The sequence below is a fragment of the Phragmites australis genome, chromosome 1, assembly GCF_958298935.1.
Source record: "Phragmites australis chromosome 1, lpPhrAust1.1, whole genome shotgun sequence".
Classification (NCBI taxonomy): domain Eukaryota; kingdom Viridiplantae; phylum Streptophyta; class Magnoliopsida; order Poales; family Poaceae; genus Phragmites; species Phragmites australis.
In genome coordinates this window covers 31,842,564-31,914,065 of record NC_084921.1, presented here as the reverse complement: position 1 = coordinate 31,914,065, position 71,502 = coordinate 31,842,564, and the positions used below count along the sequence as shown (strand labels likewise).

At 49.6% G+C, this 71,502-nt stretch overlaps 2 protein-coding genes and 1 pseudogene across 3 annotated transcripts; all 3 read left to right on the top strand.

Moving 5' to 3' along the window:
- Positions 1–3,733: 3,733 nt before the first annotated feature.
- Positions 3,734–8,175, top strand: LOC133915332 (uncharacterized). 2 transcript variants are annotated; one of them, XM_062358463.1, is made up of 9 exons: positions 3,734–4,044; positions 5,982–6,096; positions 6,170–6,276; positions 6,648–6,773; positions 6,870–6,990; positions 7,092–7,176; positions 7,304–7,421; positions 7,492–7,527; positions 7,828–8,175. In XM_062358463.1, the coding sequence occupies exons 1-9, from the start codon at positions 3,841–3,843 to the stop codon at positions 7,978–7,980; spliced, it is 1,065 nt and encodes a 354-aa protein (XP_062214447.1). In that variant the 5' UTR covers positions 3,734–3,840; the 3' UTR covers positions 7,981–8,175. The 2 variants fall into 2 exon arrangements, with proteins under 2 accessions (XP_062214447.1, XP_062214441.1); XM_062358457.1 differs by lacking the exon at positions 3,734–4,044 and adding an exon at positions 5,279–5,428 and having other exon boundaries at positions 7,304–7,390; positions 7,488–7,972.
- Positions 8,176–42,002: 33,827 nt separating this feature from the next.
- LOC133888685 (probable calcium-binding protein CML12) lies at positions 42,003–43,109 on the top strand. Its single transcript, XM_062329020.1, has one exon. The coding sequence runs from the start codon at positions 42,115–42,117 to the stop codon at positions 42,895–42,897; it is 783 nt and encodes a 260-aa protein (XP_062185004.1). The 5' UTR covers positions 42,003–42,114; the 3' UTR covers positions 42,898–43,109.
- Positions 43,110–49,142: 6,033 nt separating this feature from the next.
- Positions 49,143–67,445, top strand: LOC133884129 (isocitrate dehydrogenase [NADP]-like; annotated as a pseudogene).
- The last annotated feature ends 4,057 nt before the right edge of the window (positions 67,446–71,502 follow it).

The following is a 71,502-nucleotide window of genomic DNA, read 5'->3' as shown; positions in this document are numbered from 1 at the left end:
GTAAAACGAAAAGATCTGAAGAGATCGATCTGCGCCTTCGCCTTCAGCGATGCGTGAAAAAAAACGCGATGAAGGAAAAGGTTGTATCCATCCTGATTCTCGATAGTCAGATTTTTGTAAGGTTAATATGGATAAGTTAGTCATGACTTCTACCCGACAGGTTTATGACCAAGGGCTCGTTTGGATATACAAAGAGCAGACCTATTCTATATTGATTGACAAATTAGTTCAATTTTCTTTTCCGTCTAAAGAAATTATCCCTAATTCCTAAAATTCAGGGACGATACAATGGCCTAGCTTTCTGTTTGTTCGGTGGGTATAGGAAGTTCAGGTAGGATGAGAGTTGGGAACTTCAGTGTCCAACTCTCACCATCTTAAACTCGTAGAGAGAATTAGAACGGGATGTGTATTGTTATTAAGAAACCAGTAGATATAACTCGCTTTTTATGCTTCCACTTATCTTGTCGTACCATACAAACTATTAATACCTTTGTTCTTATTAATTTTTTTACGGTCTTCGAGATATAACTTTGACTAGTATTTTTTATAACTTAATACAAATATATGCTAATAAAATTATATTTTTATTACAACATTTGTAAATACAAATCCTATAATATAGTTTTTAACCGCATACATTCTTAAAAAACTAATTTAAAAAAAGGAGTAAAATGTAGAACGAGCATTCAGTCATGTAAAAAAACCTCAGGAGTATTTAGAAATATTGTAGAATCCTATGGTTTAGAAGTCCATTTTTACATGCGGAAGTGTCACTATAAAAAAAATGTTTTATTGTCGGCTCTAAAGTGATCTTCACTATTAGTTTTAGAGTTGATAGTGAGTAACAGGCAGCGATAGTTCTCGACTATCACTGTTAGCTTAGGGGCCGACAATGAAGGTGTTATCATTGTCGGTTGAAGACTTCAGCTGGCAGTGATAGTTATTATCATTGTTGGCTGAAGCATTCAGCTGATAGTGATAGTTCAAACCCTCCAGGTTCTCAAATCGACATTTTTTTGCTCGAAAAAAGCGAAAAAAAATTATTTGTGCTCAATCACCTGACCAACCACAAGTCGACTGATTTTTCACGTGCGTGTGGATCAGGACTATAACTCACGACCTCAGTAGCTCGGCGTAACCCCTCTAACCATCTCACCTCTCGTTCGTTCTTAAATATAGTAGCAAAATTAATCCTTTTGACATCTTCTTATCGAATATTTGAACAGCTATTTAGACATCTAAATAATCTTAAATAAAAAAATTATCAATTATAAAATTGTATATCTCATCAATTTCTATAATATCCATATAAAGTTTGTCTCCATCCGACTCTGTATGTAAGAGTTTGTGTCCAATTCGTGCAATGTTTAGTAAAACAGTCATAACTTTTGCATACTGAGTCTGATTTTGACGTTTGACCTCTACTTTCGAAGCTAATGATGAGGCATATATGAAAAAAAATTCACGTCTTTAGACATGTATTTTCCTTGACCTAAAAAAAGGCTCAGAAGACCCTCGACAGGACATCTGAAGTTTTTGGACGAAAATCGATCTTCTCCAATTTGCCTGATAATTTTTAGAGACATAGTGTTGCATCTGAAAGTCAATGTTGTGCAGATGTTTCATCACTCTGAGTTACCAAACTTGCGATAAAAATATTTAATTTGTAGTTTTCAACTTTGTAACCTTATGTGTGGTTTTTTAATGATTCATGCTAGTTTTACATTAGATCTAAACCAAAAGTTTATGGTCAAGTATGTGGCTACCTCTGTACCATTTTTAGGCATTTATTTGTGCATCTATATGGCTTTAAATAAATAATAATAAACTATAAATATCTCGTCGAGAGCTATAATTTTTATATAAAATTTGTTTTCATCCGACTTCGTATAATAATAATAAACTATAAATATCTCGTCGAGAGCTATAATTTTTATATAAAATTTGTCTTCATCCGACTTTGTATGGAAATTATAGATTTTTTAAGATTAGTTGTTATCAACCACGACTGAAACTTTATTAAGATTATGTGGACACTTAAATGACCTCAAATTAAAAAGTTTTCAGCTACAAAATTTTAGATCTCATCGAGAACTATAATTTTCATGTAAAATTTTTTCCATTCAACTTCGTATGAAAAAGTAAAGATTAAAATATGATATCATCCATTATCATTGCCGGCTCGTCACACGAGCCAACAGTGTTACACATTATCACTGCCGATTCATAACACAAACCGACAATGATACTTGACGAACTATCACTGTCAGTGACAAACTATCACTATCAGTTCGTGGCTAGAACTGACAGTGATAGTTTAGGTATCACTGCCGGTCGGTACTCTCACCCGGCAGTGATGCTCTTCATCACTGTTGGTTCATAAGTCACATTGGCTAATTCTTGCTGCACGACTTTTGAATCAGCAGTGATGTCCCATCATTATCGACCCATTTGGTACCAGCATATATGGCCGGTTCTGTAATAGTGTGCGAAGACGAGATGTTGAGCATGAGAGCCCATCATTCCAGTCTCTCCGGGCCCCACCTTGCAACTGCAAACAGGGTTAATAATTTTGTTTACGCAACGAAAACCGCTACCCACTGATTTTTTGAAATTCACGAAAACCAGAAAATTCGATTGAAATTCAGCGAGAATTCGAACAAATTTATAAATTAGAGATAAAAACTGACCAAATCGAGTCAGAAAAAACCGATCAAATTCCATAAAAAACCGAGCAAATTCTCCGATTTACCGATGATATTTTCCGCATTGAATGCATTTTGAACGAATTAGTCAAAAACTGATCGAATTTCCCGATTTACCGAGCACATTTCTCAAATTTCAGTGAAGTTCAAGAAAAAAACCAAAAAATAGCTTAATCTTGCAAAATCAAGAACTAATTCATCTAAGTTTCAAATCAAGTGAAATAAATTTTATTGGTTTACTTGTAAACATGATCTACATGATAAAATTATTTCTAATAATAAGAAAATAAATATTTTTTGTGAGAAAATGTATTTGCTAAACCTAGTTAAATGTATAGTTAATTCTTTGCTAATCTAAAAATCATAAAACCAATTTTTTAGTCTTCTTACATGATCCTATGTTTTAAAAATACATGAACTCATGAAATAGTTATTATAACATGCTTGATAGTGTAAATGTATTACAACTAGATTAATTCATAACCAACCTATCACACCTCCAAAATAAGTAAAACTACTTTTATTAGTTTACTTATACTATGATTTATGTAGGAAAAATAATGATAGACATGAAAAATATTAATTACAATATTAATACGTTCATTTTATGCTTGTGAACTTTGTAAAAGTTATGGAGAACTTAATAAAACTCTAAATAAAATGAAACAAATTTTAAATATTCTTAAGATATACCCTACATAAAAAAAAATGTGTTTATATATTAAACTTTTTCTTAACGTGATGGGCCAAATCATCATGTTCATACGACTATTTTAATATTTTTCTTCTTTTTCGAACTTCCTCCATATAAAATATGATACAAACGAGATTTTTTTTTAAATTTTTTCATAGAAGTTCTTAGAATTTCCCTTGTATTTTTTGAATTTTTATATTTTAAAATTTTTAATTCAAATTCAAAAACCGATCTAATTCAGAATTGATCAGTTTTTGGAATATTGAGCTGTTTTAGACGAATTTTCAACCCTGCAAGCAGAAAAAATGATTAAAAAGAAAAGAAAAGAATTCTTCCCGTCTGCTGAAACTTCTGCTGCAGTCATCCCTCTCCCGATTCCCGAAACCGAGAACAGGCGAGCGCATCTAAGGCCTAGGCAGAGGATCCCGGCGTGCGACGGCGATGGGGGAGGCGGGCGCGAGCACCGGGGCGAGCGGCGGCGGGGAAGATCCACAGAGGCTGAAGCGGATCGCCGTGGCGGCGTACGACTACGAGAACGACGCGCGGTGGGTGGGGTACTGGTCCAACGTCCTCGTCCCGCCCCACCTCGCCTCCCGCCCCGACGTCGTCGATCACTTCAAGCGCAAGTTCTACCAGCGGTACATCATGAGTCCCCCCTCCCCCAAACCTTCCCTTGCGGTTGCTTGTTTATGCCGCGGTGCCGGATTGGATGCATCTTTCATGTTACCTGGGTTGGATGTGCCTCGTGATCTGCTGGACTCAGCCCTCTGCTAAGGTTTAGTTCTACTAGTCTGATTGGCGCGACACCCGCCCATTTTTATTTCGACAAAAGAAGACTAAAAAATTAGGTTCACAAATTTTGTACATTTCAATATTTATTTATAAAATTATTAATGTTAAACACATTCAATTAATTATAGAGAAAATAATAGTACTTTTATGCATGCATATAGTAGTTTTAACATGTAGGTGGAAGTAATACTACCTAAAAAAAATTTGTTTCATATTTTTTTGAGTTTTAGATATTTTTCTTTGCATTTTAGTTTTTTTCAGCTGATTTATTAATGTAACTAATATTCATTTCGACATATTTCTAGAATTTCCCAAAAAAAATTACATATATATATGTGTACGTATATACACACATATGTATATGCGTATACATGTATACATATACATATATATATGCACACGTATACCTATATGTATATATATACATATATACATGTACACACACATGGCCCATTGCTACAGTAGCTACAATAGCAAAGGCCCGGAGAATTTAGGGATTCCAGGCACTTTAGTATATAGTAGTTGGTGTAACTAATATTCATTTCGATATTTTTCTAGAATTTCCAAAAAGAAAATTATATATATATGTATATATATACGTATACATATACGTATATATACATATATATGTGCACGTATACCTATACGTATATATATACATATATATATATACACACATACACATGGCTAATGCTACAGCAGCTACGGCAGCCCTGAGAATTCAGGGATTCCAGACATTTTAGTATATAGTAGTTGACTAGGTGTGTTACGGAAGGATTAGTTCTACTAGTGCTGCTGAGAAGTTTTTAGACAACGAAAAAAATGTCTGTTAAGGTAGTAATACATTATCTTGCAAAGAGAAGAAGTACTGGATTGTAGTATTGTGTGTTCCTCTAGTGTCATAAGATCAAATTGGGTATACGATCTGCCATGATATTGTCGTTGTCCTCAATTTCACATTTTCGCTATGGTCCTGTCGATATTTGACTTACTACTTTTACATGTGTAAATTTGGTGTGCCTATGCTTTTCATGCCTAGTTATTCATGAAGAATTGACGGTTGTTCATTTCTATGGATTAAGGTAGCTCAACTATCGGGGGTCTTGTGTTATTATTTCGGTGCTGTAAAGGAAAACCCAGAGCTGTTGCTTGGATAGTTACTGAGCCAAATCAATACGACAAACACTGAAGATATGTTTAATGAACCCATTATGGGTTCTTCACTCTCTTTTATGGGGTGAGGTTTGCGCATTTGTGTGTTGTATTGAAATTATTGGTGCTTTTTTTCATCCACACTTAACACTCCAATTTCTTCTTGCTGCAACAACACCTTTTGGAGTTGCACAATTTGGGATGCAAAGATCTGACACTTTGTTCTGTAAATGTTTTTTTTTTCCATTTTTCGTTTGCATGTTCTTGGAATCATATTTAACTTGGCTAGATGCTAGTAGTATTTGCCATTTATGGATGCAAATGTTTTATTTCAAGCAAGCCTGAACTGCTTGCCTTGGACTGCCAGTGTTATATACCATACAATTTTTCTATATGCTCATGATCCAATTAATGCTTTCTTATTATTTCAGTCAACGTTCTCCTTATTGGTTTTGTAGTGTTCCAGTGTACACCATCTTTGCTGCATATCGTATCTTCTGTACAGTTTGATCAGTTTTTGATGTTACAAAATCTTGCTACTTATGCTTGGTTTTTCTAAGGTGATACAATGATATATCCAAGCAAATTAATAAAAGCAGGACCGGTAAAGTATTGAGATTTCTTTCTTTACATGTTAGGATCCTGGTTTGGTTGTTGAGCCAATGTCCTCCATGACTTCAACTCAGTCAACCAGACCAGCAGCAAGGTCTTCATCTACACCATCCTCTGATAATGTCAGACCTCATGACTCAGGTATCATGAAATTGCGGTGCTTAAAAGCTTACTTTTGGATTGACAGTTTGAATTTAAAAATTTTCTCGTGCAGGATCTAGTGCGAGATCAACTGCTGCCTCCCAACCACCACCAGCTGAGAGGAGTGGAAATTCTTTACGGCTAGATGGACGGACAATACACTTCTCTATCAATGCCTGGGTATGGAATGGGCAGCCTGCTTAATGTAGAACTCATATGTATGATCTAGTTGATGTGAGCAGGAGCCTCAATTTTTATGTTTGCATTTTGCATTCACTTTAGTCATTTCAGTCGTTTCACCTTCTACCATTTTGATTCTCAAGAGTTGGCTCATATTTTGCATATTTCTTGACTGCTGGCGCTATTTGTAGTCATGGTATTTTTTATCTCGCTGATTTCTGATATACTCTGGGTGATTGCCTGATCATTAGATCATTATTTTATTAGTGGCTTATGATAGATTTCTTGCTGTTTCTCTTGTTCTCATTACCACTATTGCTTGGTTGACATTGTTCCATGTTGGACAGGTTTCGTGAATCATGATTTCGCAGATACTGGTTGTTGCTAGTCTTGGTGTAGTTCCTATTCTACCAAACCATATCTCAAGTAAAGCATACAGGCTTTCATTGCTAGGAACAATCTGCTCGTCCATGTATTCTTTATTCTGCACTTATGGGGTAATCTGAATGAATGGATAAAGCCCCTTTCTTTTCTAGTTTTATTTGTGCTAATGTTCCACTATTTGATGGTTATGATTTTTGTTCTGTTTGTAGAAACCAAGGGCATGGAACATGCCTGCAATTCAGCCTTGGTTGCAATCTATAATTGTAGCCAAGGACTTTGTTCATTTGATGTTCTCTCTTATGATGTTCACGTCTAATGTGCACTTTAAGGGTAAGATGGTCTGGTTTTTGTCCACTTTATCCAATTTGTGAGTCTGATCTTTGGTCTCATTGTTTGCTCTGCCCTAAGCTGTTCCTTTTCTTTGGTTATAGTTTCTCTACTTCCTGTGCTTTGCTGGGCACTTGATCATGTTGCTCGATTCCTAAGGCATAATTTTACACGCTCTTCTTTATACAGGTTGGTAAACTCAAACTTGTTTATCTGCTTTACTATACTTAGGTTTATGGCACTTTAAATTCTATGAATCAATTTCCACAACCGTGGGCACCTGTTGGTTAGTGATTTCTTACTTTCACTTGATCAGGAAGTACTTGGAGGACCCTTGCCTGTGGGTAGAGACAAACAACACTACACTCAGCCTACTTTGTTCAAATGCTGAAATTACCCAGGGGTATCTTATGATCACCTCAAGCATTAACTTCTCAAAGAACTTTTTAGATAAAGTTATTTTATGTGAGCTTATATGTCCTGTGCTTGTGCTTATGCAGGTCAAGACGCAACATAATCCAGACATTCATGTACTTTCATGTGAGTTATCCTGCTCTGAACAAGTGGTTTTCTTTTTACCCTCATTTAGTTTTTTTTTCTTCCTTTAGTAGTTTGGGGAACATGACGACACCATGTTTTCTTTCCCATCTCATCGACTGCATTACCAGTGCAGTGTGCCTATTTCATCTGGTGGTAGGTCAAATCATAGCTCTGGCATTGTACTTAACGTCGAATGGGTTGTTTGATCGCTCCAGTCCTATCTAATCCTATTAGGTTTTCAGCTAGTGAATTCCTAACTGAATTACCTAGCTAACCTTTTCGAACATTTCTTTCGTGCAGCTATTGAAGCTGATGTACCATGCTCCTGTGACATCTGGCTACCACCAGAGCGCGTGGGCGAGAATAGGCCGGGCGATAAACCCATACATTTATCGCTATGCGCCATTTCTCAATACACCCATTTCGGCAGTTCAAAGATGGTGGCTGAGGTAGAAAAGCATGGTCCCTGGGTACCCTTTCAGCAGAAGAAGACATGTCTACACTCTACGCTGAGCTTCCCCCTCAATTTTTTTAGAAGATGCTCAGCACGTCGCATGCGCAGCGCTCCATTCTTATGCAACATTGTATTCTGTTTCATGTCTCACTGAACCACTGAAGGCATAACATCGTATAAATTTGTTTGTGCAAGCAGTATTGCTCGAGCGAGCTGTCCACGATTTGAATGGATACTGTCGGTGTATCAGGAACCAGGGGTCCCTGAGTCCCGAGACCAGGTCAGCCGTCCGCCACGTGTCACCATCCCGCGAGGTCCCCCTGCAGGATGAGGAAAATCTAAGTTCCGGGAGAAGGTGCTCGGGGTCACAGTCTCTGGTCCCTGAGCACCCCAGTTCCCCGATGACCCGCAGAGTCCAAGTACCGGGAAGAAAGTGCTCGAGGAGGTGCCCGCTCGCCCCCGAGTACCCTAGTCCCCCGATGGGCAGAAGAGCTAAGTGCTCGGGAGAGAGTGCTTGGGGCTGCACGTGGCGACCCCTGAGCGCTCGGTTCCCCGAAGGTCTACAAAAGTGTTCGGGAGAGAGTGCTCGGGGCTGCACGTGGCAGCCCCCGAGCACTCGGTTCCCCGAAGGTGCGTGTAAGGGCGCTCGGGAGAGGGTACTCGGGGTTGCACGTAGCAGCCCCTGAGCACTCGGTTCCCCGAAGGTTCGCGCGAGGGCACCCGAAGCCCCGACGACCCAGAGGGGCCCACCGACGAGGCGTCAACCAGTCAGAGGTCCAGGGCCGCATTTAATGGGCATGCGCGGCCTGACATCCTGACATCCCCAACTGCTCCCGCCGCAGTGTCAGTACCTGCCATGCTTTGGCAGGGGGGCGTGGGTCCATTAATTGCACGGGTCCCGTCCCGTATCATCCGGGGTATCTCGGGATAACGTTGCTAGGATCAAAGCGTTCCGCCTGCCACCCTGCCCTGGTAGAGGAACAAGACAGGGTGGGCGCATCGGATGCCTCTGTGGTTGCCCGGTGGGCCCTCTCAATGGCGCCAGGGCGTCCACAGTGACGGGTGGTCGGACGCGCGCTGTGTTTTTCCACCGCCCCTGTCACTTCGCCCAGAGGGAATGATGACGCCTTTCCCAGTCGTGGCGTCTTGGAACATGTGCCCCTTCTTTCCCGTTTGGGGTATGTCGTGGCCGGCGAGTGCATAAAAGGATGGAGATACAGAAAGAAGAGGAGAGATCGGAAGACATCGAAAGAGACCGGATTGACTCGAGGCAATTGACCATGCCACACTTAGACGAAGAACACCGCAAGCAAGCTTGAGCAGAGCTAGAACAGGGGAGCCTCAAGCTCTCAGTTAGACAATACATTCTTGTAACCAGACATATCCCTGAGGGATCCCCTTCAGGAAAGGATATTGCATCCACACAGGAGTAGGGTATTACGCCTCCGCGCGGCCCGAACCTGTCTAAACTCCTGTGCATTTACTTCCCCTGCACTAGGTCGATCATCCCCCACCACCGGCCGTTGCATTTATTTCCATTTCCATGTATTCCTCCGACGAACTCATTCAGGATCATCCCCCCCGGCCGAATCTCTAAAAAGGGGTCTCTCGGGATCCCTGCGATAGGAGTTCACCCTCCGACAGCTGGCGCGCCAGGTAGGGGGGAACATCCCTGAATCTGTTCGTTTGTTTTCTTCCACAGGAAAAGATGGCCGGTGGGCACCGTCTCCAGCATTCCGGCTCCACTTCCAGTGACAGAGTGCTGCCCGACGTCCAGGAGGCCCTAGTCGCTGCTGCGTTCCAGCAGCAGCCACTATTTGCGCCCGCGGTTGTTCCCTCCCAAGGGGACCAAGGCGCTGGGCCCAGCAGGGCCGCCGCCGCCGCCGCCGGTGTGCCCTCCGACCCCCAGCAGGTGGTCGAAACCCCGGCCGCCAGGTCCGCCTCTGGACAGCGCCGGGTGCCACTACGGCGTAGACTCGCCTTTAGCGAGGCCAGCCTGGGAAGCGCGCTGCTTGCGGCGCATGCTCTCCTCAGGCACCCGCCAGTCCAGACAACGCCGAATACTCAGGAAGGCCAGTGGATCTAAGATGTCATCGCCCTGGTCGGCACTGCTCGCCGCCAGGTGCTGGCCGGGAGTTCTCGCACCACCACCCAGCGTGGCGCTGCCAGAACTGGCTCATCAGCGGGCAACGTCCGCACGGGCCGGGGGGCCTCCAGGCGGAGCGCCGCCCCCCTGGCCGTGTCCGAAGCTCGGGACCTCCGCTTGCGTCTCAACGAGCGGAGGGGCTACGAGGATGCCCGCGTCACTCTCGAGCGCCAGCGGGAAACCTAGCAGGAGGCCGAGGCAGAGGATCAGGCTTCCTCTTTCCCGGCCCACGATCGCCGGGAGTCCCCGGTTCGCCGGCATTCACCACCAAGGACTCCTGCCCGCGCCGCGGGGTACGGCACTGGCTGCCGTGCCTTTACCACCGAGCTCCGTCGGGTCAAATGGCCCTCCAAGTTCCGCCCCAAGCTGCCGGAGAAGTACGACGGGTCCATCGACCCCGTCGAGTTCCTCCAGATCTACACTACGGCCGTTCAAGCGGCCGGAGGCAGCGAAAAGGTGATGGCAAATTATTTTCATGTTGCCTTGAGGGGCTCTGCCCGTTCTTGGCTCATGAACTTACCCCCGGGGTCTATTAGCTCATGGGATGACCTCTGCCACCAGTTTGTGGCCAACTTTCAGGGCACATTCACGCGCCCCGGTTTGGAGTGCGACCTCCACGCCGTCAAGCAACAGGAGGGGGAGACGCTGCGGCGCTTTATTCAGCGCTTCAGCCAGGTCCGCAACACCATCCCGCGGGTGGCCCCCCACGCTGTCATCGTCGCCTTCCGGCAGGGCGTCCGCGACGAGCGGATGCTCGAAAAGCTAGGTACGCGTGAAATCGAAACCACTGCGGAGCTCTTCGCACTGGCCGATAAGTGCACCAAGGCGGTGGAGGCCCGGGCGTGGCATGCTCCACGCCCCACCGCCGACCAGCCAAGTTCTTCCTGTTCCGATAAGCGGGAAAAGAAGAAGAGAAGGAAGCGCGAGGCCGCTCCTGTCGAGCCGGCCCAGGGCCCCGCCCATAGGCCGGCCCAAGAGCCTGACCGCCGGCAAGAGCGTCGGGCGGCCGCCGACAGACGGCCCGCACCCGTAAGGGCCCCTGCCAGGGCCCCTCCTCGGGCCCCGGCGCCTGCCAGGGCCCCGGCACCAGCTAGGGCACCGGCTCCCGCAAGAGCCCCAGCACCCGGCCGGGCTCCTGCTCCAGCGAGGGTCCCCGCTCCCGCGGGGCCCGAGCCAGGAAAATGGTGCCCCATACACCAGACCAGATGGCACGACCTCACGGAGTGTCGTACGGTCAATGGCCTCGTCGAGCAGTGCCAGAGGGAGCGCGACGAGTCCCGCGGGGGAGGCGATGCTGAGGCCACCCCTGACAACGCCGAGTTCGGCTTTCAGGAGCCCAAGCATGCCGTCGCCTTCATCGACGGAGGCACCTATACGCCTTCCTCACGCCGTGGCATCAAGGTCATGCGGCGCGAGGTGTGCTCGGCAACCCCAAGCGAGGAGGCCGTTAGGCCCCTGAGGTGGTCGGACGCTCCGATCACGTTCAGCATGGCCGATCACCCCGCGAGTACTGCAGCCGTGGGGCGACTACCCCTGGTGGTGTCCCCCACCGTCTGCAATGTCAAGGTCGGCAGAGTGCTGATCGATGGTGGTGCAGGCCTCAACCTCCTCTCCAAGGAGGCTTTTGAAAAGCTGCAGGTGTCCTCCAGGCGCCTAAGGCCGTCGCTCCCCTTCTGCGGAGTGACCCCCGGGCACTCCCTGCCCCTCGGGTAGGTCGAGCTACCCGTGACCTTTGGGAGTCGGGACAACTTCCGCACGGAGTGCGTCCTCTTCGACGTCGCGGAGCTCCCCCTCCCCTACAACGCCATCCTCGGGCGTCCGGCGCTCGCCAAGTTCATGATGGCCGTGAATTATGTGTATCTCACAGTTAAGATGCCGAGCCCAGCGGGCCCCATCTCCGTGATCGTCGACTCCGGCGGCGCCGTCTCCTGTGCCGAGCAGTCGTACATGGCTCTGGTTTCAGCGCGGGCCGAGGTTGAAGGCTGCACAGGGGGCCCAGGACCCTCTTCATCCAAACCCCGACTCGCCGCTGACGCCTCTGTTCCAACGAAGGAGGTCGTGGTTGGGGAAGGCGCTACCCAGGTCGTCCGGATCTGCGGTGACCTGGGCAGCAAATAGGAAAGCGCGCTCGTTACCGTCCTCCGGGCTAACGCAGATGTGTTTGCCTGGCAACCATCCGACATGCCCGGGATCCCTAGGGAGGTGATCGAGCATCACTTGGTGGTGCGCCCGGACGCCCGCCCGGTGAAGCAGAAGGTCCGGCTGCAGGCGCCTAAGCGCCAGGAGTTTATCCGGGAGCAGGTCAGCAAGCTCCTTGACGCCGGATTTATCTGAGAGGTCCTCCACCCCGACTGGCTGGCAAATCCAGTCATCGTCCTGAAAGCCAACGGCAAGCTCCGCATGTGCGTGGACTACACCGACCTAAATAAGGCTTGCCCTAAAGATCCCTTCCCCTTACCTCGCATTGATCAAATTGTAGATGCAACTGCGGGATGCGATCTTTTATGCTTTTTAGATGGAAACTCTGGGTATCACCAGATCCGCATGGCCGTAGGGGATGAGGAAAAAACTGCTTTTACCACTCCGGTGGGGACTTACTGTTATATGTCAATGCCTTTTGGTTTGCGCAACGCTGGATCCTCTTTCCACCGTGCCATTCGCATTACCCTTGATTCACAGGTTGGCCGCAACGTCGAGGCTTACATCGACGATCTCGTGGTCAAAACCCGAGACCGCGCCACCCTGCTCGAGGACCTTGCCGAGACTTTCGACAGTCTCCGCACCACCCGCCTCAAGCTCAACCCCGAGAAGTGCGTCTTCGGGGTACCGGCGGGCAAGCTCCTCGGTTTCTTGGTTTCCGGCCGAGGAATCGAGGCCAATCTAGAGAAGATCCGGGCCATCGAGCAGATGCGACCCCCGGCTCGACTCAAAGAGGTCCAGCGTCTCGCCGGCTGCATGGCGGCCCTTGGGCGCTTCATCTCCAAGCTCGGGGAGCGAGGGCTCCCCCTCTTCAAACTTCTGAAGAAGACCGGTCGTTGTGAGGAACCGTCCAAATAGTATTCTAATTAATCATCAGGAGGATCATTATTCATAATCACAACCTCGACGATTTACCAGAATACCATTCCGGTAGTCCCGGCACGTGTTTTGTGCCCAGCATCGGAACACATGCCTTCCAACTCAAATATCACAACACAGTTTAATAGAGAGCAAATAATTAAACTGGATTACAATTATTAAACATGCAACTGCTTCCACAATTTACAACAAAAGAGGAACAACAACAACTATGCAGCGGAAGAAAAACCTATACAACAAAAGAGTATGGAGCCATATGCCCTTAGGCTCCATACCAAAAGCGCCGAAGTTCAGAGTAGAAGGTGCTACTCCTGCTCGCCACCCTGATCGGCAGGCACAAAGTAGCCGAACACAGCCTCTTCCTCGCCAACCTGAGAACCTGAAAACAACTTAAGGGCAGCACCCCTTAGTACGAAGGTACTAGCAAGTCTTACACAGTATGAGTATATATATTCTCGACTCCAAGGATCATGCATTTAAAGCTGTAGCAAGGATTAAGACACGTTTAAGTTCATTAAGCGGTAAGCAACCTAGACGCTAGGTGTAAGCAACTGACTTAACCAACCACCCACTCAAACCCTGCCAACCAACTGATCAGAACAGATATATAAACAACAAGTGTATAAAAGTAAACCATTACCACCAAACCACCGACCACATACCGACCAAACCACCCAAACCAACCATGCCACAACCCACATCGAAACTCTACGACCAAAACATGGTCGCTCGGGTGGAGATAAGCGATAGCGATGCTCATGACTGAGAGCGCGGCAGTTCGAACTGATTATACACCCTGCAGGGGGATACTCCTAGACCCACACGACACAGGGACCATACGGCTTGTGCCACCCGCTAAGATGCACACAAGGGGGTACCCGTGACAACCTTTCCCAACCAGGCCCAACCATGTGGATCAACCATAGCTCGGCACGGCGGTATTAGAACTACTCCCCGAGCAAACTAATACCGCTAAAAGCCCAGACTCAAACCGGACTCACACCATCTTTGACGAGGCCCACATGACCACGTCTGCGAAGGTAATCGGCTCGCCTACCATTATATCAGCATGTGGTGAGTAAGGTAAGTGCTAAAGCCGACTACACCGACGATCGGTGCTTAACCGGTGCAAGCGGTCTACGGTGTCCGGGTTCCCTTCCCGAACTGCCTGAGGACTCCTCGTGAGCAGATGACACCCCTAACACCGCCCACACCTCGTCTCAACTCACCACTCAACAACCGACACATCATCAACATAACCACAAATGTGAACAGGTAAAAAGCCCTAGGCTCGCGACAACGGTGGACGCCGTCGTCGACTTCTACCAGAAAGCCTAAGTACCACTAAGCATAGCGAACTAAAATTAGACCGCGACGACACCACTAGGCTCCAATGGAATAACACATGACACGTGACCGAAATGGAAGAATGCATAGGCATAGGTTCTACCCAACTTGGAACCCAACACATGCAATGTATACATAAGCGTAGATAACATATTAGATTTTCAAGTAGACACGGTGCAATATGATAGATGCTTGCCTTGCTGCCCTAGCTGCTGCTCACAGCTACCCGAGTCACGATCACCACTGCGGGAGCCTCCGGGGACAGACTCGTTCGCCTCGCTCGCCGGGTCGAAGTTCCCTGAAAGAATAACGCGTGCAATGCAATGAATGTTATGCAAAGAATGACGTTTCATAGTCTGTGACAACAGTGTAAAGCGCCGTGGTACGAGTTTAACGCACTAACGATTTCCTAATTGAGATTAGGGTTAACCATTCAATTATCCTCGGATTAGTTAAAGCATAACTAAGGCTTAAATCAATCTAGAATGCTAACTGCGCTAAAAATGAAGGTACATATTTTTATTAAACAGGGAATAAACCAACAAGATTTATAGAATTGATTTCATCAATTTTGGAGTTACCAATATTTAGTTATGAATTAATGAGGCTTTAAGCACATTACACTAACTAAGGAAATTCCAGCACATATTTCATGGTCACTAACAATTTTAACATGTAGAGCATGAGCATATAAAGTTAACAAAATTTGCTTTACAATTTTTGGAGCCATATTCCATTTCTTATGCATTTTACAATGTTTCAGCCGATTTATTAGTTCAACAAATACCCAATTTCGCATTTTCCGATTTTTCCGAATACTTAAATATCCTAAACCTTTTTCCACTCGGGTTCGGCCAGCCGCTGTGATTGACAGTGGGGCCGGCGTATTTTGACCCGAGTCAAAATCGACCCGCGCCCAGTACACAGCGCTCCGGCGGCTCGGGCGACGTCACCGGCGGCGAACGGCGGCCTGAATGTCCCGGCCGAGGGTGGTAACAGCACTTGCACGAGCACGGCGATCGGCGGCGAGGGGCAAAACTAGCACGGTGGCGGCACGGTTTAGACCACCGGCGGCTAGACGGCGGTGCAATACGCTCGGCCGAGCACACCTACACGTTCTATGCGAGCGCGTGGACCAAATGGCGCGGCCCAACGCCGAGGAGCTTGGCGGTGGCTCGGCCGACGGCGTGCGCCATAGGTAGCGGCGCACGGCTGCACGGCGGAAGGCGCGCCGGCGACGAGCTAAATGGAATCCAGCGTGCGCACAAGACTCAAAAGGGGAACGGAAAGCTCACCGAGCGCTTCAATCGACCGAAGAAGCAGCAACGAGGCAGCTCGACGGTGAGGTGCGGAAGGAGGCCGCCGGCGCTGAGGAAGACGGCATGAGCTCGCCAAATCCGACCGAGAGGGGAGGGGATTCACGCGGGAATTAGTTGGAGAGGCTTCGACGATCCTCCTTAGTGCTTCTCGCGGCTCGAGCTCGAGGGAGCTTGCCGGTGGCGCGTCAGATTTGGCCGGCGGCGCGGTGCAACGCTGCTCTGCTCTGTGGTGTGCTGGGCGATAGGGAGAGCAAGCGAGGGAGAGAGAGGAGAGGCACCACGAGAGAGCATCCAGGGGGGGGGGGGGTTAAGGCCGACGACGCTTCCACTCGAAGGCTCGGCCGGTGACTCGACAGCGTGCTGGGTTTGCCGGCCGCGGAAGTCAACAAAGCCGGCACCGCCCTCTGGAAGCAGCGCGGCTGAGTGAGGAGGGAGGATGATGAGTGGGTCCCGCATGAACAGTAACCGCCAGGCAAAATATCTCCACCACTTTAGCCATCCATTTGAATGCCTTCCCAAAGTCCAAAATTGGTAAAACGAATTTTGTTTGAAACTAAAATTCACAAGGAACCCATTTGAACTTGTTTGACCCAGAATGCTTGAGCCAATTGTGAATAAAAATTTCTCAAACATGCTATCCTTTCCAACTTGTGATAATTTTTATGCCTTCTAAATATTTCCCAAAAATTTGGGAAAATTCATTTATATTCTTCTCTTGGCATCTACTAATTTCTAAAATTATCACCAGCCCTAGGTTCCATAGAAGTTTTAGGAGATGCTTCACAACGCATCAGTTAAACCCAGTTCAACTAAATTCTGTTTAATCCAAAATGCAAGTCTATATGGCTCAAAATGAAAACAAATGATGCTAATGATGCTCATTAGCACTTAATTACGTGTTTAGAAACTCTGGGCCGTGACAGTCATTTCGACTGGACGCCGAAGGCCGAGCAGGCCTTCCGCGATCTGAAGAAATACCTCACCTCGCCACCCGTGCTGGTGGCTCCCTCCGAAGGTGAGCCCCTACTGCTCTACGTTTCGGCCACTCCTCAGGTCGTGAGCATGGTGCTGGTGGTGGAGGGTGATGAGTGCGTGGGGCCAGGTGCTGGGTCCCAGCTCCCAGTGGTCCCCGAGCACTCACCCGTCCTCGCGGCTCCCCCTGAGCAAGGGGTCGAGCCCGAGCACCCGGCCAGCCCCGACCATGCCGCCGAGCCTGGGGGCTGCAGCAGCCCCCCAGGTATGGCCGCCGTCCGGGCCCGCTGGGTGCAGCGACCGGTGTACTTCGTCAGTGAAGTCCTCCGGGAGGCCAAGACAAGGTATCCCTAGGCTCAGAAGCTGCTCTACGCCGTGCTCATCGCTTCCCAGAAGCTGCGCCACTACTTCCAGGCACACAAGGTCTCGGTGGTGATCACGTATCCACTGGGACCCATTCTCCGGGACCGGGAAGGCACCGGGCGTGTTGTCAAGTGGGCAGTGGAGCTGGCGGAATTCGACCTGCACTTTGTCAGTCGCCAGGCGATCAAAAGCCAGGCGCTCTCCGACTTCGTGGCAGAGTGGACACCCGTCCCCGAGATCGTCCCAGAAGAGATCTCTGCCTATCCTGGGCACGACACGCCTAGGTACTGGGTCATGCACTTCGACGGCTCCCTCCCGCTGAAAGGCGCAGGGGCCGGAGTGGTTCTCACCTCCCCAACGGGTGAAGAGCTCCGGTACGTCGTGCAGTTGCAGTTCCGCGCGTCCAACAACATGGCGGAATATGAAGGTCTCATCGCCGGCCTCTGGGCTGCGGTGGGGCTCGGGATTCGTCGCCTCCTGGTCAAAGGGGACTCCCAACTGGTGGTCAACTAGGTATCCAAGGAGTACCAGTGCACGGATCCTCAAATGGCGGCATACGTGGCAGCGGTCAGGAAGCTGGAGAGGTGTTTCGATGGCCTGGAGTTGCGGCACATCCCTCACTGCGACAACACTCTGGCCGACGAGCTCTCCCGCCTGGCCTCCTCCCGTGCGCGCGTCCCTGCCGGAGTCTTTGAAGAAAGACTCGCACGGCCTTCTTTCCTGCCTGTCGAACAGGACGAAGGGGAAACCTCGAACTCAATTCAGGGGACCCCGGCGGTGCCCTCAGTGGGAAGCCCCGTCAGGGTCCCACCGTCCGGCGAGTGCGCTGCACTCGCACAATGTTCTCAAGATGCCTCATGGATGTTTGACATCCGATGGTACTTGAAGGAAAAGTTCCTTCCCGGGGATGAGGCGTCTGCCGAAAGAGTTGCTCGGCAGTCCAGACGCTATGCCATAGTAGATGGGGATCTCTACCGGCGTAGCGCAGGAGGTGTCCTCCTGAAATGCATCTCCCGGGCAGAAGGCGGTGATCTTTTCGTTGAGATCCACGAGGGCGAGTGCGGTGGCCATTCATCGTTCCACACGCTGGTCGGGAAGGCCTTCCGGCAAGGTTTCTACTGGCCTACAGCTCTCCAGGATGCTTCCGAGCTGGTTCGGCGCTGCAGGGCGTGCCAGTTCCACGCAAAGCAGATTCACCAGCCAGCTCAGGCTCTTCACACCATCCCCCTGTCATGGCCTTTCGCGGTCTGGGGGTTGGACATTCTGAGTCCATTCCCCCGAGCAATCGGGGGCTATGCGTACCTATACGTCGCCATCGACAAGTTCACCAAGTGGCCGGAGGCGGTCCCAGTCCTCAAGGTGACCAAAAACACGATGCTCCAGTTTTTCCGCGGCATCACCAGTCGCTTTGGCGTCCCGAACCAGATCATCACCGACAACAGCACCCAGTTCACGAGTGCCCTATTCGGGGACTACTGCGAAGACCTCGGCATCAAGCTTTGCTTCGCCTCTGTCGCTCATCCTCGGAGTAACGGGCAAGTCGAGCGCGCCAACGCGGAGATACTGAAGGGCCTCAAAACCCGGACCTATAACGTGCTCGCCAAGCACGGGAAGGGATGGGTGGACGAACTGCCCGCCGTGCTATGGGCTAATCGGACCACTCCAAGCCGAGCCACCGGGGAGACTCCATTGTTCCTCGTCTACGGCGCTGAGGCGGTCCTCCCCTCCGAGCTCACTTTAGGCTCCCCTCGGGTGCATGCCTATTCTGAGGATGAGCAGGAGCAGCAAAGGCGCGATGACGTTGACTACCTGGAAGAGCGCCGGCGGCGTGCCGCCGTCCGGGCATTTCGGTACCAGTAGAATCTGTGGCGATACCATCTGCTCCATGTCCGGGCCCGATCTCTCGAGGTGGGGGACCTAGTTCTCCGATGCGTCCAGTCGCGCGAAGGAAAGAATAAGCTGTCCCCCATGTGGGAAGGTCCCTTCACCGTGATCAGGGTCCCGCGAGAAGGTTCTTTCAGGTTGGCGGCAGAGGATGGGTAGCCGCTCCCGAACCCGTGGAACATCAAGCACCTGCGCAGGTTCTACCCATAGCTGGCCGTACTCGTGCCTCAGGTCAACCAGGTCGGGGGCTTCCCCCCGCCCAAGTTGACCACCCATTAGGTATGTCACCCAAACTGTAAAATTTGTAAATCCAATATCTCAATATTCAAGCGTATGTCAATTTCTTTTTCCTGGATTCCGTATGTTTAACCTGTCTGGTGAGATGCTCGATTGTGCGAGAAAAAGTTCGCTCCCTCATTTTCCCCGTTGATAAAAGAATCCCAATCGGTATGCATGCGGGCAGTTGCCGCTGACTTACGTCCGGCATGGTAGGCTGTGGTGTTCGGTGTCGTGGCAGGCTCCCGGGTACTACCGAGTTCCGGGGCGCTCTGGGTAATCCTATCGCTCGAGCTGCTCAAGTAGTCCGGAGCCCAGGCCCCCGGGACGGGCTGTCGGTGCTCGGTCTGGTCTGTCATACCCTGGCGCCACCGAACCATAGGACCTCTGGGTTATGCCTCTGTCTGCTCTCGTCCGCCGGTTTGGGTTTTCGAGAGGTCTTGGGTCGAAAATGAGAGCAGTCTATAACAAGTACCGCACTGACAGAGCGTACCAAGCAAAGAAATTCCCCATTCTCTCTTAAATCACAGACCGACAATCAAGAGCAGCTCGACCACGAGGACCTCGATGCCCAGGTCGCTGACCGGCCCCAAGGGTCCTCGGGTGGTCCTACCGCTTAGGCATAAGTGGTCGAGATCACCCGACCCTGGGATCCTCATGTGCCCCTTGACGCTCGGGCACTCCGGCTGAAGGAACCAAGTCCCCGGGCACCCCGAGCTCGGAAGCACACGCTCCTCCTGGATCGGTTGGCCAGAAGGCCGACAGCTGTCCGGTGAGTGGTTAAATTCAAACAAATTTGCGTTCAATAATGTTATGTTCCCGAGTCGTCCTCAGGGGCCCTCGCATTTTAATCTGCTCGACGAAATGATCTCCTCGCGCACAAAACCCTACCGTGCGTCTACTTTTTCCTGGAACGACAGAGCGGTTCGTAGAAAGGTGTACCGCGTGTACGGTAATGTCCGTCCGAAGCCCTTCGTGGTGGTCGTGGTGTTCGGCCTGCTTTTAAGGACCCCGAGCACTACCGAGTCCCTAGGTGTCCTGGGTAATCCTATCACTCGTGCCACTCGAGTAGTCCGGAGCCTAGGCCTCAGGGGCGGGCTGTCATTGCTCGGTTCGATCCATCTTAAGGCCGGGCACCACCGAACCACGGGGACTCTTGGTCACATTTCCGCCCGCGTGCGTCTCCTGTCTACTGACTGAGTGGTCGCAAGGTGAAAAAGTATTCACCGGTCATGGCGTGTTCCGTGCTGGATCGATCCATCTCCCGAGTAAGGAAGTTCGTGTTTTTGTCTTTTGACTTAGACGATGCGGACTCGCGAGGGCTCGGGGGCTGAACGCGCCAAGAACGACGATCAGGACGACTTCGTTCTCGGGGATGGAAAGGTCGGGAACTGTCCGACAGAGTACTCCCCGGGGCTTCAAGGCAAAACATCGGAAGGAGCACTAAGTACTCAAGAACATTGGAGTTGCGAGCCCAAAGAAAAGCTGCCATTATATTCACAAGGAAAATACAAGCATTTCTGAGGGATCACTCCCATATTTACATCCGTCCAGGACAACAACAAAAGAAAAGGACACTACTACAAAAAGCCTAGTCGACGGCAGAGGTGGTGTCCGAGTCATCTGGGTCATCCCCGGGGGCTGGCAGCGGTGGCACTTCCTGCCTAAAGCTGGTCGCCACTTCGGCAGCGGTACTCCGAACCGCTTCCCGGGTGGCCTCTCCCTCAGCTTCAACCACCCCTTCCAGCGCCAGCTCCAGCGGGAAGTTCGGGTCTCTGCTTCGGTAGCAGGCCAGGACGTGCTCGGCCACCGCGTGGGCCAAGCCGCGTCCTTCCCGAGCGGCGAGTTCCTGGATGGCCCAGGGCAGCGCCTCGAGGCGCTCGCAGACCTGCTGAAGCCCTAGGACTTGTCGTGCGGGGCTGTCACTCTTCTTGTCCTCGACGAGTTGCCTGAGACCGGCCTTCTCCACGGCCCGCCACATCCGCCGGAGTATGTCCTCCAACATTTGCTGCAGGTTGACCCGCGAGACGAAGGCAGTCTCGAGCTTCTCCTTCGCAGCCCGCAGCTGCGCCTCGAGTCCCTGGCCCCCGGCCGGGCCAGAAGAACCGCCGTCGGTTGCGGAGCCGGTGGCTTGCTTTGTCTGCGCCACCAGTTCGGACAAGGCGCGCTCACGGGCGGTTAGCTCCGCCTCGTGTTTCGCATTCTCCTCCTCCCTGGTGGCGGCGGCTGCTACCGCCGCGGCAGCCTCCCCCTCTCGGCGGGTTAGCTCCCCCTCCCGACGGGCCAGCATGTCCTCTTGGTGGGCCAGCAAGTCCTCCCGGGCACCCAAATCCGCCACCGTGATCTCATTGTCCACCTCCCGGAGGGAGATGTCCTCCTCCCACCGGCGGATATCTTCTCTGATCCTCCGGAGGTCGTCTTCCCAACGCTGGAGGTCGGCGCGCGTCTGTTCGGCCTCGCCCTCCCTGCGGGTCAGCTCGGCCCGGAGTTCCTCCGCCGCCTTCTCGCGGACTGCGAACGCTGCCTCCCTCTCCTGCGCCTGCCCCGCCGTGGCAAAGGCCTCGGCAGCCTGCTGCCGCGACGCCTCAACCAGGCGGGCAGCGTCTTCTTGCTCCCGCGCGGCTTCGGCACGGGCGACCTTCAAAATCTCCCGTTCCCGCACGACCTCCACGCGGGTATCTTCCAGGAGTTTCTGCTCCCGCGCGGCCGCCGCGCGGGCCTCTTCCTGGGCACTCGCAAGCTGCGCCCTCTCCAGGATCAGCCGGGCGCGCTCTGCTTCGAGCTACCCCTCCTTCGCGTCCACCGCCGCACCCAGCCGCCCGATCGCCACCTGGACGTCCTCGATCGCGGCCAGGAGGGGGTCGGCAGGCTGGCCGGGCGCCGGTGGAGCGTCGACCTCCCCGCGGTTCGCCTCCGGGGGGTCCGAGGTCCCCATGGGACGCCACACAACCATCCGCCCCGGGCTCTGCCTGCCCGGGGTAGGTTCCACCGGTGCCGAAGAGTCGGGCGGCGGCCGCATTCCCGCCTTGGCCGCCGCATCCGCCGGCCCCGGCAAGGCTGCTGTCTCCGCCACCATCCGCCCCGGGCTCTGCATGCCCGGGGTAGGTTCCACCGGCGCCGAGGGCTCGGGCGACTGCTCCGTCCTCCCCTCGGCCGCCGCTTCCTCCGTCCTCCCCTTGGACGCCGCGTCCGCTGGCGCCCCCGCCGTCGCTGCGTCCGCCTGCCTCGCCGCGGCCAACGGGCTTGGCTCTGGCCCCGGCGCTCGAGCTCCTTCAGTCGTGGTGGCGCTTGTGGGCGGCCTGCGGGAGATAGGCGAAGATTAAAATCAAAGCTCAGTTCGGGCAAAGAGCGCCCAAAAAAGAGTGAAGAATGAAACTTACCCGGTCGTCGTCCCCCGGTACTGCCATTTGGCCGCCGGGAGCCTGAAGTCCGGATCCGGTGGCGCCGGCCCGGAATCCTCCCGTCTCCTCTTCCGCTGGGGGCTCGGCGGGGCCGCCGCGCGGCTCGCAGGCGCCGGGCCAGACCCCATCCGCACAAGTTGCGGTTCCAGGACCGGGAACGCCGCCGCTGCCGACGGCGACGGCGGGGAGTCTGGCACTGGGATAAAGACTCGGGGGCGCTTCCCCTGATCCCCCGGTGCCACCACCACTGCAATGTCGGCGGTGCCCTCTTCTCTGGTGCGGTGGCTGCTGCCCGCAGCGGCCCCGCCACCAGCCCGCGACGGGCTGTTCATGGCCTCCTCGCTGATCAGCTCGTCCAACCCAGGGAGCTCGGAGGCCTCGGGGCTCCGGCTCCTCGGCCGGTCCTCGAGCCCCTGGGCATCGAACTCCGGCAGCTGCGCCATGATCGCCACACGGTCGGGATTGGCGCAGAGCGCCATCTCCGGCCACGGGAGTTCCGCCCGGCTCATGTCTTCCACTCCGGTTATCACTCGGGTCATGCCTCTCAGCTCCGCTGGGCCCAGGTCCCAGCTTGCGCCGATTTGGGTCCGAGTGATGTCCTCAAGCCCGGTGTAGAACTAGCACAGCCGGGCCCGCTCCCGCAGGGGCGCCAGGCGACGGCGCAAGAAGTCCGCCACCACCATGACCGAGGTCAGCCCGGAGTCGCGGAGGAGTCTGATGCGCTCGAACACCGGCTCCAACCTCGCGTCCTCCGGCGGTGGCACCTCCCACGTCAACCTCCGAGGTTCCGCCGCCGCTTTCGGTAGCGCGAGACGATCATGGGGGTCGACGTCGATGAAGAACCAGTCCCGTCGTCATTCCTCCCACTTGCTGCGCAGTACCTGGGGGATGTAGTGCTCCCCCAAGCCGTCTCGTAGCCGAAGGTTGCAGCACCCCGTGACGTCTGCCGTGGAATACCCCCTCTTCTTTTCGGCCGGCCGCAAGACAAAGAAGTGTCAGAGAAGCGTCGCCGAAGGCACCACCCCCACGAACATCTCGCAGAGGTGCGCGAAGACCGCCAGCACCACGACGGAGTTGGGGCTCAAGTGCACCAGCTGGATGCCGTAGGTCTCAAGAACTTGGAGGAAGAAGGTAGAGAATGGCGGCACCAACCCCGCCGCCACGAAAGAAGTGAATAGAACAATTCACCCGGGAAAGGTTGTCGCCGGCGGAAAGTTCACCGGCGTCACCACCACGGCTCCCTCCTGCCCCTCGGGCACCAGCAGCTTCCTAATTTTGGCTGCCGCTTCTTCATTCCTCAGATGAGACTCCGGCAGAATGCTGTCCGGAGTCTTGTCGCGACGGCCTCCTCCGACTCTCGGCATCTCGGCATTAGCGGAGGTGTTCTGGTGGTGGAGAGGAAGGAGGAGAAGCGCTCCGGTCGCCTGAAAGGTTTCTAAGGGCTTCGGAGCACGGAGGAGGCAAGAGCAAGATTGCAGGAAGGCGTAAAGAGAGGGACGGATCGATCGCCTCCCCCTTTTATATCTCAAAGTTCAAACATTGCCGGCCAACGGTTCGCTCGGCGAGACGGTCCCCTCGATCGGCGCAACTGCCAGGCGAATCTCCCGCCGATCGTGCGGCGTCAGCGGCTGCCAGGCGTATTTTCCTCGATCTGCGCGGCGGCCGCGCGTGCCGCCCGTACGGTTGTCATGCCCTTCGGGAGTTGTGTGGACACGCGTCTACTCGTCTCCCAGCTGGGCCGTACCCGAGGCCTGGATCCAAAAAGGCCACCTCTCGAAAGCCTGCCATGTGGCGTCCACGCCAGCCTCGGCCTCGTCCGCGACGAAGGGCCCATCCGCAGTCTCCGTGCCATCACCTACCAATGGGCCCGGGGGCTACTGTCGGTGTATTAGGAACCGGGGGTCCCTGAGTCCCGAGACCAGGCAAGCCATCCGCCACGTGTCACCATCCCGCGAGGTCCCCCCTGCAGGATGAGGAAAATCTAAGTTCCGGGAGAAGGTGCTCGGGGCCACAGCCTCTGGTCCCCGAGCACCCCAGTTCCCCGATGACCCGCAGAGTACAAGTACCGGGAAGAAAGTGCTCGGGGAGGTGCCCGCTCGCCCCCGAGTACCCTAGTCCCTCGATGGGCAGAAGAGCTAAGTGCTCGGGAGAGAGTGCTCGGGGCTGCACGTGGCGGCCCCTGAGCGCTCGGTTCCCCGAAGGTTCTACAAAAGTGTTCGGGAGAGAGTGCTCGGGGCTGCACGTGGCAGCCCCCGAGCACTCGGTTCCCCAAAGGTGCGTGCAAGGGCGCTCGGGAGAGGGTACTCGGGGTTGCACGTAGCAGCCCCCGAGCACTCGGTTCCCCGAAGGTTCGCGCGAGGGCACCTGAAGCCCCGACGTCCCAGAGGGGCCCACCGACGAGGCGTCAACCAGTCAGAGGTCCAGGGCCGCATTTAATGGGCATGCACGGCCTGACATCCTGACATCCCCAACTGCTCCCGCCGCAGTGTCAGTCCCTGCATGCTTTGGCAGGGGGGCGTGGGTCCATTAATTGCTCGGGTCCCGTCCCGTATCATCCGGGGTATCTCGGGATAACGTTGCCAGGATCAAAGCATTCCACCTGCCACCCTGCCCTGGCAGAGGAACAAGACAGGGTGGGCGCGCTGGGTGCCTCTGTGGCTGCCCGGTTGGCCCTCTCAATGGCGCTAGGGCGTCCACAGTGACGGGTGGTCGGACGCGCGCCGCGTTTTTCCACCGCCCCTGTCACTTTGCCCAGAGGGAATGATGACGCCTTTTCCAGTCATGGCATCTTGGAACATGTGCCCCTTCTTTCCCATTTGGGGTATGTCGTGGCCGGCGAGTGCATAAAAGGATGGAGATACAGAAAGAAGAGGAGAGATCGGAAGACATCGAAAGAGACCGGATTGACTCGAGGCAATCGACCGTGCCACACTTAGATGAAGAACACCGCAAGCAAGCTTGAGCAGAGCTAGAACAGGGGAGCCTCAAGCTCTCAGTTAGACAATACATTCTTGTAACCAGACATATCCCTAAGGGATCCCCTTCAGGAAAGGATATTGCATCCACACAGGAGTAGGGTATTACGCCTCCGCGCGGCCCGAACCTGTCTAAACTCCTGTGCATTTACTTCCCCTGCACTAGGTCGATCGTCGCCCACCACCGGCCGTTGCATTTATTTCCATTTCCATTTATTCCTCCGATGAACTCATTCAGGATCATCCCCCCGGCCGAATCTCTAAAAAGGGGTCTCTCGGGATCCCTACGATAGGAGTTCACCCTCCGACAGATACAGTTGCAGTGATATCTCCAAATTCCCGAGGATGCTTATTGCAATCAAGAGTCCGACTGTTGAGAACTCGCTGTTTGTTTATGGAAGAAATGTCTACCGTAAACCATTTTGATAGGGTATATATCGTCGGAATGCGGTTTTCCCCTTTATAAGCGGCCGTTTGTGGAGAGTTTCACTATAGCATGAATTCAAACCCATTTCAATGGCAGAATAAGAGTCCGCCTCTGTCAGCATATGCCCAAATGCCACCAGGAGACAAATTTAACTACTGGCGGGATGAATCATTGTTCTCAATCTGAGGATATTGACCAATCAAACACAAGCGATCAAGTACCCTATATTTATCACAACAAACTTTAATTTCCAAAGCAACTGATTGATAGGCCAACAACTCATGTTGCTAATGATCACAGTTAAGGGCCTGCTTGGTTCTCAGCATAAGTTTGCCATACAAGCGCCGAACGAAAATGAAGTGACAACTTGGCATGGCTAACATACTAAGGGAATAATTCCACAACTCCATGTCTCTGTGACGAGTAGATCCAACTAGAAAAAATAGTTTTGCACGTTGAGTTATGGCTAGGAACCAACCGGATCCAAAGAGCCCCTTAGTTCTACTTAGGGCTAGAAATAAAGTTCAAGGCTTGTGAGCTAACTCAAGCTCGATTAGGGTTGGCTCCATTGTCAAACGAGCCGAGCTCGAGAGTCACCTTCCTAGATCGGTGGCAAAATGAGCCGAGCTCAAGCTGGCTCACGAGCGGATCGGTAGCTAGCTCAGCCTAACAGAGACTTAAGACTTTCTCAGTCCTCACCGACTCCTCAGTTAGCCCAGCTCAGAGTTTAGGGTTCCTCACTTCCTTCTCGCCTTTGTCTACCCATCACCGGTTGCCCAGAGCTAAAGCCATACGTCACACCAATGGAGGTCCTTATCCGGAGGGCCAAGGAGCAGAGGCAAGTCCGATGAAAGCACTCGTGGCGCATGCTCGAGCTCCCTCCCGACAACTACCTCCTTGTGCTCCGCGTGTACCACACGAGGGAGAGGCTCCTCGATGGTTTGACCAAGCTCGCGAGCCAAGCCAATTTGGCTCGTGCCGACAACAAGCCCAAGCCGAGCCCATATTCCAACTTGATCTTCTAATCGAGGTTTGGCTTGCCCAAAGGATAGCTCGTTCAAGCCGACTCGTGGCTCGGCTCGTTTCCACCATCTGAAAGGATCAAATGACCCAAAAGAGGAGGTGAATTAGGCTTCAATTAAAACTAATTCAACCAAACTTTAGAATAAGTAAACAACTTTATCCTAGATAAATAGTAAAATAACTACAACGATCAATTTTGATAGAATGCTAAGTAAGAAAACATGCAAGCTACAACAAGAAGAGAATTACAGAACATTAGCTTGTAAGAAAGTAAATGCTCAAAGTAAATATGGATAAGTAAAAAGATGGGCAAGAAGACCCCGAATTTTTTCCGAGGTATCGATGAGTTGGCACTTCACTAATCCTTGTTGGAGCATTCACTAAGGATACCTGTCGGTGTATCAAGAACCGGGGGTCCCTGAGTCCGTTGCCAGGGCGTTTATGGTGACAGGTAACCAGGCGTGCGCCGCATTTTCCACCCCCCGGTCACTTCACCCAGAAGGAATGATGACGCCTTTCCCAGTCATGGCATCTTGGAACTTGTGCCACCCTCCTTCCCGTTCGGGGCAGGTCGCAGCCGGCGAGTGCTTAAAAGAGCCGGCAACACAGAAGAGAAAATGGGCCAAGAAGGGAACAAGAGACCGCAAGCACCCAAGCAGCGAGAACGGAACCATAGACGAACACAACGCACAAGGGACAGTCCCTGCTCAAGAACAAGGAGCCTCAAGCTCTTAGTTAGACAAATATTCTTGTAACCAGCACATCCTAGAGGGACTTCCTCAGGACAGTTATTACATCCATACAGGAGTAGGGTATTACGCCCCCGTGGGGCCCGAACCTGTCTAAATTCCGGTGCATTTACTTCTCTTTGCACTAGATCATCACCCCCACCACCGGCCGTTGCATTTACTCTCATTCATTTCTCCGACGAACTTATTCAGGATCATCCCCCCGGCCGAATCTCTAAAAAGGGGTCTCTCGGGATCCCTGCGACAGGAGTTAATCCTCCGACAGCTGGCGCGCCAGGTAGGGGGGAACATCCCTGAATCTGTTTGTTTGTTTTCTTCCACAGAAAAAATGGCCGGTGAAAACTGCCTCCAGCGTTCCGGCTCTAGTTCCAGTGAGGAAATGCAGCCCCTCGCACAGGAGGTCCTAGCCGCTGCTGCGTCCCAGCAGCAGCCGTAATCTGCACGTGCGGTTTTCCCCTCCCAAGGGGACCAAGGCGCTGGGCCCAGCAGGACCACCGCTGCCGTCGGCGCACCATCCGACCCCCAGCAGGTGGTCAAAACTCCAGCCGCCAGGTCCACCTCTGGACAACGCCGGGTGCCTCTTCGGCGTAGGCTCGCTTTCAGCGAGGCCGGCCCCGGGAGCGCGCTGCTTGCGGCGCACGCTCTCCTCAGGCATCCGCCTGTTCAGGCGACTCCGGAAACCCCGGAAGGCTGCTGGATCCAAGAAGTCACTGCCTTGGTCGGCACTGCTCGCCGCCAGGTGCTGGCCGAGAATTCTCGCGCCACCACCCAGCGTGGCGCCACCCGAACCGGCCCATCAATGGGCAACGTTCGCACAGGCCGGGGGGCCTCCAGGCGGAGCGCCACCCCCCTGGCCGCATCCGAAGCCCAGGACCTCCGCTTGCGTCTCAACGAGCGGAGGGGCCACGAAGATGCGCGTGTCACTCTCGAGCGCCAGTGGGAAACCCGGCAGGAGGCCGAGGCTGAGGACCAAGCTTCCTCTTTTTCGGCCCACGATCGCCAGGATTCCTCGGCTCGCCGACGTTCTCCACCAAGGAGCACCGCCTGCGCCACAGGGTACGGCACCGGCTGCCGTGCTTTCTCTAGTGAGCTCCGACGGGTCAAATGGCCCTCCAAGTTCCGCCCTGAGCTGCCGGAGAAGTACGACGGGTCCATCGACCCTGTCGAGTTCCTCCAAATATACACTACGGTCGTCCAGGCGGCCAGAGGCAGTGAGAAGGTGATGGCAAATTATTTCCATGTTGCCTTGAGGGGCTCCGCCCGTTCTTGGCTCATGAACTTACCCCCAGGATCTATTAGCTCCTGGGATGACCTCTGCCACCAGTTTGTGGCTAATTTTCAGGGCACATTCACGCGCCCCGGCTTGGAGTGCGACCTCCATGCCGTCAAGCAGCAGGAGGGGGAGACTCTGCGGTGCTTCATTCAGCGTTTCAGCCAAGTCCGCAACACCATTCCACGGATAGCCCCCCACGCTGTCATCGTCGCCTTCCGGCAGGACGTCCGCGACGAGCGGATGCTCGAAAAGCTAGGTACGCACGAAACCGAGACCACTGCGGAACTCTTCGCATTGGTCGACAAGTGCGCCAAGGCGGCGAAGGCCCGGGCGTGGCATGCTCCGCGCCCCGCCGCCGACCAGCCAAGTTCTTCCCGCTCTGACAAGCGGGAAAAGAAAAAGAGAAGAAAGCGCGAAGCCGCTCCTGTCGAACCGGCCCAGGGCCCCGCCCATAGGTCGGCCCAAGAGCCCGACCGCCGGCAAGAACGCCGGGCGGCCGCCGACAGACGGCCCACGCCCGCGAGGGCCCCGGCCAGGGCCCCTCCTCGGGCTCTGGCTCCCGCGAGGGCCCCGGCACCTGCAAGGGCAGCAGCACCCGTAAGAGCCCCCGCACCCGCCCGGGCTCGTGCTCCAGCAAGGGCCCCCGCTCCCGCGGGGCCCGTGCCAGGCAAATGGTGCCCCATCCACCAGACCAGATGGCACGATCTCACGGAGTGTCGTACGGTCAAAGGTCTCGTCGAGCAGTGCCAGCGGGAGCGCGATGAGTCCCGCGGGGGAGGCGACGCTGAGGCCACCCCCGGCAACGCCGAGCTCGGTTTCCAGGAACCCGAGCATACCATCGCCTTCATCGACGGAGGCGCCTACACGCCTTCCTCACGGCGTGGCATCAAGACCATGCGGCGCAAGGTGTGCTCGGCAACCCCGAGCGAGGAGGCCACGAGGTCCCTGAGATGGTCGGACGCTCCGATCACGTTCAGTATAGCCGACCACCCCTCCAGTACTGCAGGTGTGGGGCGACTACCTTTGGTAGTGTCCCCCACCATCTGCAATGTCAAGGTCAGCAGGGTTCTGATCGATGGGGGCGCAGGCCTCAACCTCTTTTCCAAGGAGGCCTTCGAAAAGCTGCAGGTGTCTTCCAGGCGCTTAAAGCCGTCGCTTCCATTCTGCGGAGTGACGCCCGGGCACTCCCTGCCCCTCGGGCAGGTCGAGCTACCCGTAACCTTCGGGAGTCGGGAGAACTTCCGCACGGAAAACGTCCTCTTCGACATCGCGGAGCTCCCCCTCCCCTACAACGCCATCCTCGAGCGTCCAGCGCTCGCCAAATTCATGGTGGCTACGCACTACGCGTATCTCACGGTCAAGATGCCGGGCCCAGCAGGCCCCATCTCCGTGACCGCCGACTCCGGCGGCGCTGTTTCCTGCGCCGAGCAGTCGTACATGGCTTTGGTCTCAGCTCAGGCCGAGGTCGAAGGCTGCACAGGGGGCCCAGGACCCTCTTCATCCAAACCCCGACTCGCCGCCGATGCCTCTGTCCCTACGAAGGAGGTCGTGGTGGGCGAAGGCGCCTCCCAGGTCGTCCGCATCGGCGGTGACCTGGACGGCAAATAGGAAAGCGCGCTCGTCACCTTCCTCCAGGCTAACGCCCAGGATCCCTAGGGAGGTGATTGAGCACCACTTGGCTGTGCGCCCGAACGCACGCCTGGTAAGCAAAAAGTCCGACGGCAGGCGCCCGAGCGCTAGGAATTCATCCGGGAGCGCCAGATTTATTCGAGAAGTCCTCCACCCCGAATGGCTGGCGAATCCAGTTATCGTCCCGAAGGCCAACGGCAAGCTCCGCATGTGTGTGGACTACACCGACCTAAATAAGGCTTGCCCTAAAGATCCTTTTCCTTTGCCCCGCATAGATCAAATTGTAGATGCAACTGCGGGATGTGATCTTCTATGTTTTTTAGATGCAAACTCTGGGTATCACCAGATTCGCATGGCCGTAGAGGACGAAGAAAAAACCACTTTTACCACCCCGGTGGGGACTTTTTGTTATATGTCAATGCCTTTTGGTTTGCGCAATACTGGGTCTTCTTTCCAGCGCGCCATTCGCATCACCCTTGATTCGCAGGTTGGCTGCAACGTCGAGGCCTACATCGACGATCTCGTGGTCAAGTCCCGAGACCGCGCCACCCTGCTCGACGACCTTGCCGAGACTTTCAACAGTCTCCGCACTACCCGCCTAAAGCTCAACCCTGAGAAGTGTGTCTTCGGGGTACCCGCGGGCAAGCTCCTCGGTTTCTTGGTTTCCAGTTGAGGAATCGAGGCCAATCCAGAGAAGATCCAGGCCATCGAGCAAATGCGACCCCCGGCTCGACTCAAGGAGGTTCAGTGCCTCGCCGGCTGCATGGCGGTCCTCGGGCGCTTCATCTCCAAACTTGGGGAGCGGGGGCTCCCCCTCTTCAAGCTTCTGAAGAAGACTGGTCGTTTTGACTGGACGCCGAAGGTCGGGCAGGCCTTCCGCGATCTGAAGAAGTACCTCACCTCACCACCCGTGCTGGTGGCTCCCTCCGAAGGCGAGCCCCTACTACTCTACGTATCGGCCACTCCTCAAGTCGTAAGCATGGTGCTGGTGGTGGAGCTCGACGAGTGCGCGGGGCCAGGTGCTGGGTCGCAGCTCCCGGCCGCCCCCGGGCACTCACCCATCCTCGCGGCTCCCCCCCAGCAGGGGGTCGAGCCCGAGCTCTTGGCTCCTCCCAAGCAGGGGGTCGAGCCCGAGCACTCGGCTCCTCCCGACCAGGGAGTAGAGCCCGAGCACCCGGTCAGCCCCGACCACGCCGCCAAGCCTGGGGGCTGCGACAGCCCCTCGGGTGACGGCGCCGTCCGGGCCCACCGGGTACAACGACCGGTGTACTTCGTCAGTGAAGTCCTCCGGGAGGCCAAAACAAGGTACCCCCAGGCTCAGAAGCTGCTCTACGCCGTTCTCATCGCTTCCCGGAAACTGCGCCACTACTTTCAAGCGCACAAGGTCTTGGTGGTTACCACGTATCCACTAGGACCCATCCTCCGGAACCGAGAAGGCACCGGGCGTGTCGTCAAATGGGCGGTGGAGCTGGCGGAATTCGACCTACACTTTGTCAGTCGCCAGGCAATCAAAAGCCAGGCGCTCTCTGACTTCGTGGCAGAATGGACACCCGTCCCCGAGGTCGTCCCAGAAGAGACTTCTGCATATCCCGGGCACAATGCGCCCGGGTACTGGATCATGCACTTCGATGGTTCCCTCTCGCTGAGTGGTTCTCACCTCCCCGACGGGTGAAGAACTCCGGTACGTCGTGCAGCTGCAGTTCCGCGCATCCAACAACATGGCGGAATATGAAGGTCTCGTCGCTGGCCTCCGAGCCGCGGTGGGCCTCGGGATTCATCGCCTCCTGGTCAAGGGAGACTCCCAGCTGGTGATCAACCAGGTATCCAAAGTGTACCAGTGCACGGATCCTCAAATGGCGGCGTACGTGGCAGCAGTCAGGAAGCTGGGGAGGCGCTTCGATGGACTGGAGTTGTGGTACATCCCTCGCCGCGACAACACTCTAGCCGACGAGCTCTCCCACCTGGCCTCCTCCCGTGCGCGCGTCCCTGCTGGAGTCTTTGAAGAAAGACTCACACGGCCTTCCGTCCTGCCTGCTGAACAGGACAAAGGGGAAACCTCGAACTCAATTCAGGGGACCCCGGCGGTGCCCTCAGTGGGAAGCCCCGTCAGGGTGCCGCCGTCCGGTGAGTGCGCTACACTTGCTGAATGTTCTCAAGATGCCTCGTGGATGGACGACATCCGAGGGTACTTGAAGGAAAAGTTCCTTCCCAAGGATGAGGCGTCTGCCGAAAGAGTTGCTCGGCAGTCCAAACGCTATGCCATAGTAGATGGGGATCTCTATCAGCGTAGCGCAGGCGGTATACTCCTGAAATGCATCTCCCGGGCAGAAGGCGGCGAGCTCCTCACTGAGATCCACGAGGGCGAGTGCGGTGGCCATTCATCGTTTCACACGCTGGTCGGGAAGGCCTTCCGGCAAGGTTTCTACTGGCCTACAGCCCTCCAGGATGCTTTCGAGCTGGTTCGGCGCTGCAGGGCGTGCCAGTTCGATGCAAAGCAGATTCACTAGCCAGCTCAGGCTCTTCACACCATCCCCCTATCATGGCCTTTTGCGGTCTGGGGGCTGGACATTCTGGGTCCATTCCCCCGAGCAATCGGGGGCTATGAGTACCTCTATGTCGCCATCGACAAGTTCACCAAGTGGCCGAAGGTGGTCCCAGTCATCAAGGTGACCAAGAACACGGCGCTCCAGTTTATCCGCGGTATCACCAGCCGCTTTGGCGTCCCGAACCGGATCATCACCGACAATGGCACCCAGTTCACAAGTGCCCTGTTCGGGACTACTGCGAAGACCTCGGCATCAAGCTCTGCTTCGCCTCCGTCGCTCATCCTCGGAGTAACGGACAAATTGAGTGCGCCAACATGGAGATACTGAAGGGCCTCAAAACTCGGACCTATGACGTGCTCGCAAAGCACGGGAAGGGATGGGTGGACGAGCTGCCCGCCGTGCTATGGGCTAACCAGACTGCGCCAAGCCGCGCCACCGGGGAAACTCCATTCTTCCTCGTGTACGGTGCTGAGGCGGTCCTCCCCTCCGAGCTCACCCTAGGCTCCCCTCGGGTGCATGCCTATTCTGAAGGCGAACAGGAGCAGCAGAGGCGCGACGACGTCGACTACTTGGAGGAGCGCCGGCGGCGTGCCGCCTTCCGGGCGGCTCGTTACCAGCAAAGTCTGCGGTGATACCATCAGCGCCATGTCCGGGCCCGGTGTCTCGAGGTGGGGGACCTAGTTCTCCGACGCGTCCAGTCACGCGAAGGAAAGAATAAGCTGTCCCCTATGTGGGAGGGTCCCTTCACCGTGATCGGGGTCCCGCGAGAAGGTTCTTTCAGGTTGGTGGCAGAAGACGGGCAGCCGCTCCCCAACCCGTGGAACATCGAGCACCTGCGCAAGTTCTACCCATAGATGGCCATGCTCGCGGCTTAGGTCAACCAGGCCAGGGGCTTCCCCCCCGCCCAAGTTGACCGGGGGCTACCACTAGCTGGGTAAGTCACCCAACCTTGTAAAAGTTGTCAATTCAGTATGAATATTAATGTACAATCGTGTGTCATTTTTGTTTTTCTGTATTCCATATGTTTAATCTGTCTGGTGAGATGCTCGATTGTGCGAGAAAAGTTCGCTCTCTCATTTTCCCCGCTGATAAAAGAATCCCGATCGGTATGCGCGCGGGTAGCTGCCGCTGACTTACGTCCGATGTGGTAGGCTGTGGTGTTCGGTGTTGTGGCAGATCTCCGGGCACTACCGAGTCCCTGGGTGCTCTGGGTAATCCTATCGCTCGAGCCGCTCGAGTAGTCCGGAGCCCAGGCCCTAGGGGCGGGCTGTTGGTGCTCAGTCTGGTCTGTCATACCCGGGCGCCACCGAACCATAGGACCTCTGAGTTATGCCTCTGCCTGCTCTTGTCCGCCGGTCTGGGCATTCGAGAGGTCTCGGATCGAAAACGAGAGCAGTCTATAACAAGTACCGCACTAACAGAGCGCACCAAACAAGGATTTTTTCCATTCTCTCTTAAGTCACAGATCGACAATCAAAGCAAAGGCAGATCGACCGCGAGGGCCTCGATGCCTAGGTCGCTGCTCGGCCCCAAGGGTCCTCGGGTGGTCCTACCGCTTAAGCATGAGTGGTCGAGATCACCCGACCCCGGGCTCCTCGCGCGCCCCATGATGCTCGGTCGCCCCGGCTGAGGGAACCAAGTCCCCGGGCACCCCGAGCTCGGAGCGCACGCCCCTCCTGGATCGGTTGGTCGAAAGGCCGACGGCTGTCCGGTGAGTGGTTAAATTCAGACAAATTTACGTTTAATAATATTTTGTTCCGGAGTCGTCCTCGGGGGCCCTCGTTTTCTAATCTGCCCGGTGAGATGGTCTCCTTGCGCACAAAACCCTACCATGTGCCCACTTTTTCCTAGAACGACAAAACGTTCCGTAGAAAGGTGTACCGTACGTGTGGTAATGTCCGATCGAAGTCTTTCATGGTGGTCGTGGTGTTCGGTCCACTTTTAGGGCCCCGAGCACTACCGAGTCCCTGGGCGCCCTGGGTAATCCTATCGCTCGAGCCGCTCGAGTAGTCCGGAGCCTAGGCCTCAAGGGCGGGCTGTCGGTGCTCGGTCCGGTCCGTTTTAAGCCTGGGCACCACCGAACCATGGGGACTCTTGGTCGCATTCCTGCCCGCACGTGTCTCCGGTCTGCTGACTGAGTAGTCGCAAGATGGAAAAGTGTTCACCGGTCATGGCGTGTTCCGTGCTGGATCGATCTATCTCCCGAGCAAGGAAGTTTGTGTCTTTGTCTCTTGACTTAGTCGATGCGGACTCGCGATGGCTCAGGGGTTGAACGCGCCGAGAAGGACGGTCGGGACGACTTCGTTCTCGGGGACGGAAAGGTCGGGGTCGGATCGACTAAGTACTCCCCGGGGCATCAAGGCAAAACATCAGAAGAAGCATTAAGTACTCGAGAATATCGGAGTTGCGAGCCCAAAGAAAAGCTTTCATTATATTTACAAGGGGAATACAAGCGTTTCTAAGGGATCACTCCCGCATTTACATCGAGTCAAAGACAAATGAAAGAAGAAGAAGCTACAAAAAGCCTAATCGGAGTCGGCGTCGGAGTCGGCGCTTCCCGCATGAAGCCGACCGCCACCTCGGCAGCGGTGCTCCGAACCGCTTCCTGGGCGGCCTCTCCCTCGGCTTCGACTACTCCTTCCCGAGCTGGCTCCAGCGGGAAGTTCGAGTCTCTGCTCCGGTAGCAGGCCAGGACGTGCTCGGCCACCGCTTGGGCCAAGCCGCGTCCTTCCCGGGCGGCAAGCTCCTGGACGGCCCAGGGCAGCACCTCGAGGCGCTCGCAGACTTGCTGGAGTCCCAGGACGAATCATCCGGAGGCGTCGCCCTTCTTGTCCACGACGAGTCGCCCAAGGCCGGCCCTCGCCACGGACCGCCGCATCCGCCGGAGTGTGTCCTACAACATCTGCTGCAGGTTAGCCCGCGCGGCAAAGGCGGCCTCGAGTTTCTCCTTCGCGGTCCGCAGCTGCTCCTCGAGACCCTGGCCCCGGGCTGTGCCAGAAGAGCCGGCGTCAGGTGTAGGGCCGGCGGCTTGCTTCGCCTGCGCCACCAGTTCGGACAGAGCCCTCTCGCGGGTGGTCAGCTCCTCCTCGTGCTTAGCGTTCTGCTCCTCCCTGGCAGCGGCGGCGGCCGCCGCCTCGGTAGCCTCACCCTCCCAGTGGGTTAGCAAGTCCTCCCGGGCGCCCAGGTCCGCCGCCGTAATCTCGGTGTCGAACTCCCAGATGGCGACGTCCTCCTCCCAGCGTCGGAGATCCCCTTCGGTATTCTGGAGCTTCGCTGCCCAACGCTGGAAGTCGGCGTGAGCCCGGTCGACCTCGCTCTCCTGAAGGGTCAGGTCAGCTTCGAGGGCCTCCGCCGCCCACTCGCGGTTCGCGACCGCCTCCTCCCGCTCCTGCGCCCGCCTCTCCTTGGCAAGGGCCTCGGCAGCCTGCTGCCGTGACGCCTCAGTCAGGCGGGCGGCGTCTTCTCGCTCCCACGCAACTTCTACGTGGGCGCTCTCCAAAATTTCCCGCTCCCGCGCGATCTCCGCGCGGGTATCCTCCAAGAGCTTCTGCTCCCGCGCGGCCGCTGCGCGGGCCTCATCCATGGCGCTTTGCTCTTCCTCATTGGCGGCGCGCGTCGCGACGAGCTGAGCTTCGAAGGAGCGCCGGGCCGTCGTAAGCCGTGCTCTCTCCGTGGCCAGCGTGGCGCGCTCCGCCTCGAGCTGCGCCACCTCCCCGTCCACCGCCGCGCCCAGCCGCTCGACCGCCACCCGGACGCTCTCGATCGCGACCGGGAGGGGGTCGGCAGGCCGGTCGGGCTCCGGTTGGGCGCTGGGTTCCCCGCGGGCCCCCTCCGGGGGGTTCGGGGTTCCCAAAGGTTGCAATGCCATCATCCGCCCCGGGCTCGGCACGCCCAGGGTAGGTTCGACCAGCGCCGGGCGCTCGGGGGACGGCTGCGTCCCCGCCTTTGCCGCCGCGTTTGCCGGCGCCCTTTCGGCCGCTGTGTCCGCCAGTCCCAGCAAGGGCGTCGCACCCGCTATTTCTGGATCTGCGGCCGCGTCCGCCAGTTTCGGCGCGGCCGCCGCTTCCGCCGTCCACGCCTCCATCGTCGCGTCTGCCTGCCCGGCTCCGCCGGCCGGCTTGGCTTGGGTGCTGGCGCCGGTGCTGGCGCTTCTCGAACCTCGGTGGCGCCCGAAGGCGGCCTACAGGAGAAGAATGAAAAATAAAAAACAAAGATTAGTTCGGGCGAAGCACGCCCAAGAAGGAATGAAAGGCAAAACTTACGTGATCCTGGTCCCTCGGTACTGCCACTTGGCCGTTGGGATCCTGAACTCCGGCCCCGATGGCACCGGCCCGGAGTCCTCCCTCACCCTCTTCCGCTGGGGGCTCGGCGGGGCCGCTGCGCGGTCTCCGAGCGCTGGGGCGGGCCCCATCCTTACGAGGCGCGGCTCCAGAACTGGGAACGCCGCCACCGCCGATGGCGACGGTGGGGACTCTGGCACAGGAATGTAGAGCTGGGGGCGCTTCCCCCGGTCCTCTGGCGTCGCCGCCGCTCCGCTGTCGGCGGTGCCTCCTCCTTCGGTGCGACGGCTGCTGTCCGCAGCGGCCCCACCGTTGGCCTGTAGCTCGCCGCTCGCGGCGCCCGGGCCACCGGTCCGCACCGGACTGCTCGCGGCCCCCTCGCTGGCCGCCTCATCCAACCCAGGGAGCTCGGGGGCCTCAGGGCTCCGGCTCCTCGCCCGGTTGATGAGCCCCTGGGCGTCGAACTTCGGGAGCTTCGCCTAGATCACCGCGCGCTCGGGGTTGGCGCAGAGCGCCATTTCCCTCCACGGGAGCTCCGCCCGGCTTGTGTCCTCCACGCCGGTCACCACCCGGATCATGCCCCTCAGCTCCACCGGGCCCAGGTCCCAGCTTGCGCCGATTTGGGTCCGGGTGATGTCTTCGGGCCCAGTGTAGAGCTAGCATGGCCGGGCCCGCTCCCGCAGGGGCGCCAGGCGGCGGCGCAGGAAGTCCACCACCACCATCACCGAGGTTAGCCCGGTGTCGCGCAGGAATCTGATGCGCTTGAACACCGGCTCCAACCTCACGTCCTCCGGCGGCGGCGCCTCCCACGTCGACTTCTGGGGCTTCGCCGCCACCTCCGGTAGGGCGAGACGGTCGTGGGGGTCGACGTCGACGAAGAACCAGTCCCGCCGCCACTCCTCCCATTTGCTTCGCAGCACCTGGGGGATGTACCGCTCCCCCATACTGTCTCGCAGCTGAAGATTGCAGCACCCCGTGACGTCCGTCTTGGAGTACCCTCTCTTCTTCCCGGCCGACCGCAGGACGAAGAAATGTCAAAGAAGCATCACCGACAGCACCACTCCCACGAACATCTCGCATAGGTGCACGAACACCGCCAGCACGATGACGGAGTTGGGGCTCAGATGCACCAACTGCACGCCGTAGGTGTCGAGGACTTGGAGGAAGAATGTCGAGAACGGCGGCACCAGTCCCGCCGCCACGAAGGATGTGAACAAGACGATTCGCTCAGGGATGGTCGTCGCCGGTGGGAAGTTCGCCGCCATCACCACCGAGGCCCCCTACTGGCCCTCAGGGACCAACAGCTTCCTGACCTTCTCCGCCGCCTCCTCATTCTTCAAGCGAGACTCTGGCAGCACGCTGTCCGGAGTCCTGTCGAGGTGGCTTCCCCCGGCTCTCGGCATCTCGTCGGAGGGGGAGGTTGTCTGGGTAGAGGAGAGGGAAAGAGAGAAGCGCTCTGATCGCCTAAGGGATTCTAAGGGCTCAGGAGTGCAAAGGAAACAAGAGCAAGATCGCAAGATGGCGTAAAGAGGGGGGCGGATCGATCCCCTCCCCCTCTTATATCTCACAGAATTCAAACGTCTCCTGCCAACGGCGCACTCGGCGGGACGGTTTCCTCGGTCGACGCAACCGCCAGGCGAATCTCCCACTGGTCGTGCGGCGTCAGCGGCTGCCAGGCGTATTTTCCTCGATCTGTGCGGCAGCCGCGCGTGCCGCCCGTCCCGTTGTCATGCTCTTCGGGAGTTGTGTGGACAGCGCGTCCAATCGTCTCCCCGTTGGGCCGTACCAAGGGCCCGAATCTAAAGGGCCACCTGTTGAAAGCTTACCACGTGGCGTCCACGACAGCCCCGGCCTCGTTCGCGACGAGGGGCCCATCCACAGTCTCCGTGCCGTCGCCTGCCAATAGGCCCGGGGGCTACTGTCGGTGTATCAAGAACCGGGGGTCCCTGAGTCCCGAGGCCAGGCCAGCCATCCGCCACATGGCGCCATCCCGCGAGGTCCCTCCTGCGGGGTGAGGAAAGTTCAAATCCCGGGAGAAGGTGCTCGGGGCCACAGTCCGCGATTCCCAAGCACCCCAGTTCCCCAATGATCCACGGAGTTTATGTACCGGGAAGAAAGTGCTCGGGGAGGTGCCCGGTCACCCCCGAGCGCCCTAGTCCCCCGACGATCAGAAGAGCCAAGTTCCGGGATAGAGTGCTCGGGACTGCGTATGGCAGCTCCCGAGCGCTCAGTTCCCCGAGGATCCGCGTAAGAGTGCTCGAGAGAGAGTGCTCGGGGCTGCACGTGGCAGCCCCCGAGCACGCCGTTCCCCGAAGGGTCGGGCAAGAGTGCTCGGGAGAGAGTGCTCAAGGTTGCACATGGCAGCCCCCGAGCACTCGGTTCCCCGAAGGTTTGTGCAAGAGTGCTCGGGAGAGAGTGCTCGGGGAGGTGAACAGTACCCCCGAGCACCCGGTACCCCGAGGACAAGGATAGGCATTCTCGGGAGAGAGTGCTCGGGGAGGTGAACAGTACCCCCGAGCACTCGGTGCCCCGACGACCCAGAAAGACCCCCGAGGCACCCGCTGATGAGGTGTCAATCAGTCAGAGGTTCGAAGCCGCATTTAATGAGCGTGCGTGGCCTGACATCCCCAACTGCCCCCGCCGCAGTGTTAGTTGCTGCCATGTTTTGGCAGAGAGGCGTAGGGCTATTAATTGCACGGGTCCCATCTCGTATCATCCGGTGTATCTCGGGATAACATCGCCAGGATCAAGGCGTTCCATCTGCCGCCCTGCTGTGGCAGAGGAACAAGACAGGGTGGGCACGCCGGGTTGCTCTGCGGCTGCCCGGTGGGTCCTCTCTACGGCGCCCGTTGCCAGGGCGTTTATGGTGACAGGTGACCAGGTGTGCGCTGCGTTTTCCACCCCCTGGTCACTTCACCCAGAAGGAATGATGACGCCTTTCCCTGTAATGGCATCTTGGAACTTGTGCCCCCTCCTTCCTGTTCGGGGCATGTCGCAGCCGGCGAGTGCTTAAAAGAGCCGGCAACACAGAAGAGAAAACGGGCCAAGAAGGGAACAAGAGACCGCAAGCACCCAAGCAGCGAGAACGGAACCATAGACGAACACAACGCATAAGGCACAATCCCTGCCCAAGAATAAGGAGCCTCAAGCTCTTAGTTAGACAAATATTCTTGTAACCAGCACATCCTAGAGGGACTTCCTCAGGACAGTTATTACATCCATACAGGAGTAGGGTATTACGCCCCCGTGCGGCTCGAACCTGTCTAAATTCCGGTGCATTTACTTCTCTTTGCACTAGATCATCACCCCCACCACCGGCCGTTGCATTTACTCTCATTCATTTCTCTGACGAACTTATTCAGGATCATCCCCTCGGCCGAATCTCTAAAAAGGGGTATCTCGGGATCCCTGCGACAGGAGTTAATCCTCCGACAATACCGCTTCTCCTTTAGTCACCAAGACTCAAATGCTTCTTAGTGATAGCCATTTCTCTATCTCCAGATTGATGGGCTTCAAATTAAAAACAAAACTTCCTCTTAGAGCTCCCACAAGAACTTCAAAAGCTCACCAAGACACCTCCAATCACTAAGATCGGTTAGGTATTGTCAACCACTAAGAGTAACAAGTCAATAGCTTCACTTAACCCAAATCAAGTCTATACTACAGCTAGATGCACACTTGTTACTCTACTTGCACTAATGATATCCTTAATCTTCAATTAAGAACTTTTCAAATCACTCTAATACATCCCCTTACCTCTCGATCATACACTAAGTGTTTTAACTCTTATGAATCGTAAGGTTGCCCAATGAGATAAAATGAGGGGTATATATAGGTTAGAAATCCGAAACTAGCCGTTGCCCAACCATCCACATTTTTTTAACGTCGGATGATCCGATATGCACAGGCTCCAAACACCGGACCATTTAGTGTGAATCATCCATCCAAAACTAGCCGTTACTGCACTAAATCCTTTGGTTACGCCAGACCATCCGACATGTATGAGTCCAACTTCTATTAGACTGAAAGAAATTTCTCTAGGCTTTACTCCAGCGACGCCTCCGATATATGCGTCGGACCATCTGATGTGTATAAATCTATTTTTCACTTAAAAAAAACTTTTTGGATTTTACTCCGATGAAACATCTGGTGTATACACCAGACCATCCGACATGTACAAACTTGAATTTCATCTTCTGAAAAATACTCCAACGTAGCTAATTCACAGTATCGGATTATCTGTTATGCACAAAAGCACTCAGATAAGAGCTCCGACGCATATAAACGCCTCACCGCCGGATATACACTAAACGCCGGACCATAAGATTTTGATGGGTTAGTTACACCATGCAAATTTTCGCGCCGTACGGCCGGTGGTTTTCCTAGCAGAACCGGCCTCCCCTCTTGTTTTACAATAATAACTGCACAAGCTACGCCACGGCCACATGGTCAAAACAGCACCCCAACGGAAAGCAACGGAACGGCGATGTCGACATGCCCACGCCTCCCGTCTGGCGCGACGCGATGGCATGCAGACGAAGAACCACCGCCCCGAAGACCGCGTCCGAGAAGGCAGCGCAAGCGCAAGCGCACGCGTCCACCCGCCACCCGTTCCGCGCACGACCATGTCCACCACCGCCGCCGCCCGCACGAAGCGCTCGGCGTCCATGCCCCTCCCCGGCGCCAGCGCCGGCGGCAACGGCAAGGACCCGCTCCCAGTGGGCGGCGGGCGCTCGCGGCTCCGCGACGAGCAGCTGCGCCAGCTCCGCGAACTCTTCCTCCGCTTCGACCTCGACGGCGACGGAAGCCTCACCAAGCTGGAGATCGCCGCGCTGCTCCGCTCGCTGGGGCTCCGCCCCGCGGCCGGGGACGAGATACACGCCCTCATCGCCGCCATGGACGCCGACGGCAACGGCACCGTCGAGTTCGACGAGCTCGCCTCCTCCCTGGCTCCGCTGCTCCTCGGGCCATGCCGCCCCGCCGTCGCTGTCGACCATGTGGAGCTCGCAGAGGCCTTCCGCGCCTTCGATCGCGACGGGAACGGGTTCATCTCCGCCGCCGAGCTCGCGCGCTCCATGGCGCGGATGGGCCACCCCATCTGCTACGCCGAGCTCACCGACATGATGCGCGAGGCAGACACCGACGGCGACGGCGTCATCAGCTTCCAGGAGTTCACCGCCATCATGACCAAGTCCGCCGTCGACTTCCTCGGCCTCGCCGCCTTGTGACTCTCTTACCAATCGGTCGATCCCCCTTCCCTATTTGTGCATTCCTTCCCTTTTCTCTTCCATTTGGCTTTGCTAATACATATAAATTTGGGCTGACTTGGCTGTATGTATGATATGTGATGGTGTAAATATGATGTGATGGTGTTGTAGTGCACATTTCATTTGAAATTGCTATTCCGTTCAACCAAAAAGGGAATAATTGTCTGACCAAATTCATCGTGCTTGATAAGTTTGATTTTGGAAATTGGGAATGGCTGTACGCTCATTTGTAGTTTAAAGATACACAAAAATGCTAAAAACATAGCCTAAACCAGTCCGCTCTGACATCACAACCATGTGCGTTACTAATTCGGCCCAATACTGAAAATATTTACATCCAACTAGCTAGAATTCCAAAATGGACAAAAGGGTGCAATTCGAAAAAAGAAAATATTAGGTGCAGTCGTATTCATCTCAAAAAGAATGATGCTAATTTTCAACTGCCTGAAATATCATCTTTTCTCATGCCACAGATGTGAGTCATTGGATGGGCTCACAACTTTTTTCAACCTCCCGACGCCTACCTCTCTTTCTCTTTCTCTCCTGATGTTCACATCTTGAGCTTGCTCGGCCCCGCTCAGTCCGCTTTTGTCATACCTAGTTTTTCCTGAATCAAAACAAAAAATCTTTTCTACTCTCCCCCACCTCCATCCTTCGTACCGTCCCATCTCATTGTTGCTCGCGTCACCGTTGTCCTCCCCGACCTCACCGTCCTCGCCATGCACTATAGCCACGCCCTCGTCGCCTTCATCACCAACAACTCTGTTGTCCTGTTCCATCGTGCACATCACACACATCTCGCAATTTGTGGCGGCACCACTCCGCTGCCATGCTGCCTATTCCCTGGCCTCCACTTCCCTCCTCCCTGGCCGCCTATTAAAGGAGGCTGAGCTCCTTGTTCATCCGCAATCCCCACAACGCCCAAACTTGAGCTCCTCTTCTCCCATCTCCATGTGACCAACACCACTACCAAGCATCATCCATACTCAAGCTCGCCATCACCGATTCCCTGCCGCCGGTGAGCCTCCTCCCCCTTCTTCTCTCTTTTCCCTTCCATTCGAGCCGCACCTCAAGATCCCTTAAAACCCTAACCCTGTTGTCTACTTGGGCCATCGCAGGAGCACCCTTGCAGCCGTCCCCGTCATCGAAAACACTCCACCTTGTTGCCTAGTCCAGATCCACCCCAGTGTAGATCCGGTCGACGTCACCCCGATTTGCCCATGGCCGAAACTGGAGCCGCCACCACCCTCCATCGCCGGTGTCGCCGTCGCTCTCTCCTCTGTCCGTCGTTGTCCCCTCCTCTATGTTCTCTCTCGATTGAGCCAAACCGCCCCCTTCTCTCTCCCTTATCCTCTCCTCTCCTACCTGCCATGTCGGCCTCACTGGCTAAAAACCGAGCCAAGCCAGCCTCACCGAAGCTCGAGCCAACCAACTGAGCCGAGCCGACCCACCATAGTTGAGCCGAGCAACCTGAGTCGAGCCGTATTATGCTGTGGACCTAGTCCACCATGGACCATGCACAGTAAACCCTAGAAACACTATTCCCTAGACCCGTCCACAGCGCAATACCATTTTTGATTTTCCAAAATAATTATCTAAAATCCAATTTCAAAGAATATTTTAGGAATATTCTCCTCTTTTCCTTTTTCCTGATTTAACCTCCTGGAAAATCTTCCGAAGCCCGTTTCTCCTTCGTCCTAACTCTGTTTTCGATGATTCTTTCATCGGTATTCATCTCAATTTGAGATCTACCCTGCTATGTCAATTTCAAAATTTTTGTAATTTAATTAGTTTTTATTGTAATTAATTGCTTGATTGTTTATGCATATGCTTTTTTGTCGTTGGTTTCGTACATTAGAGGAAGGGACGTTCGAGGAGGATCCGGAGGACCCAGGGTTTGAGAAAAAAGCGGATAAGGACTTCAATGAAGGCAAGTATTACACCGTTTACCATGTTACACATATAATTTCAAACACAACCAGTAGAGCCACTGTTTCAAACTATAGTAGTATGTACGCTTAAGTTGATAACTCAAATTTAAAATACTAAGATAGTTATGACCTAGCTAGTCAGACTTCAACCCAATCTTTGGTACCAACCAATAAAAATATTAGATGTAGTAGCGGCAGACCAGGAGATCGACAATCAGGTTTTGTTAAGTACAATGGAGACACCACACCGAAGTCGAAGCTACCTGGGAGTGTGAAGATGATCTCAAGAAGGAGTTCCATCATCTCTTCGAGGAAGACCCCAAAATCTCGAGGATAAGATTTTCCTAAGTGTGGTAGGTTTGTCACACTCACATCCAATTTTTCCCAAATCAAAACAAAAAATCTTTTCTTCTCTCTCTCCTACCTCCATCCTTCGCCCCATCCCATTACACAGTGTTGCTTGCGTCACCGATGTCCTCCATGACCTCATCATCCTCACCATGCACTGTAGCCACGCCCTCGACGCCATCATCACCAACAACTTTGTTGTCCCGTTCCAACGTGCACGGCACACACGTCTCGCAATTCGCTGTGGTGCCACTCTGGTGCCATGCTGCCCATGCCATGGACTTCACTTCCCTCCTCCCTAGCCGCATATAAAAGGAGGCCGAGCTCCTCATTCCTCCACGATCCCCACACTGCCTAAACTCGAGCTCCTCTTCTCCCATCTCCACCTGACCAACACCACCACCGAGCATCATCCATACTCGAGATCGCCGTCACTGATTCCCTACCACCGGTGAGCCTCCTCCTCCTCCTCTTCTCTCTTTTCCCTTCCACCTGAGCCGCACCTCAAGATCCCCTCAAACCCTAACCTAGTTGCGTATCTGGGCCACCGCTGGAGCACCATCCATCACTGGCTGCCCGTCGTCCCCATCGTCGGAAACACTCCACCTTGCCACTCGGTCTAGATCTGCTCCACCTCGGTGAGGATCCCGCTGACGTCGCCCTGATTTGTCCATCACCAAAACCACCACCATCCTCCATTGCTGGCGTCGTAGTTGCCCCCTTCTTTGTCCACCGCCACCCTCTTCCTCCCTGTTCTCTCTCGATTGAGCCAAACCACCCCCTTCTCTCACTTATCCTCTCCTCTCCCACCTACCATGTTGGCCCCATCGGCTAAAGATCGAGTCGAGCCAGCTCCACTGGAGCTCGAGTCGACCGACTGAGTTGAGCCGACCCACCAGATCCGAGCCTAGCCGAGCCACACTATTCCGTGGATCATGCACAGTAAACCCTAGAAACACTATTCCATAAACCTGGTCCAAAGCACAATAGCATTTTTGAATTTCCAAAATAATTATCCAAAATTCCATTTTTATAGAATATTTCAGGAATATTATCCCCTTTTCCCTTTTCCTGATTTAATCTCCCGGCAAATCTTCCAAGCTCGTTTCTCCTTCGTTCTAACTCTGTTTTCGATAATTCTTCCATCAATATTCATGGAAATTCGAAATCTACTCAACCATGTCAATTTCATAATTTTGTAATTTAATTATTATTTTTTATTATAATTAATTGTATGATTGTTTATGTATTTGCCTTTCATCATCGGTTGCGTATGTTAGAAGAAGGAGCATTTGAGGAGGATTCGGAGGGCCCATTGTTTGAGGAAGAAGCGGACGAGGACTTCAAAAAAGGTAATTTCTACACCATTGACCATGTTTGTCACACCCCTAAAACTCTAATCTAGTCATTATGCATGCATATGTATCATGACATCATGCTTCATATTTTTTCTGTTTTAAGTATTTAAAAATGTTTTGGAAACGTTTACGTCATTGATCAATGCACGTTGCCACCATGATAATTTTGAGGGGGAAATTGTTTAGAAATTGTTAGGAAGCCTCAAGACCATTTAGGAAGGAAAAGAAAAAGAATTGGAAGAAACAAGGAAAAGAAAGGAGACTTTTAGCACGTGGGCCAAGCCCATGGTCCGACCCGTGCTAGCCATAGTCTGAATGCTAGGGCCCAGAACCCCCACTTAAGACCCCTCGACTCTCTCACTCTCTCTCACTTCTTTCTTCTTCCTCCACCTAAATCAGGGGGGGGGGGAGAGAGAGATGACCACCTCGACCACCACGACAGTCGAAGATCGATGGAGAAGGCTTCCCTGAGCTCCTCCCCACTGTTTTCTTTGTTGGAGACGCTTCCACATGACTTCTTCCACCTCAAGGCCACCCCGGAGCCCAATCTTCGAATCAAAGCTTGCTCGGAGTTGGCCAACCCTCTAGAAAGCTTCCCCACATCGAGATGAGACTTCCCCAACCGTTTTCTCGTCATTCTCAAGCTCCAACTGGTCCCCCATTAGTTTAGATCGAGGTCGACCCTAGCCATGGACGTTATCCATGGGCTCCTCGAGTTTGGCCCCGTGCATATCATCCAAACTACCCAAAATACACTTCCCTAGTCTTGTAGAGTGTTTTGATACCATTCTTGGTTGAATACTACTTATTCACCTCCGTCTAGTCGGTATCCTAGATCCTACAAGTGGTATCAGAGCCTATGACTCTTTTTTATCACGGATTTAACCATCCTGGAGTAGGTTGTGGCTAGTGACACTCATGTTAATGTGGAGAAGTCTCCGTTCTTTGATGAGTCAAACTACGCCTATTGGAAGGCTAGAATGACCGTTTATCTTAAGGCTATAGGCGATAAGTTATGGGAGATAGTGGACAAGGATTATGCAATTATTGATCCTGATGAGGACATCACTCCTTCGGATACATACAATGATCCTCCATTGAACTTTCAAGGTCCAATCACAAGAGCTCGCGCACGACAATTAAATTTAGAGGTGAGCTCGTTCCTAAGCAACTCTTTATATAATTTTGAGAATAGATTGCTACCTAATGATTATGTGTTGCTTAGGAATCATAGAGAGGATAAGGAGACACATAGAGGAAGGCTTGGAGGCGTGGAGGAGCAGCTAGGACGTCTAACAACAGCAGGAGTTCCAGTCCAACTCGAGTCCGAATCAGCCTCGACCTCCAGGACCAGCGAGCGGTAAAACGGACGCTCAGGACGCATCCGGACTCCGTTTTCGACGATCCACATATGGTTGGAAAGATAATTTCATAAGGAAACCAATGGCGTAGGTTTGAGGTCCAAATTCCTTCTGAGTCAACGGAAAACGTCGAAACAAGTCAGCGTCCAGAATCTGTCCCGGTGCTGCGTCACCGTTTTTAGTCCATTGGGCCGTGTATCGTCGTTGGGCCCATTAGGGGGGCGTGTCCAGGGGGTGTGACGACCCTTAGACCCTTATTATCAGCTGCCGCCACTCTCGTTAGGGGGGGGGGTTACTTAGATTATTCTGTCAAGAACAATTTCGCCGTTTCGTCGGTTTGTGAGACCCCAACTCGTGAGATTAATCATTCATCTGCAATTTGGTTGTATTCTTCCTTGTTCTTGCTTGTGTTCTTCGATTCGCAGGCAAGGACTTTAGCCTTCTTGGCGAGGTCATCCGTGCAACGCCGGTTGATAACCAGAGGAGACGTGGTGCTGCGATTGCGGGGTTTCGGATCGTGTTGTTCGGAAGCCGGATCGACTTGTGTCTCGTTTCCACCAAATCGAGAGTTACCAGAACCTTTCGGAAGATCGGGAACCCTTATTCATACCAAGTGGTATCAGAGCTTCAGGTATACCGTCAGGTTCATATCTACCCTTAGTTTCGAGTGTTTTCGCCTTCGTTCCATAGTCCACTGCCATATCGTTTTTTTTTCCTGTCCTACAACCCTTCCGCGCCTTTAGCTTTTGCATATTTCAGTTTCAGAGTCCGTCGTGTTGAGTTTGTGTCCTGGTCAAGGTCTTGTTGCTGGTTAGGTCGTGTTAGAGTCCAGTTCGTGTGTTTTCCCCCACCGTTTCCACCAAATCGAGAGTTACCAGAACCTTTTGGAAGATCGGGAACCCTTGTTCATACCAGATCCCACTAATCTTACTGATGTACATAGGGAGAATACTCTTGCAAATGCTCAAGTTATGAATGTTCTTTATGGTGCTTTAGATCTTAATGAGTTTAATCGCATTTGTAAACTTGAGACCACTCATGAAATTTGGGAAAGGCTCAAAGTGATTCATGAGGGCACAACCATGGTTAAGGATGCAAAACTTTTGTTTATAAAGGGCAACTTGAGAAATTTCTATGTTGCAAAACGAAAGCTTTGAAGAAATATTCAATCTTCTAAATAACATAATAAATAAGCTCAAGGGGCAGGCATGGATGTTTCCAATGTTGATTTTTCTCATAAATTTCTTAGAGTTTTGACTAGCAAATATGACACGATTGTGACTTTACTTCCGAGTTCAAATTTGAAGGATACAACTCTAATGCAAATCTTGAGTGAAATTCTCACTCATGACATTTTCAAGAAGTCACAAGAACATGTTCATGATAATGCTACTGATGCCAAGAAAAAGAATATTGCATTCAAGGCTCAGTCATTAAGAGACAAAGATGGTCATAAAGAGAGTGATGATGAAGATGAAGAAAATGAGGAAATGGCTCTCTTTGTGATAAGATTCAAGAAATTCATGAAGAAGAAGAGATATCAAGGTGAATATAGCAAGAAGGGAGAATCTTCTAAAGGGAATCCCTTCGAAGAAAGTAGATGCTTTGAATGTTGTGAGAAGGGACACATTGCCACAAATTACAAGAACAAAAAATAAAAAATATTCCAAGAAGAAGAAGGAGAGTGATGGCAAGAACGTATTCAAGAAATACTACAAGAAGAAGAAAGATGGTCAAGCATGCTATGTTGAGTAGGATTCAGATGCAACCTCAAGCTCCTACTCTGATGATGAGAAGGCATCTCAAAAGGGTCTTACCGGTGTAGCCATCAAGGAAGCACCTTCACTCTTCACCACTCCTCATTGTCATATGGAAAAGGGTGACTCTAAGATATTAAATAATGAAGATGAATATTCATATGATGATTTAGTTGTGCTAATAAATGGTTTTGATGACTTCATGAGGAAAGAAAGAGCAAAGTTTAAGGAATTGAAGAAAAGACACACTTCTCTTCAAGATTCCTATGAGAAGCTAAAGACGGCTCGTGAGGGTCTAAAAGAAGCTCATGAGATGCTTAAGGAAGCTTATGACTCTCTTATTGCTCATGAAATCAACAAAATAAAAGTAGACATGTGCATATCTTGCAATATTCTTGATGATGCATCTACTTTACCTAATATGAGTTCATCTACCTTACATGATGATGCGTTTACTTTTACTAGAGTCATATCTTGCAATGATGTTTTGATTATTGATGAAAATATCATGTTGAAGGAAAAGGTTGAAAAACTAACAAATGATGTTGCAAAATGTTATGTTGGAGAGTCCAAAATTAGATAAGTTTTGGATAGTCAAAGATTCTTTATCAAGAAGGAAGGCCTTGGGTATGTTCCCAAGAAGGGTAAGAAGGCATTCATTGATCACAAAACTATTTTTGTGTAAGGTAGCGATTATTGCATGAAGTGCAAAAAAACTGGGCATGTTGAGAAGGATTGCAAAAATATCAAAGATAATTCATATGCATCTTTTGCTTTATGCTATGTTCTTAAGAGATGCTCTAATAGTAATGTTAAAGTTAGATTTGTTGGCACTCCTATAATCGGTGCTAAAAAGAATGCCATTTCGGTGCCTAAAACCTTGGTGACTAACATCCAAGAACCCAAACAAGTTTGAGTACCTAAAAGAGCTTAACCTTATTTTGTAGGTAAACTACAAGTCCGGTGGAAAACATTGGGTGCTAGATAGTGGATGCACTCAACACATGACTGAAAATCAAAGAATGTTCACTTCTATAAGCAAAGATGGATCAGAATATGACAAAATCACATTGGGAGACAATAGCAAAGGAAAGGTAAAAGGGTTAGGTAACATTGCTATCTCAAATGATTTATCTATCTCAAATGTTTTACTAGTTGAATATCTAAATTTCAATTTGTTATCCGTTGCTCAATTATGTGATCTTAATCTTTCATGCACTTTTTCTCCAAATGATGTGATAATATCTAGCATGAAGGATAATAGTGTAATTTTTAAAGGTTTTAGATATGATAATCTTTATTTAGTTGATTTCTCTTCTAATGATGCAAGCCTAAGCACATGTTTGTTTACAAAGTCATCAAAATGTTGGATTTGGCATAGAAGGTTTGGTCATGTTGGTATGAATCAACTAAATTGTTTGTTAAAGCATGATCTAGTTGTAGGGTTGAAGGATGTGAAATTTGAGAAGAACAAACTATGTAGTGCTTGTCAAGCTAGAAAGCAAGTGGGAAATTCACATCCATACAAAAGCTCTATGTCAACCTCAAGACCTTTAGAATTATTACACATGGATTTATTTGGTCCTACTACATATGTAAGTATTGGAGGTAATAGCTATTGTCTTGTTATTGTTGATGATTTTTCTAGATTCACTTGGGTATTCTTTTTACATGATAAGACTATTGTATTTAACACCTTCAAAAGCTTTTCTAAAAGGGTCGAAAATGAATTTGAGTTCAAGGTCAATAAAGTGAGAAGTGACAATGGCTTCGAATTAAAAAACACAAAGGTTGAGGATTTTTGTGAAGAAAAGGGTATCAAACATGAATTCTCGGTCAAATACACTCCGGAGCAAAATGGAGTAGTTGAAAGGAAGAATCAGACTCTTATTAATATGGAAAGACCAATGCTTTTAGAATATAATGTTTCGGATAATTTTTGGGCCAAAGCTATCAACACCGCCTGCCATTCATCAAATAGATTTTATTGTTACCGATTATTGAAAAAGACTCCTTATGAACTTCTTATTGAAAGAAGACCAAACATCTCATATTTTCGGATGTTCGGATGCAAATGCTATATTCTAAAGAAATGTACTCGTTTATCAAAATTTCAAAGAAAATGTGATGAAGGTTTCTTACTTGGTTATTCTTCTAATAGTAAAGCTTATCATGTCTATAACCAAAATTCTGGTTTGGTTGAAGAGACACATGATGTTTAATTTGATGAAACTAATGGCTCTTAAGAAGAGCAAGAAAATTTGGATGATGTAGGTAATGAAGGTTTGAGAAGTGCTATGAAGAATATGTCAATAGGTGACATCAAACCGAAAGAGGAAGATGAATAAGAGGATGATCCATCTACCTCAATTCGGGCTACTCCATCTTCTTCCATTACAAATGATCAAGTTCAAGCTCATAATGTGGAAGATATGGATGATCAATTACAACAAGCTACCACTTCATCAACTCCATCACAAGTGCCGGTAGCTCATCCAAAAGTTCACCATACCATTCCCAATGATCATCCCATTGATCAAATTGTTGATGACCTTAGTAAGGGTGTTCAAACTTGTTCTCGTATTACTTTATTTTGTGAACACTATTCTTTTATATCTTCTATTGAACCTAATCATATAGAAGAAGCTCTAAATGATCCTGATTGGGTGAATGCAATGCATAAAGAGTTAAACAACTTCACCCACAATGATGTATGAGAATTGGTAGAAAGACCAAGAGATCATAATGTGATTGGCATAGTGGGTTTTTCGAAATAAGAAAGATGAAGAAGGAATTGTTGTGAGAAACAAAGCAAGATTGGTTGCACAAGGGTATACTCAAGTCGAAGGTTTGGATTTCGGTGAAACTTTTGCTCTCGTAGCTGGACTTGAGGCTATTAGAATCCTACGTGCTTTTGCTTCATCTCATAATATCAAGTTATATTAAATGGATGTAAAAAGTGCCTGTTTGAATGGTAAAATAGTGAACTTGTTTTTGTTGAACAACCTCCCGATTTTGAAGATCCTAAAAGGACTAATCATGAGTATAAACTCTCTAAAGCTCTCTATGGCCTTAAACAAGCTCCACGTGCGTGGTATAAGAAACTTAGAGATTTTCTTGTTTCAAAGGACTTTAAAATTGAAAAAGTTGATACTACCTTGTTCACTAAAGCTATTGCAAATGATTTCTTTGTATGTCAAATTTATGTTGATGATATTATTTTTGGATCTACTAACAAAGATTTTTGTTAGGAATTTGGAGAAATGATATCTAGAGAATTCGAAATATCTATGATTGGAGAATTGAGTTTCTTCCTAGGACTTCAAATCAAGCAACTCCAAGATGGGATTTTCATTAGCCAATCAAGATATTTGAAGGACCTATTGAAAAAGTTTGGCATGGAAGATGCAAAGCATATCAAGTCTCCCATAGCAACAAATGGTCATCTCGATCTTGATGAGGAGGTAAATCGGTACATTTAAAGCTTTATAGATCTATGATAGGTAGTTTGCTTTATCTTACTGCATCTAGGTCCGATATTATGTTTAGTGTGTGCATGTGTGTAAGGTTTTCAAGCATCACCTAAAGAATATCATTTGATGGATGTTAAGCGTATTTTGAGATATTTGAAATACTCTCCTAGCATAGGGCTTTGGTATCCAAAAGGTGCTAAGTTTGAGCTAATCAGATATTCGGATTCTGATTATATGGGTTGTAAAGTTGATAGAAAAAGCACCTTCGGAAGTTGCTAATTTCTAGGAAGATCGCTTGTTTCATGGTCATCTAAGAAACAAAACTCCGTAGCACTTTCCACCGCCGAAGCGGAATATGTTTCCGTGGGTAGTTGTTGTGCTCAATTGTTATGGATGAGGCAAACTTTATTAGATTATGAAGTTGAGTTCAAAATAGTGCCTCTTTTGTGTGGCAATGAAAGTGTTATGAAAAATAGCCACAAATCCGGTCCAACACTTTAGAACCAAGCATATCGATATTCGTCATCATTTTCTTAGAGATCATGTAAGCAAAAGGGATATCCTAGTAGATAGTGTGTGGATCAAAGATCAATTAGCGAATATCTTCACAAAACCTTTAGATGAGAGTCGTTTTTGCAAATTAAGAAATGAGCTTAATGTTATCGACTTCTCAAATGTTGCTTGAACTAATGGACACATAATGTTTGAAGTACTTATATGTTCTAGCAATCATACTTTGATTCACATGCACATATTGCTTGTATTCATTTTTTTAAGCTTATATTCTATGATTATGTTTATGTCCAAATTGCATATGGCTCTATCTCGTTTCAAAGCTCTAAAGATCATATGGTTATTAATATCCCGTCTCGTATCAAAAACTAGAATTTATGGAGCTATCTTGTTCTCGCGGTCTGACCACTAGCCTCCTCGGTCTAACCGCCATATCCATACAGAGAGAAATTTCCCCTTTGCGCTCTCGCGTTATGACCGCACCAAGCCTCGGTCTTACCGCCAGATCTATACAGAAACTTTTTGAGCCTCTGGACTCCTGTGGTCTGACTGGCCTGAGTCTCGGTCTGACCTCGAGAACCTATTAAGTCCAAATTGATCGTCTTCTTTTCTCTTCTGGTCCCTATCTCTCTCAACCGACCACATATTCTTCCTTCTCTCACGAAAAGCTTGTGGCCGGTCGAGGCAAGAGTAAGAAAAGATTAGTGGAATCTGATTCAGAGGATGATCGTCAGGACTCCGATTGGATGCCATCTCAGGACATTGGTGAGGAAACCTCATCTTTTGCCAGTAATATTAATCATGATATGGAAGATGCAAGTGATGAGTACCTTGAGATTAACCATCAAGCATATGTTGGATATAAAAAGTCCTGGAATTCAACTGAGTACACTAGAGCTAGGAATACTTATCAATATGCTCTAGATAATGATGCTTCTCAACCATATTTTTATACCATGGTGAGCAAGATGCCTTCTATGGTCATCTCCTGAATAAGAAAGTTTTTGAACAAAAATGGATAGATTGGAATTATGTGAGAAGTCAGCCTATCACGGATGGTTTAGCTGATATATTTCATGAGCTAGGTCTTTATGAGTTAGTGAGTTTCAAATGTAATTGGAATGCCACTGTCATCAGTCAATTCTATGCAACAGTTGAGATTTCTCATCAGTCTCAGAAAATTGAATGGATGATAGGAACCAGAAAAATTTGAAGCTTCATTTAAGGATTTTGCAAATGCCATAAGAACCCCTTATGATATTGTTTATGACACCATTGATATAAATAATGAACAATGTTTAGCTGAAAATGTGTGGAGTGCCTTCTATGAGCCACAGGGGGTTGTTTCTAGAGTCATACTTGGGATAGTAACTGGATTGAAGGTATTGCCCACTACAATTAATAAGATTGTAAGAGTAACTTTTGCTCCAAAAAGTGGAAATAGTGATGCTATTCGGGATCACTACTGGAATATTATTAACCATATCATGAACAAGAGGAAAATCAATGTGATCAAGTACATTTTGAAGGCCATTGATGATATCACAGTGAGCGTAACTCCAAATATTTATTTTGCTCCATTTATAATGTCTCTTGTTCTCATGAAGACAAACTTTCGGTATGCATCTTGTGATATTAAACATGTGGGATACAAGCCGTTCAAAGTTAATCTTCGCATTCTGAATAGCGATCAGGGAGATCAGGATATCACTGCAGCTCAGGGAGGTCAGGATGAGGAACCTCAACATTATGTCCCTCCTCAGGCTCAGCTAGTTCCTCCTCATTTGGCACCTCCAGCTGGTTTCTTTGATCCATAGATGGCATCCATTCAGCAGGGCTTTCAGCAGAGTTTGGATTATTTCCAGGCTAGTTTTCCGCAGAACTTTTATTAGCCTATGATGTCAGAACACCAATCTACTCGTCTGTCCATCTCCTTGGCTCGTGAGGACATGACCGCTCTCAATGCTCAGCACCAAGAATTGAATGAAATGTTTCACAACCTCTCTCTTGGACAGTAGCGGCTTGATGATCAGTTCACTGCTTTCTCTCATCATTTCTACAATATCTATCCTCGTCGTTGTCCTCCTCCTCCTCCTCCTCAGGATGATTAGGCCTTTTGGTATTTAATGCCAAAGGGGGAGAAGTTGGAAGAAATGAAGAAGCTATCTTACTTTGCATCAATGTTTCTTCAAGCATGTAATGAACTATGTTTGCATCTTTACATATTTTGGTTGAGAACTATATGATGAACAATATATTGTAATATAATGAACTATGTTTAGTTGCTTATCTATGTTCTAACTTTGTTGGATGTCTCGAGGAAAATGTTCTTAAGTGATATATTGGATTTTGGTGTTCTTATTGATTATATTGATCGTATCTCCTTCCTTGGATCCATATATACAAGGTAAACTCCGTCAAAATTCCTTTTTAAATCTATAACATGTGCTATTTATCTTTTCTTTAATCTTCTAGGCACATGTGTAGGAGGAGCTTACCTTGACATGAGTTTTTATAGCAAATTATTGTTTATTAACTTCATATCCTTGATATTCTTGCTATAGAAACTCACCTTCGAGCCTTCTTTTTGCTAATGGCTAAAAGTGGGCTCAAAACTTAAATCATATCACTTCTTAGTGTTATTGTCATCAATTACCAAAAAGGGGATGATTGAAGTATCTAGGCCCATAATTCGTGTTTTGGTAATTAATGACAATATGTCTTTTGTAGACTAACATGTTTGAATGAGTTATGAAAAGGTTAGTCACAAAAGATGTTACGGAGCTAGAAAATACATGAGTGAAAAACATGAAGAATAGCTAGCTCAAAGCAAAGGTATTATTGTAGGGCATTTTCTTTTGCCGGTCAAAGGAGATTAGAGAAGAGAAATTGACCGGATTGATAGGATAAGTGCCTTACTATAAAGAGGGGTTGATGTGTGTCTACTTGAAGTATCTATAGTGCCACAATTGCTCAAACTTGCATTTCATATAGAGTGGAAAATTTAGTTTGAGAAAAATCAAGTAAAAAACTCATCTTTGGGATGTTTTTGAGCCCTGACGGTTTGACCGCCGGAGAGGCCGGTCTGACCACTGTATAAAACCTCATCAATTATGAGTAGTACCCAGTCCCGGTCTGACTGCCAAAGGTGCCGATCTGACTGCCAAATGAATAGAGGGATTTAGACCCTTTGGTCCAGCTGGTGGTCTAACTGCTGGTTTGGCCGATCTGACCGCCCTGGGAACAGAGAGTTTTGGAACTTTGTTCCCTGCTCACGATCTGACCGTGAGGGGTCGCGGTCTGACCGCTGGCCGTGTGTCAGGGTCATCATGGCACTTTATGTAGCCGTTGTAAGGGCGGCGGTCCGACTGCCAGAGTCACAGAGTTGTCTTTTCAACAGCAATGGCCACATTATGGAGTGTAGGCTATAAATAAGTGCTTGGCTGGTTCAAGAAAGTGTGCTAGCATTTCATTACAACAACATTTTTGAGCTCTTGCCTTCCTCCTCGACCTCTCTTGGCTTTGTGATTGCATTTTTGAGAGTGTGAGAGCTTCTAGTGCATGACTTTGAAGAGTTTAAGCATTAAGGCACTAGTGATCCTTCAGGCAAGCGTCATCGACTTGTTACTCTTGGAGGTTGCTGCTTCCTAGATGGCTTGGAGGTTTTTGCGCTGTTGAGCCCTTCAAAGAAGACTGTGAAGGAGCCACGGCAGTGATTGTGAGAGGCTTGAGCACGTCTTTCTAGAGCGGTAAACTGCTACACTAGTGGAATCGAGGTATTGAGTAGTTCTTGTTCTACAACAGCTTAAGATCAAGGTGCTCGGTGTGGGCCCTTTCTCATGTGAGAGTTGGATACTTGATAGAGAAGCGGTTTGAAACTTGAACTCACCTCAATGTGGATTAGGGGTGTTCGACAAATCACTGATACCACGGGATAAATTTTGTGTGTCATCCGTTAAGCAATTTGCTTTCATGATATTTACTTTATGCAATTTATTTTCCTAGAATATAAATTGTTGCATGTTACCCTAGGATTGCAAACCTTACATAGCTCTTAGTTGTTTTCATATTTCTCTAGTGATCTTTAGTTTATTTCTGCAGGTTTTCTTGATCGCTTAGCTTTTAGTTTTAATACCGCCTATTCACCCCCCTCTAGTCGGTATCCTAGATCCTATAGAATGTACGAGCTGACCTTGAAGAAATGGGCTTAAGGCTGGTGCTCCATGCATATGATACGGACAAAGGAAAACACCTATCCCTAGTAGCTATCACTCTCTCCAAGAAGGAGAAAAAAGAATTTTGTGAGTTCTTGCACAATATGAAAGTTCCCTCTAGTTACTCGTCCAACATCGCAAGGCTTGTTTCGGTGAAAGAGCTAAAAATGAATTTCGCCTTGATGAAGGCCCATGATTGCCATGTGATGTGATTTCATCGCTTGCGGTAGTTATTAGGAACATCCTCCCAATAAAGATTCACGAGTCTATCCTGAGCCTGTGCTTTTTGTTTAATGCAATTGAAGAAAAGGTGCTCGATCCAGACTCACTAGAGGAGCTAGAAAGAAGACACTTTGAGACTCTATGTATTTTTAAGGTATATTTCTCACCATCATTTTTTGATATCATGGTACATCTCATTGCTCACCTTATGAAGGATATACACTACCTTGGCCCCGTGTTCCTGCATCACATGTTTCCATATGAGAGATATATGGGAGTTCTCAAGTCGTACGTAAGGAATCAAGCCTTTTATGAGGGATGCATCGTGCAGGGTTACGCAACGGAGGAGGCATTGGAGTGGTCTGTTAATTACATTGATCCAAATAACCCAATTAGCATGCCTAAGTCTCATCATGAGGGGAGGCTCGCAAGTGTAGAGGTCCTGGGAAGATGGCAATAACTCCTTATTAGAAGGCATATGACCAAGCTCATTTTCTCGTGTTGCAACAAATGAGCGAAGTGTGTCCATATATCGATGAGCACAAGCATATGCTAGTTAAAGAGAATCCGGGGCTGACCGAAGCTTGGGTTGCGAGGCAACATATGCAAAGGTTTACGACTTGGTTCCGAGATCGAATCAGACAATCGAGTACTGCTATAAGTGCTCTAATAAAAAAACTGGCATCAGACCCTATATACACAAATATGATATATCAAGTGTATGATATAAATGGATACACATTTTACATGGTTACCCAAGATGAGAAGAGCATATATGGGAACAATGGTATCTGTATAGATGCTTATGATAACGACATGTAGAGGGGCACATACTATAGTCAAATAGAGGAGATCTGGGAGCTGAACTACTTGGGATTCAAGGTATCCATATTTCGGTGCCGTTGGGTATATGGGGTAAAAGGTGTCACTAATGACAAGTATAGATTCATTAGCGTTGATCTCAAATATATCAGATACAAGTCTAAACCCTTCATACTCGCTAAAGATGTTTGCCAAGTCTTTTATGTGATTGACACAACAAAGAAGAAATGCCATATGGTTCTCGCTGGGAAAAGATGCATCATCGTAAATGCAAATGTCGTTGATGAGGAGGAGTTCAATCAATTTGATGAAATCCCCCCTTTTGCTATTGCAATCGTAACATGCCTTTCGCCGACCGAGAAAACTCCATACCTGTGCTGCGACCATAATGAAGGCATCCATGTCAAGAAAGCATGAAAACGATGAATTTGAATTTGAGTGTCAAATTTGAATTTACATATATTAAATTTGTAATATTAATGTCAAATATGTAATATTAATATATCAAATTTCAATTTTAGGTTTCAAGTTATTTGAATTTGTAATATTAATTTCAATTTTGTAATACTAATTGTTTGCTTCCACATAATAATTTATGAATTTGAACTTGGAAGATTTCTAACAAAGAGATAGATGATGGGTCATAAGTAATAGGTGACACGTGAATAATGTCACCGGTCACCTATATTAATAACCTGTCACATATTATAAGTCATAGGTGACGGGTGACAATCCTCACCCGACACCTATGACATATAATAGGTGACGGGTTAATATTATGCGTGACGGGTGACAATCTTCACCCATCACCTATGACCATATATGTATATAGCAAGTCCTCGTGCGCCCTCCTCTATCTCAATTTCCCTAATTTATTTCCCGCGAGAGGTCGCTAGGGTTCACCGCCGTCCGTCTCCATCACGCCTCAGAGCCCCTCCCAGCGCCTCTCCAGCCCCCTCCGCCCTCTCCTCTGCCGCCGCCACACTTAGAGCACCACCTACCTCATCCCTGACGTGCCACCCCGACCTCCCCACGCGCCACCCAGCCTCCTCATCCCTGATGCGCCACCCTGGCGTCCTCATCCCCAATGCACCCCGGCCTCCCCATGCACCGCCTCCCTCGCTATCGTCATCAAGCCCACCGGCACCGCTGTTCGCTGCCACCGCCTAGCTCGATATCGCTCGCCCCTCTCCAGTACTATAAGTACTTCTCCCTCCTTCCCCCTTCTCCTTCTTCCTTTTCCTTCTCCCTTCACTGGCCTCGATTAATTTTGCTTTTAACAGAATCTGTCTGTGAGTATTTTGGTTCATTTCTCCTTTACATCTCCCTGTTAATTTGGACGGCTTGGTTGAGGTGAATCTGGACAGCTTGGTTGAGGTGAAATCCTCTGTGATAATAGTAGTACACTGAAATTGGTTTGAATATAAAGGTATTGAATATAATCAAGAGCCCGAGCCATCTAACTGTAAAGGTGAAATGCTCATGTATTTATAATCAACAACATCTAGTAAAGCCATCTAACTTGTAAAGGTGAAATATATGCACATCTAAGGTTATAGTTATATATGCTCTACAACTAATTCTTAACTGTAGTCTAATACAGTTGGTACTAGGGGACCATGATGTAATGCAATACACTGTATCTCTAGATGATACTTCAATTTTTATGCAGTGCAGCTTACCTTAAAGAAATTATTCAGTGATGACACATATATGTATTGAACGAACATGTACTAACAATCAATTGGATTGTTCATTGAGGGTAGTTTTTGAAGGACTAGGAGTTGTTCAATTAAGGTCAACGCCAATCTATAAAGTGTGTTCATATAGCTTTGCAAAGGGAAGATACTTTATGTCCTTCAATTTGTGTTTCATTACAAATGTGCGAGAATATAACACCACTGTTTAAAGTTGAAAACACAGCCAACATAATTGACACAATTGCCTAGGTGCATACAATGCATTGCTTCACATCTTCCATCATTGATCCGCACTAGGTTTGTATTCTTCCTATTCATGTGCGCTCCTTTCACATCGCCTGGCCTTTTTGAATAAAATGTTTGCACCTTTGTTATTCTCACTCACACCTATCATCGTCGTCACATTATAAACTAAGCTATGGGGATAGTGAGTAGGTTAATATCCCTAGCTAGAGGCCTATACGTTAGGTTTTCAACGTATAGGCCGTTCTAGAATCATTCCCTCCAATATCAAACACATCTAGTAAAGCCATCTAGTAAAGTCATTTGCTAATGAGTTTTGTAGAGATATGATGTGTGGTCTTATTTCACATACTCATGGGATCCCTTCTCCCATCTAGCAAGAAGCTTGTGAATAGCTTTGTCAGTTGCAAAGAAACACACAAACAGAGACCACAACTCCAAAGGATACAGATAAAGATAGATGATATACACCTATATTTTACATGGCTAGCTAGATTTATATATTAGCTTGATTCTTGTTCTTAACCTTGATTCTTTTTCTTTCTTCTAAGAAACCATAGAGCAGAAGAGGAGTGTCACCCCTGAGAAACCAAAAGCATAGAGGATGCTAGCACTAGAGGTCACTTCGGCACAAGATGGGGTGGATAGGAGCCCAAGCCTGCACCCAACGCCATCCTTCAACAGCAACGAAAGCCAGTATCACAGCCCGAGCCCTGACCCATCACCGATGAGGGAGAGCAAATGTCGGGCAAGTGACAAAGAGGTAATTATATGATTCAATGCATTTTATACTTGTTGAATGGAGGAATATACACAAGTGGTTGATAGACAAGGTTACTATCACATGAATCGATGCTGACGGGCTGTCTATGGATAAAAAGGTCCTGGATAGATTTCGGAGGGTTGTAGGGCTCATTGCTCGGGAGAGGGTACCGATAATGACTAAGTTCGAAGACCTCAGTGAAGAAGCTAAGAGGGACTTGTTCGATAATTTCATTAAGGAGTATCTGGAGTACCCTGGAAATATGAGCGAGCATCAAATGATTGCCACAACCAATGCAGCAATGAAAGCGATCGCAAAACTTCACCAAAGCTTTAAGAGCAAGCTTGTGAATTGGTACTCGGCTAAAGGGGTGGCGCCCTTCGAGAGCTACAAGCACTTGAAAGAGGAATATTGGGATGCTTTTGTGCAGATGAAGAGCTCAGAGTAGTTCAAAAAGGAGAGTGAGGAGAAGAAGCAGCTTAGGGCTAGGAACAAGCATAACCACAGGATCGAAAAACTGGGTACACTAGGAAAAGAGCCAAATGACAGGCAGAGGATGAAAAATTAGCCAGAGAAAGCTGTGAGAATCCTTGGTTCCAATTCCCTAGATGATTGCGGTCATATTTCTGTGCAAGAGGTGAGCTATCCGAAAGCGGGGAAATCACATTCAGAAACAACGAAACCCAGACAGTCGTAGAAAAAGTAAACAAAAAGGTAGCCAAATCCAGCCAAGGTTCTTTCACTGGGTTCAGAGAACATGATGTTCTCTCAGCAGCGCTGGGAAACCGAGAGCACCCATGTTGAGTGCGAGGTGTATCCAATTCTTAGGGCTGGAAATAAGGCTTTCTCGAAGACCTCGAGATGTACAAGAAGAGGAAGAGATCGGGTGCAATGGACGTGGATGCATTGACACAGGACATCACCCTGAAAGTTTATACAACCATAATGGGGCAGCTTGCAGCAAAGGGAATAGATATTTCCATGCCAAAGGAACCTAGTCCCGGAGCTACAGGGTAGAGTAGCTACGCATCCAAGGAGGTCGAGCAACAAGTAGCTGCTACCGTGACTGAGCCGGATACGATTGACCTGCTATAAGGGTCCACACCTTGCAGCCTTGTAATCAGGCCTGGCGGGTATCTCATCGAGGTTGCAAGGGAGCAGGTGCTTCTAGATGTCCGTATCTTACATACGGCCCTGATACGTGATGGCTACACTGTGGTTACAGTGGACATGGTACATAGCAATGCCACTAATCACGTGTTGGAGCTCCCTCCAATGATGAAGTCACAACTCTGGGTGAAGCTCTTCGTCAAAGGATCTAGTGGAAGAGGGGTGACATCATGGTCTCCAGTGCATCCCAGTTTGGATGAGCATCAAGTGCACCGCCATCGTACCCCTCGCTTCGAGACATGGTAGCTTCACTGCCTTCTCCTCCTCCAGAGAAGCCGTCTTCATTGCCTTCTCCTCCGCATCTGGCAGCCTCGCTTCCAGCTCCAATGTCGTCTCCCCCAAAGAGCCCAAAGAAGAAGGAAAAGGAGGTCAAGAAGAAATACTCTAAGAAACACCTGCCGGAGAGGTCGAACACCATTGTACTAGTGAAGAAGTCCACATACATTGGAGCAGCATGGACATAGGCAACCACGAAATTCCAATATGGGAAGCCTATGATGATGGTAGATGGCCTTACAAGGGCGAGAAAAGCATGTGTCAACTACATAATTACTATATGCAGACTTCTAGAGATAGCAATGTCACATCCATAGCCATACAGTACAAACGATGACACTTATTAAGTAATAACGATGACTACTTCATGGTGGGTTTCAATGACTTATACAATCTCTTCAATCTTGATGGTCTGGACGTATCGCTATTATAGATCTTCATATTGTAAGTCACTTGAAACTGGATATTCATTAATTAATATAACTAAGTCTTGAATCTAACTATGTTCTTATCTGTAGACACTTGATGAAAGAAACCAAGAAAAACAAGTAGTCTATCGTATTTCTTGACCCTGAGGCCATTACAATATCGGTCATCCAACTTCACTCCAACTATGCTACAAACCATGTGGTCAGGGCAATGCAATAATATTCTAAAATGGACGACCTGTTGGACGCCCACAATACCGGTGGCCATTGGATCTTATTGGTTATCTCCCTCAGGTGGAACTTGGTGTTCTACCTCGACTCGTCAAGACCAGTAGGACCAAAAGGCAAACTTAGACAGCGTGATTACAGCGCTGTAAAAGGACTCCTCAACATGTAAGTTCTGCCTAACTTATTTTACATATTTAACTTTTCTAATATTCAAATGCTCTCTAATCGATCCCTCTTTATGCAGGGCTTATGACAAGTATCTTCGAGCTTAACCTGACTACAACATGAAAGACTGCCGCAGACTGACACACAAGACCGGGTTCGCGGTAAGTGCTACCTAACATATTACCAAATGCTCTTTGTCGCTGTTTTTTTCTTTTGATCTTACACTAAATTTTCTATTCACCAGTGCCATCAATAATCATCGGGCAACACATGCGGATTCTATGTTGCGTGGTACATGCTCCTCATACTCCGCATGAAGGATATCAAATCCCCTGATGTAAGTTCAATGCGAAATTATTCGTAACTAATTTTAGTATTTATTCTAATTCCATGATAATATGACATTAGTTACATGTTAAATTATGCAGGGATTTGACACTCTTTTTTTTCACAACGGTGTACTCCTAGAGATTCGACAATGGATCATCGATTTCATAGTGTTTGAAGTCATCAGCCCACATGGCGAGTTCTACTATAGAATCTCTAGGTTGTGAGGTAGATCTTATGTAATATGAGTTGATCGGAACTTTGTAACATTTGTGATTTTGTAATGAATTGGTCAAAACTTAGTAACCTTTGTGATTCTGTAATGAAGTGTGTTTGTCGATATGGATTTGAATGTGTTGCTATTGTTTGCAGAGAGAAGACGACTGCTAAATCCTGGCTACGCTCCTAGGATGCAGTGAGAAACCTAGGATGCAGTGAGAAAGCAGGATAATCCAGCAGGGTAACCTACACATAAGTGACGGGTAAATGGTGAGTAAGACATAAGTGATGGGTGAATCGGTTACCCGTCACTTATGTATTCAGATAAGTAACGGGTAAATTCTTTACCCGTCACGTATATGTTTTCCCATGAGCTATATAGAATGTCATAAGTAGCGGGTCAAAAAACCCGTTACTAATGTATAGACATAAGTAACAGGTAACTAATTTACTCGTCATTACCCGTCACTTATATCTTTCTATATAGCTTAGGGGAGATGCTAATAGGTGACAGATCACGATTATAATCCATCACCTATGATCTTATTAGTGACGAATCTTTATCCGTCACTTATAATTAATTATCAATAACATCTTTTACATAATAGGTGCAGAACCTATCACTTATAATTTTTTTTTTCATGTGGTGTTATGGAAATCGATCAAGGACAAGGTAATCGCTACATGTTCCGTCTTTGTTGTCCTTTGATCTGACATCTCCGTCCTGTTATCCTTAGACAAGATATTTTGCTTACATTGTTGTTATGGATGCTACTTGTTTGCAGCTTGTGTTTCGTCGACTTGGACATTAAATACTTTGACCTTGGACTCCCACACCGTGATGCCACAGACGACAAAGTCACGGTGGAGGCTGCGGAGGCCACACTCAAGTAAGAACTCCATGTTACTATTACTCAGGATATTTTCATTCGCTTGATGAAATAAACTCCTTTTATCTAAAAAAACTATTACTTGGGTAAAAGAAAGGGGAACTTGGTGTTACTGTGTGATACAAATTCACAATATTCACTCCCAATGCTCAACTTTTTTTTGCCGCATGGATCTAAGTAGTAGGTTGTGTATGGAGTGTGGTGGAATATATATATTTGATTCAAGCTTTTCCATTAGTCATTCAGCAGTGGAAAGTAATATCCGCTCCAGATGCTTAAGTTTGGTTGTATTGTCTAAGTAGTTAGTTGTATACGGTGGAATATGTATTTTCGGTTAAACCTTTTCCATTATTCATTTAAGCATTAGGAATTTAATTGAGAAAGTGATGTGTTTTACTGTTAGTCTGTTATTTGTTGGTATGTTGGTACACGTTTCTCTTAGACGTGTTGTTGCGGGTGTTCGACATTTCACTGCATTGTACACCTTTCTCTTCTATTGATTATGTTCCTCCAATTCTGTGTAGGTACAATGTGGCTATCAAGTGTGCAACAATCACACCTGGTACATTTGCTTTTTGTGTAGCTGACATTTGCTGAAAATGGTTTTCAGACATTTCTAATTTACTTACCATTCCACCACAACCATGGCAGATGAAGCAAGGGTTAAGGAGTTCAACTTGAAGGCTATGTGGAAGAGCCCAAATGCACAATAAGGAACATTCTTAATGGTAAGCTGCTGATGTAGGTGTAATCTGCTCCAGACTTCTCGACACTGATGCTTCTGTTCAGGGGCGGATCCAGCCCAATGCCAAGGGGGATGCTGGGCCTCTTGCTATTGGACTAAATTCATGGCTTGTGGGCTGAAATGATGAATTTTTTTAGAATTTTTCTCTATCTTCTTCTGGTTTCCTAGGCTGGGCCCGTGCTGCAGCCCCCCAGCACGGGCCCTCGATCCGCCCCTGCTTCTGTTCCTGGATGACTACCTTTAGGCACTGTGTTTAGAGAGCCAATTATCTGCAAAAACATCCCACGGTTTGTTCCAGGATTGAAGGAAGACAAAAAAGTTGCAGATCTTTTATGTAATTTTGTCCTGCTTAACCATACTGTTGCCAAACTCAGGTTGGATGAAGCCTATTTGCATTGGTTGGCATGCATTCGGTGATCAATACCGGGCAACTGATGCAGTTAACAAGGGACATGGCAAACTTAAATTAGTTTTTGGTATGTCTACATTACCTAATGTTAAATAACCAGTGAAATGCTTTCCCAGTTAAAGTTTCTAATTGCAGATGCAACTCCTATGCCACCTTTTTTTGTATCCTATTGAGCATTTTGAGTGAAAAAGTTGACCTCTTCTCCTTTGTTCATTGTCTTTGGGTACTGATAGAGGGAAAAGAAGAGCAAGTTGAGCTGGAGGTGTTCAACTTCACTGGTGCTGGAGGTGTTTTCCTGTCCATATAAAACACTGATGAGGCATAATTTTTTTACTTGCTACATTCCATTACCTGGCATATATAATGTCTTCCTTTTATAATTTATCATCTTAGCATTCATTCAAATATGTAGTCGATCGATGCCTTTGCTGAGGCTTATATGGCCACTGCTTATGAGAAGAAATGGCCATTGTACCTTAGCACCAAGAACACAATTATGAAGAAATATGATGGAAGGTATGGGTGTTGCTAACCTGTTTTCAGATTATTTTCAGCTCTCTCTGATGGTACCTTTTCCTTAGTGCAGCATGTTTTATTTGGTGTACTCTGTTTTATTTATAGGTTCAAGGATATTTTCCAGGAGGTCTATGAAGCCGAGTGGAGATCCAAATTTGCGGCTGCCGGCATATGGTTCATTTCCAACTTCCTTTCTTCGATTAACATGGTCTTGAGCCTCGTGGCCTTTTTTCTCACCAGCGTATATTTTAGTCTTGGTCCCTATTACGTATGAGCACCGCCTTATTGATGACATGGTAGCGTACACGTTTAAGAGTGGAGGGTATGTATGGGCTTGCAAGAATTATGGAGACATGCAAAGTGATTTCTTAGCTCAAGATTTTAATCTGCCTGATGCCTGCTTTTACAATCTGTACTCAAGTTATGAGTAATGTTTGCTACTTGCTTGATCTTGGTTAACAGGTGCTGTGTTGACTCTAGGATTTTTTTGAATTGCAGCATTGCCTCAATCTTTGCGTGGACAAGAGGACTTGCACACAAGTACAACTGTTAATTTCTTCGATTCTCTACGTTATGTGGAGGTAGCAGCCTAGCAACAATCAATTTGCATGCAAAAGACTCTTCACGACAAAAGTCTGTGACAATGAATAATATATAGTTATTATATTCGAGTATTTCGGGGTTTTTCGTAATTTTTGGGATATATCTTTATCTCTGGGAGAGGATCTTTGGAAGAAAGAAAACTACTCGCAAGTACCAAAAAATCTTGTAACCGGGAATGATATCTCTAAGAATAGGAAGAAATAGTATAGAGGATATATAACACCTCTATATATATACAGAACCGAGGGGCCCTGCGGAGGATAGGTCAAAACAAGTCATCACTAGCTATACGAGTTTCACAAGCTCATACAAGCCAATAGAAACCAAAGAAGAAATCACCGACTAGGTTTAGATACATCTAGACTAGCTACACCCCACTTGTAACAGGCTCAGATCAATACAAGACAAACATGACCTAAGGTTATTATCCTCAGTGAGGTTCGAACCTGTCTAAAAACCCCTGTGTGTTTCACTTATGATAAGTTTACTCAAAACATCCTCTATTCTTCAACAAGTTCGTTAGATCAGCAATTTACCAATCATTGACAACTAGCGCTGTCCATAGCGATCATGACAAAGGCATTTAAGAGTCTACACATGACATGCGTCGATATCGTTTAAAGCTTCGCCAAAAACTAATTTTTCGGATGAGGGGTTTTATGACAACTTTACCTCTATTCCCGATGAACCGGTCATCGATTGAGTAGATTTCGGTGATGAACTTTCTGGCGATGATTCAAGCGACGAGGTAGGTCGATTTATGGATCAATATGCTAAAGATTATGGTATCGAGTTCGAACCACTCGGTTACCAAGACAACTGTGGATGTTTGATTCACAGCTCATAAACTTTGTATCTCCTTTTGCAATTCCTCTAATTGAAATTTTGAGCAATTCCTCTAATTAAATTTGGATTGTTTGTACCAATCTGTTCGTGAACTCCAACCAAAAAATCATAATCAAATTAGGTGACAGCTGATTAAGATCCATAAGATCCTTTTACAATTGAATCATGCATTTCTTTTTTACAATTGAATCTGGCACTTGTTGCTACAATGCTGATTCTGCATGTTCCCCAATTTTCCGTATGCACAAGTTTTGTTGACTCCTATGGACCAACTGAATTTCTATTGGAAAAGGTAAAGTCCTATGAAACTTGTGATGTGGAAAATCGAAACTAGTGTTGGAGGTGAATAAAGCAATTCTGGAGAGCTATATTGTCTACAAAGAAATAAGTGAAAATATCATGTTTTGTTCATGGTTTGCAGTAAACTAGTGTTGATCTTTGGCCTGTTTTCTCTAAGAACTAGTAACATTTAGTCAAAATCTAGCGAATTGTATGTAACATTTCCTGTAGATGTATTTGTATCTATGTATCAATTGCTAGGAAAAACAAGCAATAATATTGTATAGAATTTTGGTTTTTTGTTATGTGTTTTCTGGACAACTCAGATGATGCTTCTAGGATGGATAGGCAAATCTGATATCAAGTGAGAAGTGGCAGTGTAGTAGCCGGGAAGGAAATATCATCTAATTGGATCTCAACCCAAATTACTGTATGGAAGGAAATATCATCTAATTGGATCTCAACTCAAATCCTATGTACAGGGGATAAGTATTTCAATTTGATCGAGTGTTCGATGCTTTGTAGAAATCTCAATACTATTAGCTGCAAGCTCTTGTAAATTGTATTGATGCATGCATCATCACAAAAAAATATCTATTGATGTAATTGCTTCTGTCATTAGGCCCTGGCAATCCTCAGATCAAATAATAGCCACAAATTTTGATGAATTATATAATTGCACAGTTATGCCAATTAACAATTGTTAAAAATCAATTTATATTTTGTACCTGATCGAGTGTATCTTACCAAATGGTCCAAACTTACGTATCAACTTATTTTCCATTGCTCGATGGAAAGAAGATATTGTTTTAACTTTTTCGTGTTCACATCTGGATCTTGGGTTCAGAACTTTAGACAAATCAATACAATTATTCTCCCAAAAAAAATTCAATACAGATATGATCTAGCAGACAGATCAGAGACATTAACTTGCTTGTGATCCTAGGTTTAGAACTTTCTTGTGATCCACACTTTTGTCTTTTGAACACACTTCGGATAAATCAGAGACATTAACCCCCGCAACCATCAGGAGGGCACGAGGCAATCAACATTAGTAATGGTCTAGCGGTAGCCTCTCCGGCAACTTGGCAACTTAATATGAAAATCGGAAGTGTCCTTTTCTTTATAGCTACCTAGCCAGCTAGCACAAGTCTATGAGCAAGACAACGACTTACTAACCATCTGCATGTTTTACTTGGTCTTTTTCTGAATGTGAATTGATGCATATATTGTGATCATAATTTGATTACATATCTCATTAATTTTAACTCTACATCAAGTGCTTCTTGTGTCTAAAATTTTTATGTAGGAATGACACGTACAAAATCCAACCGCCGTGCACGACCCTGTCCCGTCCCCCCTCCGATACAAGGCCCCTCCTTAGATTCGTCTCTAGCCTCGGTACAAGATGAGCCTGCAAACATGGAGCTAGACCAGACGGGAGGTGGTAGCCCAAGTGCATACCTGAACATGGATCAGTTTGAGTTGGAGGCAGCCACTGAGGTTGCGCAGGCAGGCCTGAAGATGATGCTTTGGAGGATCAGATCGATCTAGATGCTGATGCTCTGGAGGGTGACGAGATGACAGGAGAAGAGAGGAGTGGACGAGGTCCCAGTAGGATGCCCGTGGGACGTTACATCATCACAGAGGTCAATTCAGTCAGGGAGCCCAAGAGACCTAAAGTTGTTCTGGGGTCGTTCAAAACAGCAATCGGGTGTCTAGTGAGGGACCATGTTGCAATCACATATAGAAGTTGGAGAGACAGACGAGATGACATGTGGGTGGTTCCCGATAACATCAAGGATCTTATGTGGGGCAAGTTGGTGATAAAGTTTGAATACCCTGAATGATGCAACATGGCCATAGCGAAGCGTCATGCCCTATCAACAATGGCCATCGTGTTCAAGAATTTCAAGGATAAGCTATAGAGAAATTATTACTTGATGGGCCGGACACCGAAATGGGATGATTATCCGACGATGGAACCATTTTAGAATGATTTTGTAGAGTACAGGCGGTCAGAGGAAGCACAACGACTAAGTGAGGTAAACAAGGACAACTCCCACAAGAACATGTACCCCTACAGAACTAGTTCATGTGGGTACATGAGGAAATACGACGAGTGGGAAGAGATGGAAAAACAAGTAACCCGCAATAGTGCCATACCTTAGATGACCGACTGGATTGAATGAGCGAAACACTATCTGTACGCGAGAGGGGTGACTTTGTCGGTAGTTGGCAGCCTAATCTTCAAAAGCGATAGAGAATAGAAAGTGATGTAAAGAATTGCAGATGCCCACGCCCAGTCTTCCCAAGGCTCTTTCAGGCCAGGAATGGAGAAAAAGACCAGCTAACCTTGGCTCTGGGAACCAAAGAGTACCTAGGTCGCACCAGAGGCAAGGGTGTGGTACCTTGGAAAGAGGGATTCCTAAAAGTCACCGAAAGTTACAGGAGTCAAAAAAGAATGAGAGAAGAACTGGGAGAGCTGCTGGTTGTAGTACGACAAGAGCTTGTACAGAAGTGTCAGATGACATATGCCAAAATCAAAGAAGCACTTCAGCAAGTAAACATGCAGCAAGGCAAAGAAAATGTTGTGAGCCCTAGTGGTCGTCGGAGTAGCTGCGCATCTGCAGGGTTTGCAGAAGAAGAATTAGCTCATTACCCTATGGACGATATCACATAAAGCAATGTGTTCAAGCTTGTCGTGCCCACGTTGAACATTAGCACCACGGTGGCTCTAGGGCAGGTCAACCAATGCAT

Bases quoted from the DNA above. Each gene is read 5' to 3' on its own strand.
- LOC133915332 (XM_062358463.1), top strand. From the start codon at position 3,841: ATGGGGGAGGCGGGCGCGAGCACCGGGGCGAGCGGCGGCGGGGAAGAT. The intron at 7,177-7,303 runs GTTGGTAAACTC...TCACTTGATCAG, and splicing joins ACACGCTCTTCTTTATACAG to GAAGTACTTGGAGGACCCTT. The intron at 7,422-7,491 runs TCAAAGAACTTT...TTATGCAGGTCA, and splicing joins TCACCTCAAGCATTAACTTC to AGACGCAACATAATCCAGAC.
- LOC133888685 (XM_062329020.1), top strand. From the start codon at position 42,115: ATGGTCAAAACAGCACCCCAACGGAAAGCAACGGAACGGCGATGTCGA.